Genomic DNA, 72,089 nt, shown 5'->3' on the forward strand with positions numbered 1-72,089 from the left:
ATTAAGAACATGCAACTCTTAAATCTATACATACATATTAACTCAAGGACTATTTTGGTATTGTATAAACTATGGAAAGGAGATAAACATAGTGCAAAATAAATGCATAATGTTTATAAAGAAAACTGCAAATACATGTTCATTCTGGTTGCCATCATTACTAGGGATGGACATGAACTGAATTACAAAACAAATTTTGTGGTGAATCAGGCCAATTTGTTGGATTACAAACCATAATTCAGGAAATTTTGTTTTCTGTGAACCACCAATGAACTGGCCTGGTTTTTGGTTCATTTGGTTTCGGTTCATGGACCACACATGCTGGCACCCAAGGCAGTAGTTGGCTATGCCAACTCCAGTGAGCTCAGAAGGCGTTTTAATGCTTTCCGACTTCACTTGCTAGAGCTGTGGCAGTGAGGGATTGGGGTTTGACACAGGGGAAGAAAGCTGTCAAGAAGGAAAAGGAGATAAGGTCAATTTGACTGTGGTTACGGGGGTCATGCCAGCTGGTTCACCCTTGGAGGTTGTAGAGGAATGCCAGGAGATGCAAGTAGTGAAAGAATAGCACCTCAGGACAGTGCTTTTTCAGGGGGGAGAAGGCAAAAGGGGGGTTGTTTGCAGCAAAAGAGGGGTCAGGAAGTGAGCACCTGGATATTAGAGAGGGTGCCCATCAGAAGAAGAATTGCAGATTTATACCCCGCCCTTCTCCCTGAATCTGAGATTCAGAGCGCCTTACAATCTCCTATATCTTCTCCCCCACAACAGACACTCTGCGAGGTGGGTGGGGCTGAGAGGGCTTTCACAGCAGCTGCCCTTTCAAGGACAACTCCTGCCAGAGCTATGGCTAACTCAAGGCCATTCCAGCAGGTGCAAGTGGAGGAGTGGGGAATCAAACCTGGTTCTCCCAGATAAGAGTCCGCACACTTAACCACTACACCAAACTGGCTCTCTTCACTTCAGCATCTTTTGCATACTCAGTCCACACCCTAGCACCTCGGGAAGGTGAGGTTTGACACAAGGGAAGAGAGTTGTCAAAAAGGAAAAGTGTGTACCGTAAATTTAACAGAAGTTGTGGGGTTCATGCAGTGGCTATTTTTTTGAGATGGTAGAGGAATTGCAAGATGTATGAGCAGTGTAAGAACCAGGTCTCCAGCATCCAAGGAAGGTGCTGATGCAGGGGACAGAAGATGATAAGGGAGATAGTTTGTTTACAATGGCAGCAAATGGAGTGGTTAGGAAGTGTTCCCCTGGATATTAGAGAGGGTGCCCAGGAGCATTTTTTGGATACTCAGTTATAAAACTAATGAACCATGAACTGATTCAGCAAACCAAAAAAATTCATGAAGGTTCATGAACTGTGGCTTGCGGTTTCTCATGAACCATGAACCACCATTTTCCTGGCTCTGATTGACACACCTCCACATACAGCCAGCTGGGTGACCTTGGGTCAGTCACAGTTCTCTCAGAGCTCTCTCAGCCCCACCTACCTCACAGGTTGTCTGTTGTGGTGAGAGGAAGGGAAGGATGGTGAGCTGCTTTGAGACTCCTTTGGGTAGTGAAGAGTAGGGGATAAAATCAGCTCTTCTTCTTCCCTAGCAAATTAAGGTAATGACTGAGAAAACAAGGAGCTTATGAAATTGTGACCCCTTGTCCTTGATAGGTGTGCCTCAGAGCTCGGAAAGCACTAATGCATTCTGAATTGTTTTCATTAAAAAATGGATTAAGCATTAAGTATAAATTTAACTCCCAAAGCTATAATTATTATGTATTATCATAGATGATTTAGGATGTAGATTAGAATATGCAGTTTCCCCATAAGTGCCCTGGACAGTGCCCTGGGAAGGTGCCGTATGACAAAGGCTAGTGAGGAATCAGTCTGAGTGTTCTCCAACACATCGTGTTCCTTCATAGTGCTTTCGTTATTCTCGATGCCACTTAATGCTATGGGAATGATCCAGCCTGAAATATATAAATAAAGTACTAGAAGAATATTTGTGGAGGAACACACCACTAAACCTTGTCTCACATCCTGAAATGGTGGAGGAACAGTCTGAGGTGGAAACTAATTTGTCCATTTCAGAGGTCATTTGTATATTCTTTTTACCTGGACATACTAGTGCCAAATGTCATTGGCTGCCTTTTTGCTACCAGTCCAAATTTCTGGATCTGGCTTGTGATCAGGGAATTAGGGATGTTCTGTGATTGGAGAACTTTGGTAATGTGTTCTCATTGGTGGAAATACCGGTATCCAAGCCATTGTTGGAAGATTGGAACTTTTCTTCCTGGGAGATGCTAATAGGGAATGTGTCTAGGAGAAATAATGGGTTAGGGAGATGTTCCTGACTTATATAACGGAGTTACCTGAGTGTTGTGGTTTATGCCTGTCAATACTGACCAGGAGATGGTAGATGATAGATTAAGTTTCTAGCTACATTCTACATTGTGAGGTAAATTCTTGAGGGGTTTTGGTGGCAGCTCTGGGCCGCTGAAAAGTTATGCCCCTGGAATTGGAGAAATATACTTTAAAACTCCTGTTTGGACATTTTAAATGAAAGAATAAAATAGCTAGCTGATTCTTCTTTGGTCCTTTATTAGAAATGTCTTTCAATGGCTTCTAAGGCATCACCCTTTTCTTGAGTTTGAATTTGGGCACAAGCAGCAGCCATAACCCTAAAAGAGCATCTGCAAAGTCAGAGTGCTGCTTTGCTTCTTCATCATTTGTCCACCAAATCCTGCATCTGTGGCCATTTCAGTGGCCATTGTGGGGGTTGGGCCACAACAACATCTTCTGAAACCTATTGCCCAAAGAGTTTTGCAGCAACTCCCATAGGTGTCTTAATGCCCTGTGGTCTTCTGTGTGGTTTTGCCATTGGCAAATTGTTAATTGCCTCCTAGGCCAACCTTAAATTGATTTTATTTTTGGACTTTTTGGATTTTATTTTGGATTAAAACACACTGAACAGTTACCTTGTTGGACAGTTTGAATTCCTGTTGGTAAGCCATATATCACCTGGAAGTGAACTGTAACTGTTTCACCAAGTACATCACCAGCTTTTGTGTTTTCTGACAATTGGTGAAGGGAATAGGTGTCAGAGAAAAGCCATTTTAAACCGAACAATTTCAATAATGCTTCAATTGTTACCTTGTTAGCAGTAATTCCCTTTTCTATGACTAAACAAGAAAGCACAGTTCCCAAGTGAAGCTACCCTGCAGGTTGCACCTGTTCATGCTTTTGTAGTTAAAATGACACAGTCAACTCCAAGGGCTGCTTTCTCTCAGAACTGCTGACCACTTTGGTTATGCTAGAGGGAGGGACACTCTAATGTTATTCCATCTAATTCATAGAGACAAAAATCAGTTGATGTTGAAACTCAAGGTCTGGAAAAAGGACACAGTAGGAGATAAAGGGCTAATTCTTCATACTTTGTCTTAAACAGGGGTTCTAAGGCACAGTTAATGATTTACCACATGACTGGATATCTGTGAAAAACTATAAAGTGGAGCTCAACTTCAGCTCCATGCGAAACCTCTTCACACAAACAGTTGCTCACACAGTGGTGCTGAGCCAACTTGGCTTCATTCATCAAGTAAATTCATTTTATTCCAGAGGAGTTATGGCTCAGTGGTGGAGCATCTCCTTGGCATGCAGAAGGTCCCAGGGTTCAATCCTCAGTATCTCCAGTTAAAGGCTCTTGCCCTACTTGATGTTAAAGACCCTAGAGAGCCACTGCCAGCCTTAGAAGAGAAGAGATTTAGAAGTGAAGACATAGAAGAGAAGAGAAGTGATTGGATTTAAATGCTCAGAATCTAAGAGTGGTTTACAATCTCCTTTCCCTTTCCCTCTCCACAACAGACACCCTGTAAGGTAGGTGGGACTGAGAGAGCTCTTTCAAGAATTGCTCTTGAGAGAGCAGCAAAGAGAGAACTCGTGATTGACCCAAGGTCGCACCAGCAGCCACATGTTGAGGAGTAGGGAAACAGACCTGGTTCTCCCAGATTAACCATTACACCAAATTGACTCTGCTGGTGGCAAGGGGTTTTGCTAGGCACTAATACATTGCACTAGTTCTGCAATGTCTCTCCTCCTTTTGGATTGTGATTCTGTGCTTGGCAAACAATCCCATTGAACTGGCATTGTCACAATGGCAGTGGGTTCTGCTGGGCACTAGTAAATTGCAGTGGTTCTGCTGGGCACTCTGTGATTGCACTGGCACTGTTGGACAGTGTGTGCATTGCACTGGTTCTTCTGGGCTTGCTGCCGGGTCTTGTTGGGTTTGCAATGCCTGAGTGGCACAGGTTCTGCTGGGCACATTGCACTGGCTCTGCTGGGCTTGCATAAATACTCCCTAGTACTGTCAGTTTCTACTGCAGGGATTCTCTGGGACTTTTATTCTGTTTTAATGGGCTTCTATTGCCCTTGCTGCTTTTTTTTTTTTTTTTTTTGCTTTCCCTCCTCCATTGGAAATAGTGGAAGATGGGGGCGCCTTTTTAAGGGGCCTTAGAATTGGACCCCCTTTTCTTTTCCTTTGCCTTTTTTAAACTTGGGGGTTCTCCTGAGGGGAAGAGACCAGCAGCTATGCTGCAAATTTAATGCCTCTGTCTAAAAAAGCAGGCCCCCAAGACCCTCAGACAACCCCAGATAGAGTCCCCATTTAGTATAATGATCCCCATAGGATATAATGGAGCCCTCCCCCCCAAAAAATCAGGATTCTTCAAAAAATCCTGACTCCTAATACCATGCTGGTATTGGGATTTGGGAATATTTGAAAATAAAGATAGTTTTTATTATCTATATTTCCAAATACCTAAACTTGAAAAACCCAATTTTTTTCAGACCCTTAACGGACATCGAATATTTAAATACATCATATTTGGGATTTAAAGCAGGCATCCAATAAGTGTGGTTAGGTACCTATACTCTGTCTATTGTATCACTTTGAGGCCTGCAGGCTTTGATAATAGGCATGTTTCCTACAGATCCTATGGACGGTTGAGTATGTTGTGTGTTGATTTCATTTTCTGCTTCTGTGTTTCATTTTTTTTCCCAATCTGTTGGATTTTATCCAAAGAACCATTCATGGAACAGATCTTTCCTGCCTTCTTCAGTATCCCTGACCACGCCCTGAGCCTGCCTTGGTGGGGAGGGCGGGATATAAATTAAAGTTTATTGTTATATTATTATTATTACTCAAAAGCTGCTCCTGAGGGTCAAGGTTCCCTGGAAACCATGTGGCATTCTGTGTGGGAGGCTACCTTCTTAATGGGCTTCTATTTGCACAGGTGGAAGCATCTTTTGTTCACACAAGGGCACCATTCTAGTCCAGCCTACCATCTCTTCAGTTTGGGGAAAAAAATGTTTCAGCTGTAACTTACTTAAAGCTTTAATTGCACTACAGAAGAGGGGGCTTAAACAAGAATCTCCCTGCTCCTTGCTTTTGTTTTTTTGGCATTCCAATTAGCCATTTCAGACAGATTTGATTATTTCTTACCAAATGGGTCAATTGTGTGCAGGAACTTGTATTTAATGAACCTTGACTATGTTAATTTCTCTTTCTTTTAAGCTAATTATAGGAACATAAACATGCAACTGCAGAGTGCCTGTACCATCTCTTTTCATCATATAAGCACTGTTTACTCTCCATTTCTCTGTCCCCCACCGTCTGCATTTAATAATATAATCTGTATTCACAGCCTTGTGAGTTTCTTCATAATCTGTATTCACAGGGGGAAATGTGAAAGCTGTAGTGATAGACTTACTAGTTGGTAAGCATTCCTTTATACTATTTATTAAAAACTGGTCATTTGTGAAGTGATTCTAAGGGCTAAACTACACATTACCAATGACACAAGTCAAGTTTCAGTTCCCTTGACTCAGCTGTTCTTTTAGCAAACAGACATGATGTCAGGGGGACTAATATTCTCAAAGGTGCAAGGGCTTGAATCAGCTCAAGAGCGTTTTATTATGCCAACCCCCCTGAACTGAAATGGCCATGGGGGCCTCCACTGTGGGGCTGCACCTGCTGGAGTCTACGTGGATGACTTCCCCATGCACCTCTATCCTATTCACTGCTGGCTCCACAGTGGGGTGGCTTTTCCCCCATCCCTTTATTGCATCAACCTTTGATTGAATCATAATCAACATTCAGACTTCCAGGGAATTAACTGGCCAGAAATTAGAAAGGGGGCTACACAGTGCAACTAGGTATTATTCTTAAGAGCTTCCATAGAGAAGTAATTCCATGGAGAAGTAATTATTTGTCCTTCATGATTGCAAAAACCAGACCTAGGTTTTGATTTCAAAATTACCCATTTTTTTTTAAAGGCTTTTTGTTAAACACTGTGGGCTATTTAAAAAACTGTAGTAGCAAAAATGCTATTCCAGGGATATACTTGGATGTTCAAAGTAAAGTTCCTATATCTTTCAAGTAAATTTAGATATTACCAAAGAATAGTGCTTTATGGCTTGCAAGAGCATTTTAATTTGGTTCAATAACAGTCAAGTGTTCTTTTCCCAGGAAATAACCCTATAATTATATTTCATCAAACACCCCAAAGACCTACAGAGAATGAGCTCTTTATCAAGTCATGGTGTTCAAACATTTTTTAAATTATAGGGAAAGATTTATATTGAAACATACTGATATATTTCTTTCCAAATCACATGTCCGTACTCTTCTTCAAAATTTGCCAGATTTTTAATTTAGGCACACATGGAGACTTTATGTATTGAAGTGTTTCCATATAACCTAAGGACATCTGAATTCTGAATTTGTTGCTAAAAATTACTGTCGTTATTTGACATGGCTGGAAGTAAGATGGACTGACTTAACAAAGACCTCCCAGAATATATACAAGAATTTGGGACAGCAAGCCAATGTGATAAAGCAGTTAAAGTGAATCTATTATGAACCCAGGTTCAAAGTCACAGTCTGTTATGAAGTTCATGAGATAACACTGGGCCAGTCACAAACTCTCAGCCTAAAACACTGTACAGGGGGGTTGGCATAATAAAACGGAGAAAGAGAAATCCAAGTAGGAATTTTTTTTTTTTAGCAGGAACACAGTTCCAGCTGGCTTGGCATCAGGGGGTTTGGCCTAATATGTAAATGAGTTCCAGTTGAGCTTTTTCTACAAAAAAGCCCTGTGTGAAACAATGGTGATGTCCAGGGGTGTGGCTTAACATGCAAATGAGTTCCTATTGAGCTTTTTCTACAAAAAGAAAAGCCCTGAATCCAAGTATATTGCCCTTTGCTCCTTGGAGAAAGAGTGGGATAAAAAAATTAAATATATACAACTACTGTTATTTTTTTCCATTTTAGGAGCTCAGTTAGAGAGTTTGATAGCCTCAGATCTTTTATTTTAGATTCTCGTAGTACTGCAGGAGGAGACAATTAGTAAGCTGACACTCATTACTATTTCTGATAGAGGGGCAGAGCCAAGTGGCCTTGAGGCATTGGCAGAATTGTTGGAGGCGTGGCTCTCTGTGCTCTGGACCACCATTGGCACTCAAGGACAGTGGCCCACTGGGAAATATCACTGCAAGCTAAATGGCCAGTCTGTCTCTGGGGTTAAAGAAATAAATTATTTCTTAAAGCATGCTAAGTTAAGCAATAACTCTGTCAATTGATGGTTTAAGAAATAACCCCACAATGAGATTCTATTTAGTTAGTTCTAAAACATTACAGATATAGGCACAGGCTGTCTCCTCTGGTAGTCTTCCTATTTAAGTTGTCAGAGAAAAAAGAATAATGCAAATAAGGCTTTAATAGTTTATATGAATTTAAGAAGGTAATTGACAACCTTCTGGTTTTAATCAGATAAACAGCCCATTCATGATGAAAGAAGGAAGTGTATAGAGGTGCTGCAGAGCAATGTGGGAGCACAAGAGAAAGAAGGAAGCAAAACATGAGCAACTAAGGAATCAGCTTCCTCATGGAGCCACAACAGCATGATGTCTCTCTTTTGTGTGTGGTCTCACAGACATGAAGTTATTGTAATGCTGCTGAATGCTGATAAGGCTACAATAATGCAACCTGTGTATGTTTGCAACTCTATGATGTATTACAAAATCGATTTCAGAGGATTGAGTTATACAGGAGTCAAAGAATTTTTTTAATGTACAATGAGAGGAAATAATGCATTCCTGGATTAAATAATATGTTTTGGTCTAAGGCTCTTGAACAAAGGTCATGGATCTCATATTCTGGATGGAATTTGCAGAACCACAGTCAAACATCACTAATGGAAGGAAAATCTTACAGCAAGATGTTTGAGCAGAGAACAGTTTGTGTAAGTAACTCTTGTGATTCTCACAAGACAAGAGGAAAGTACCTTTGTTGTGATATGAATGCTGACTGGGAAACTGAAAGTTAGGGAAATGATCACTAAAGAAGGTAAATGGCCAGTTCATCAGATTTGCTGAAGAAAGGCTTTCTTGATCCTGTTTTCTTAAAATCAGACTAACTGTATCATTTCTCCTCACTCCTGTTTGGTGTAGTGGTTAAATGTGCGGACTCTTATCTGGGAGAACCGGGTTTGATTCCCCACTCCTCCACTTGCACCTGCTGGAATGGCCCTGGGTTAGCCATAGCTATCGCAGGACTTGTCCTTGAAAGGACAGCTGCTGTGAGAGCCCTCTCAGCCCCACCCACCTCACTGTTGTGGGGGGAGAAGACATAGGAGATTGAAAGCCACTCTGAGTCTCTGGTTCAGGGAGAAGGGTGGGGCATAAATCTGCAATTCTTCTTCTTCTGTCTCTATCCTATTTAAAAGAAAAAGTGGAAAGAGAATGACATTGCTTAGTGAATCTGTAAGTATAGGTATCAGGATAGTTACTAGAGATGACAACTGTTCATAACTAGTTCAAACTCAAGGTTCACATTAACATAAGTTATGTCAAGCAAACCTCTGGAGTTATATTCAAGTGGGGTGTTAGATCTTGTTGGCATGTATGAATAGATGGAGATAGGTCACTTCCAGAATTCTCCCCAACCTATCTTATTATCTCTTTAGCCCTACATTTCTCATTAGGAACTCAGAATTTCAATGATCTTATTCTTCAAGATGTCTCCTGCTGTCTTGAGAACTAATTTACACTTTCATCAGTTGCTGACATTCGCAATCACATCTTTATTCTGGCTGGACAGATACTAAAGGAATTCTGCCTAAACTGCTTAATGTGGACATTAGCCCTCTCCTTGGTGTCAATTCTTGACGCCATGTTGATATTTTCTTACTAAATTTGTTTTGGCTTTACTTGCCTTTCTGTCCACTGTTGTTCCCTAAAGAAGCAGTCTTCTATTTACAGTAATTGGGGGAATTAGCTTAAGGAGACAGAGTAAGAGGGGATGACTGGGATTCTCCACCAATGCTTACAGGGATTTTTCTCTAAGAGAACTCTCAAAATAAACCAGGCTGAAGTTCAACTGATACAGATTTTATTGAAAATAAAGAGTACAAAGGTCAAACAATCACACAAAACACACTGAAAAAACATATACAAGGCCCACTGATATTTTCCACCCATAATTTGAACCCATTATCATAAGTCATATCCTTCACTACCAACCGAAAGAGCAACCTACCTTCCTCTAAATGGCAGCCCTTCATATACTTAACAAAGAGTGAGTAAGCAAGCATCTTGTTCTTGTGCTTCACAGGATCCAGTCCATGCTATACAATTCCTCAGCATTGTTTTATTTTGTTTCCAGAATCCCCCCCCCCCCAACCATACACACACTAACAAAATAAAAATGCCACTGGGAATGTAGCCTCATTATGAGAGTTTAGACATAGAGCATCCAAATGTTGTATTATTTATCTGCATAAAAATGTACTCATGTTTGGGGATGGGGGACGTATAACGGACACAGCAAGTTCTGCATCTATGCTTGTCCATTTCTAGAAAGCTAGTTCTTGTCTTAATACAACCTTACATCTTTTCCCCTCTTTTATAACTAAACCCACATTCTAATTATCACACAATGTTTTGTATTCCCTTTTGAAGCAATTACTTCTGTATAGTACACGTGAAGTATGTTTTTTTCTATATATAGATTACTTCCTAAATCATTGATGTTTTCTCAATTCTTTAACTAAACCCAGGTCTTTGTTTCTGCACATTTTAATTAGAACTTATTTACTCTCCTAGTAGAGCTCAACTGTCTCCTGATATGTCTGTTTTTCACTGACTCCACCAGTCTAATGGAGAAATGTTTTACATTTGAAATGTAATGCCAATAAATTACTTAGTTCTAACATTTGTGATGAACATCTGCTTTATCTGTCTTCATTGTTTCTATATTCTAACATGCAATTTATTTGACAGCTTAGCAAGTACAGTGCTGTAATGATTAGTGACCCTTACTTTATACTGCATGGTTTCAATGAAAATGTGCTTAAATTTTAATTTTCCCAGGTGGATCCAATCCATGTGTTATCTAACTGGCTTGGAAGTCATTCCATTGTGGTTCAGTACCACACTGTACTGACAACATCTGTCAGAAGAAATTGGGGGTGGGGGGACCACATTACCCCATTTGGTTCTCCCAATGGCTCTTCATCATAGGCATAGCTGGAGCCATATAGAATTGGGCTATGAGGGGGTGGCATGGACATCACCCTCTGTATATTTCAAAATGTAATTGGGTTGTCTCTTACAAATAACCATATCATTCCATCCCTAAAGAAATACCTCATTATGATCCTCCTCACTGCAGCAAAAAAATGTAATAGCCCTAAAATGGAAAGATGCAGCCCCCACTACAATGCAGTCATGGTATATCAAAGTATGGGACTACTTCATCTTTGATAAAATTACAGCTGATTTACAATTTTGAGATTCTCAAATAGAACGCTCGCAACTATTAAAGAAATGGCTTCCATTTCTTTGGATGAAATGGTATACGTCAAGCACTTCACCATACCTTACAAATGCCTGCTCTTTATTTCTTCTTGATCCATAGCACCTAGCACTGATTTATATACTCATCTATATTTATAGCTATCTATTTCTGGAATTATTTTCCAGTTTTTTCCTACACTTACTTGCCTTGATATGTGTTTTGGAAATATTGCAATACTTCATAATCTAACTTGTAATAATTGATCATATTCAATGTAATATGTGCATACCATACTCTATGCTAAGCCTTTTTGGCTTGATAACTTACTGCTCCACTTCCCTTCTCCCTAGTAATATTGTGTTGTATCCTGTTTAAAATCAATAAAGTTTGAAAACTGAAAAAAACCCTATTTTTTTTTTAAAAAAAATAACATTTAACTGTGAGGTACGGAAAGCAATGTAAAATTACTATTTTATTGTTGTCGAGTGAGTGTTTCCTTTAATGGGGGGAGTCTGCAGCAAAACTTCAGAATCATGTTAAAAATTAAACTGTGTAAGGAAATTCATTCAAAAATCTTTCAAGAATATTTGCTAGGGGCCAATGTGGGTGGTGTGAAAGTGAAAGGAAATGCATCCATTTTGTTTTGTTTGGTTTTTTTTTTTAAACATTTTATAGCAACTGCCTGCAGGGGTTCCTTTGAAGTCTATGAAGTCAAAAGCTGCGAAATTGACATCTGCTACATGAGTGGGTGATGGATAAAGTTCAGAAGCAAAAGCAACCTAATCCAAAATAATGCTTGCCTTATCCAATTGTGATGGGCCTCCATCACATTCAAGCACTTTCTTCTGAAAGAGGCCTGATTGTAATGATGATGCTGTATTTTCAGACTGCAGAAGAAAATGGCTTCTTAGTCCTTTTCACCTGCTCGTGAAAAGGTGCTTTCAAGACAAAGCTAATTCCAGCTCAGTAAAAGAAAGGAATTTCTTTTCATTACTTAGTTCCTGCTTGGAAGGATGGTCATCTGCCAACACAGCCACAATCTGCTTCAAGACACCTGCTGGCCTGAATTAAGGGGATAAATGTGCAGGGTACACACAGATGAACAGGCATAATATAAAGCTGCCTTAAGCCAAGTCAGACTATATGAAATCCATGTTCCTCATACCAAAGCAGTCTACTCTACAATGGGCATCATCTCAAAGCAGTCTACTCTACAATGGGCATCATCTCAGACAGAAAAAGATCTTTTCACCACTTGCTGTCCTCTTAACAGAAGATACCATGTGATGAAGCTGGGATCTTCTGTGTGCAAACTGTTTGCAGTTTACACAACCACAACTCTTGTCCACTCTTCTGGTAGCTACTTAAAAGTTTAAAAGCATTTGCAGCCCTATTGCTTCCAACAGTTCAGTTAAGTTCAGGATTACTAGCCTGTTAGCAGCATCTTTGGATTTAACTGTACATTAATTAAGGGCACCACTAACTGATATACCCAAAGTTACTGACAATTCAACATCAACTTGTAAATAGTTACAAAAGACTGGTAGTTGTCTGAACACTAACTCAATGTCATCAGCAGAAAAATAAGCTCATACTGTTTACAAGCCATAAGCATTAGACAATCAAAGACTCAATGACTTTCAGAGAAAGATATACTTTTAAGTAAAGTGCCACAGAGGGAATTGTAGTAAGACGGGGGGGGGCGGGATATTATTTTGGAGCAAGTGATTCTTCCACTTATCTGTTCCACTTATCTGTTGTAAGTCGCCTTGAGTCCACTTGCAGGATAGGGCGAGGTATAGATTAAAAAATTAAATTATCTGTCAGGTTGTTTCTGGTTGTCATGCCATTAGCTCAATGATGATTTGGCAGTAGATGTATTAATTCAGTGCATTAAACTTATCTGAAGAGGAATAAGAAGAAATGTCACTTCCTAGCTCTTTCATTAAAAGGTCATTGATGTATTGCTGTTTGGCTGATTTCAGGGTGAATGTGAATCTTGAATGCCTTCTTAGTCACTTTTTCTTCCGCATTTTGGAATTGTAGTAAGATGGAAAAAATATTATAGCTCATACTGTTTACAAGCCATAAGCATTATATAATCAATGGCTTTCAGAAAAGTATGTACAAAGCAAAGTGTCACACAGGTAATGGTTGTAAGACAGAAAACATATTGTTCATTGATCTGCCAGGGTCTTTCTAGTCCTCATGATCTTCAAGCACTGTGACAGACAAAAGGCTCTTCTGCCCCAAACAGCCGCTCAGCTGTTTCAACTCCAAGCATATGGAAGTGCTGTTTCCAGCATCGAATCATCTTTCAGAGGGAGGACGGAACATTGGAGGGAAGCAGAGGAGGAGTTGCTTTTGGTTTGCCTCAGAATTGGACGTGTGTGCTTTGCCTTTGAAGCATGTTTGTTCCATGCTGCATCCTTGTTAGCCTTTTTGGGGGGCTCTTAGGGTGAGTGAGCTGTTGATGAGACACCAGTCTTGGGCGGTGATGGCCCGGGCTTTTTGTGAGCTGGGGTTGTAAGGGGTGTAGTTTTGGGACCCACTCCTTTGGACTGGGGCGGCCTCTACAGCAGTGGACATGGGGTATCCTGCTACTTCTATTCGGAGGCTGGGTCGGTGGCATTCATCGACCTATAAGGCTATGTACGACCTTTTCGCAGGCCGTGAGTAACTTTGGTTGTTGGAATGCTATTGGTTCTGTTTGTGTTAACTGTTTTTTCTCTTTAGATGCTGCTGTTCCTGGCCAGAGGAGCCGGAGCCGAGTTCTCATCTGTGGCCATAGACACGTGTTTTGGGCTGCTCTTCAGGGACGGAGAACTGCGGTCGGCTCTCAGCTGGGACTCAGCCAGCATGCCGTTATCGAATGGCAGGGGCGCCGGGGCCTTCAGCGGCCGGGCTTGCTACCATTTTGGTTCAATCATAGAGCGGGTCCTCCTCCTCAGATCTTAATTGTTCACCTGGGAGGCAATGATCTGGGGTTGTTGAAGGGCAAGGCCTTGGTATGGCAAGCCCGTGATGATTTCCAGCACATTGGGAGCGATGGCCAGGGACCATCGTAGTGTGGTCAGCCATGCTGCCCCGCCTGGTATGGCATTGTGCTTTGGACCCCGCAGTTATAGAAAGGGCTAGCTACAAGTCCAACAAGGAACTTAAAAAACTGCTAGAAAGGGCGTTGGGCCACTATTTGCCCCATTCAGATATTTTGGTAAATGTCCTGGCCTCTACAGAGGGGATGGGGTCCATCTCTCAGAAAAGGGTAATATGCTTTTCCTGAGAGATTTGCAGCAAGGGTTGCGGGTGGCTTTGGGCCTCCCGGTGGGCGCTAAGCCCTAAGTAGAGACTTGGCCTCTGGTGCGTGCCTCCCTGCTGGGCCTGCCTGGAGGGAGCTGAGTTGCTCAGCTCTGGCTGGGGGGCTGGGTCTCTCGCTCGTTAATGGCAGGGGAGCGGTCGCGGTGACCCCTAGCCCTGACCAGGCTGCTGGTGGGGTACCCTTGCTGTTTATGCTGTTAGTTAATAAAGTGGCCCAATTTTATTCCAATGCATTGTGTCTGACTCTTTATTCCAACCTTGGGGGGCAAAAAGAGTGGACAGTTTTAAGGGCAGAGTGGTAGAGTGGTTTAGCTGTAAGAGAGATGAGTTAGGCTGCCTGTCTCTGGTGATGAGCAGATCTTGTGTCATTTAGTCTGACACTTTTGAAGGGGCAGGCTGTTGTGGGTGGGATCCTGTGTGAGTAAACAGAGACAACCCAATGGCTAGTCAATTAGAGCCTTTATACCTGCAAATGGGCATCCGACTCCCCACCCTGGATGGCGCATCTCTTGTGCCAGTTCAGAAGGTGAGGAGTTTGGGTGTGATACTGGTTGCCACCCTTTCTATGGAGGCCCAGGTCACAGCAGTTGCACAATCTGCCTTTTATCATCTTTGGCAGGTCAAACACGTAGTGCTCTATCAGGGTCCTCAGGACTTGGCTACAGCAATTCATGCAACGGTCACTTCCAGACTGGACTATTGTAATGCACTCTACACAGGCTTGCCCCTGAAGCTGATCTGGAAACTCCAGTGGGTGCAAAATGCCACAGCGCGATTGCTGACTGAACTGCCTTTACGGGCAGGCAGTGAGCTGATGCTGCACAGCTTGCACTGGCTACCAGTCGAGTACCGGATCTGCTTCAAGGTTGTAGTACTGACATTTAAAACCAACATACCTGAAGGACTGTCTCTCCCCATATGAGCCCTGGAGAGTACTATGATCAGCAAATCAACATCTTCTGACCATCCCTGCCCAAAGGATGTCCAACTTGCCTTGACTAGGGCCAGGGCCTTTTCAGCCTTGGCTCCGACCTGGTGTAATCAGCTTTCCATGGAGATTTGGACCTTACCCCATTTACTACCATTCCATAGGGACTGTAAAATGGCGCTGTTCTGCCGGACTTTTAGCTGAGGCAAGCGGACGTCCTTACTTTACTGATTATACCATCTAATTGGTCTGCCTACACTGGTTTACTATTCTGATTGTCAGAGATCGGGCTGATATTTTTGACATTTCTGATATTTAGGACACCTATGGCATCTGTGTCCTAATCTGTATAATGTACTTACACCATCCACACTGTTTTATCTAATTGTTTTACTTTTGGATTTTAATTGTTTCACTATGTTGTAATCTGCCCTGAGCCTATTATGGGAAAGGGTGGACAATAAATTTACAAAACAAACAAACATTAAAGAGAATACAAACCACACTCTGAAACCATAACTAGTTTAAATTAATGTTCCTCAACCAAGTTTCCCCTTTGCCTGGAGACTTGATCTGTTCTTTAAAAGCAATCTGTAAATAAATAAGTCTTTATACAATTCCTGCCTCAGCAATCTTTGTGTTCTTGCTAACCACAAAACTTGCATCATGGCAGCGAACCCAAACCTTTACACTTGCCATCCTGAGAACATCTTGTAACTGAGGGGAAGGTTTACAGTTCCAAACAAACCTGGCTCCCCAGAATCATAAGAGACTCTGTGGGTTTCCTCAGTTGGTAGAAAGAGCCTGTCACACAAGCACCTATTTGGATGAATCGGTAAAACTTAAGAGTGCACATTTTGCCTTGGAATTGAGACTCACTTTTTGTAGAAATTTGTTATATAAAGAGCCTAAAGGAAACAGATATGGAAAATTTTGAATGCATGCCTTTCTCCAGATGAATAATACTAACATATATTTTGTTGGTGCTAGTATGTCAAGAACTCTTCTCTTTATTAGTCTTCTGTCAAGTTTAGAGTTTCTTTAGAAGACAAAACATGTAACTTATCTCTTCAGAAATGAAGTGCAAGCAATATCCTTTTTTAAAAGCAGATGTTGTTACCGTAGAAACACAAGTTTTCACTGAGACAATGTAGTTTTGGAAGATGCTGTTCAGAATTTCATACTCAGTGTGCAGAAGAGATCTTTCTACATTGCTGCACATATTGTGGCAAAAATTTGATTTGTTTCAAAAACCTCATCTGAAGATAAGCTTTTTATAGGCAAGATGAGCTTAAAGTGGTTCTGTGTTGATATGCAATAATGGGAAGCTAAGGAATAAACCTGGCAAAAATGATTACTAATAGAGTAGTCACAGAAGCAGCTCCAAGTTAGACAGTTAGAGCATGTGTTAAGCTGTGGGAGAGGTACATGAGCAAGATCCAAAGAATGCCCTGCAGCACCTTCCCTTTGGGCAATTCTGATGGAGAACACTGAGTAAAGCTGCAGCTCATTATGTAGCGTACATACCATTTGTATTTCCTGAACTTTATGAAAAAGTTTCAGGATATAACAAGCTCTGAAATTTTAATTTAACATTTACTGTACTGCAGCTGGGTGACCTAATTTGAAGATGAATTATCAAAACAGTTGCGAACCTTGCCAAACTTGGGACAATAAATCTTTTTCATGAACTCCCTCAAAAGGGACCTGAATGTTGTAATTAGATAGTATTGGGGGATTTGTTTTTACTATGTTGAACTTATTTTTTCTGGATTTGTTTGATCCCTAAATCTTATCATAAATAACATAAGATTTGTTCTTCGTAATGCCCTTTCTTTTTTGAAAATCAGAGAATTATAACAACACCTGAAAGAGCAAAGAAAATAGCCAAGAACAATATTCCTGATTCCCTCCCCTGTTAGAATCATACAGTTGGAAGGTACTCCCCAGGGTCATTTCCTGCACAATGCAGGAAATTCACAAATTTGTTGTTGTTTAGTCGCACAGTCAAGTCCGACTCTTTGCAGTCCCATGGACCAAGTCACGCCAGGCCCTCCTGTCTTCCATCATCCTCCAAAGTCTGCTCAAATCTGTGTTAGTTACATCAGTAATGCTGTCCATTCATAAACTCACAAATACTTCCCCCTAAATTCCATTGTACAGGAGGCAGCAATCAGCACCATCCCAAAGAAAAAGAAATGCAAGAAAGCAAAGTTGCTGTCTGATGAAGCTTTACAAATAGCTGAGGAAAGTGAAAGGCAAAGGTGAAAAGGAAAGATTCACCCAACTGAATGCAGATTTCCAGAGAACAGCAAGGACAGAAGGAGGCCTTCCTGAAGGAACGATGCAAAGCAATAGAGAAAAACAATAGAATGGGAAGGACAAGAGATCTCTTCAAGAAAATTGGAGAAATCAAGGGAACATTTCATGCAAAGATGGCCATGATAAAGATTAAAAATGGTAGGGACCTAACAGAAGCAGAAGAGATTAGGAAGAGATGGCGAAAATACACAGAAGAATTATACAAGAAGGATCACAATGTCTTTGACAACCACAACAGTGAAATCGCTGACCTCGAGCCAGACATCCTGGAGTGCAAAGTCAAATGGGCCTTAGAAAGCATTACTAACAACAAAGCGTGCGGAGATGACGGTATCCCAGTTGAGCTATTCATAAGAACATAAGAACATAAGAGAAGCCATGTTAGATCAGGCCAATGGCCCATCCAGTCCAACATTCTGTGTCACACAGCGGCCAAATATATATATATATATATATATATATATATATATATATATATATATATATATATATATATATATACACACACACACACACATACACACTGTGGCTAATAGCCACTGATGGACCTCTGCTCCATATTTTTATCTAACCCCCTCTTGAAGGTGGCCATGCTTGTGGCCGCCACCACCTCCTGTGGCAGTGAATTCCACATGTTAATCACCCTTTGGGTGAAGAAGTACTTCCTTTTATCGGTTTTAACCTGTCTGCTCAGCAATTTCATCGAATGCCCACGAGTTCTCGTATTGTGAGAAAGGGAGAAAAGTACTTCTTTCTCTACTTTCTCCATCCCATGCATTATCTTGTAAACCTCTATCATGTCACCCCTCAGTCGACGTTTCTCCAAGCTAAAGAGCCCTAAGCGTTTCAACCTTTCTTCATAAGGAAGGTGTTCCAGCCCTTTAATCATTCTAGTTGCCCTTTTCTGAACTTTCTCCAATGCTATAATATCCTTTTTGAGGTGCGGCGACCAGAACTGCACACAGTACTCCAAATGAGACCGCACCATCGATTTATACAGGGGCATTATGATACTGGCTGATTTGTTTTCAATTCCCTTCCTAATAATTCCCAGCATGGCGTTGGCCTTTTTTATTGCAACCGCACACTGCCTTGACATTTTCAGTGAATTATCTACCACGACCCCAAGATCTCTCTCTTGGTCAGTCTCTGCCAGTTCACACCCCATCAACTTGTATTTGTAGCTGGGATTCTTGGCCCCAATGTGCATTACTTTGCACTTGGCCACATTGAACCGCATCTGCCACGTTGACGCCCACTCACCCAGCCTCAACAGATCCCTTTGGAGTTCCTCACAATCCTCTCTGGTTCTCACCACCCTGAACAATTTAGTGTCATCCGCAAATTTGGCCACTTCACTGCTCACTCCCAACTCTAAATCATTTATGAACAAGTTAAAGAGCATGGGACCCAGTACCGAGCCCTGCGGCACCCCACTGCTTACCGTCCTCCACTGCGAAGACTGCCCATTTATACTCACTCTCTGCTTCCTATTACTCAGCCAGTTTTTGATCCACAAGAGGACCTGTCCTTTTACTCCATGACTCTCAAGCTTTCTAAGGAGCCTTTGATGAGGAACTTTATCAAAAGCTTTCTGGAAGTCAAGGTAAACAACATCTATCGGGTCTCCTTTGTCCACAAGTTTGTTTACCCCCTCAAAGAAATGTAACAGGTTAGTGAGGCAAGATCTTCCCTTACAGAACCCATGCTGAGTCTTCCTCAATAACCTGTGTTCATCAATGTGCCCACTCATTCTGTCCTTGATAATGCTTTCTACCAACTTTCCCGGTATTGAAGTCAGACTGACTGGCCTGTAATTTCCTGGATCTCCTCTGGAACCCTTTTTAAAGATGGGGGTGACATTTGCTACCTTCCAGTCCTCAGGAACAGAGGCAGATTTCAATGAAAGATTACAGATTTTTGTTAGAAGATCCACAAGTTCAACTTTGAGTTCTTTCAGGAATTCGGGGGCTAGCCTTACAGTGGCTCTCCTCCTTTCTTGACGGTCGGGGACAAAGGGTGGCAATCGGGAGGGAGCTGTCTCAGAGGCACCCACTTCATTGTGGAGTGCCTCAGGGAGCAGTTCTCTCCCCGATGTTGTTTAACATCTTTATGCGCCCCCTTGCCCAGATTGCACGGAGGTATGGGCTGGGCTGTCATCAATACGCAGATGACACCCAGCTCTATCTACTGATGGACGGCCGGACTGGTGATGCCCCAACAAACTTGGACCGGGCATTACAAGCCGTGGCTGACTGGCTCAGGCTGAGCGGGCTGAAGCTGAATCCGGCGAAGACTGAGGTCCTTTGCGTGGGCCGCAGCGGGCCGGGAGGGGAGATCACCTTACCGGCCTTTGACGGTGCGCCACTGGTACCAGTGCGCAAAGTCAAGAGCCTGGGAGTGCTACTGGAATCCTCTCTATCAATGGAGGCCCAAGTAGCTGCCACTGCTAGATCCGCCTTCTTTCATCTTAGGAGAGCGAGGCAGTTGGCCCCCTTCCTGGAACGCACCGACCTAGCAACTGTGATCCACGCAACGGTCACTTCGAGATTAGACTACTGCAATGCCCTCTACATGGGGCTGCCCTTGTACCGAACACGGAGGCTTCAGGTAGTCCAGAACGCGGCGGCCAGGCTGTTGGAGGGACTACCACGGTGGGAAACTGCACGGCCTGGGCTGCGGGATCTACATTGGCTACCGGTTGTCTACCATGTTCGCTATAAGGTGCTGGTTATCACCTTTAAAGCCCTATATGGCCGAGGACGTGCCTACCTAAAGGACCGCCTCTCCCCATATGTGCCCCAGAGAGCACTGAGATCCAGCTCACAGAACTTACTGACAATCCCTGGGCCAAGAGAAGCCAGGCTGAGGGCCACTAGGGAGCAGGCCTTCTCGGTGATAGCCCCTCGTTGGTGGAACGACCTTCCGGAGATGGTGCGAGCCCTGCGGGACTTGAACCAATTCCGCAGGGCTTGCAAAACATGTCTCTTTCAGCTGGCCTTTGAGATGGAACCCGACTAATTTGATGAATGGACAACTAGTCATCTTGTGGATATCACGACTACAGCATTTAGCACCTACTTTATTATATATTTAACTTTTAAATAATTTTACTGTAATTGATATTTAAAATTGTTTATGTTGTTTATGATTCATGGGATTCCCATGCCTGTCAGCCGCCCTGAGCCCGCCTCGGCGGGGAGGGCGGGATATAAAAATAAAATATTATTATTAAAAATATTATTATTATTATTTCAGAACTCTCGGATGTATGCCATCTGGACCCGGTGACTTATTAGTTTTTAATTTGTCTATCAGTTGTAGGACCTCCTCTTTTGTCACCTCAATCTGACTCAGGTCTTTCAACACCCCTTCCAATATTAGTGGTTCTGGGGCGGGCAAACACTTTTCATCTTCCACGGTGAAGACGGAGGCAAAAAATGCATTCAGCTTCTCAGCCATTTCCCCATCCTCCTTCAGTAATCCTTTTACCCCATGGTCATCCAAGGGCCCCACTGCTTCCCTGGCTGGTTTCCTACTTCTAATATATTTGAAGAAATTTTTATTGTTGGTCTTTATGTTTTTTGCAATATGCTCCTCATAGTCCCTTTTTGCCTGCCTGATCACAGTCTTGCATTTGATTTGCCACTGCCTGTGTTCCCTTTTATTAATCTCACTTGGACTGGTTTTCCACCGCTTAAAGGAGTCCTTCTTACCTTTTACAGCTTCCATTACTTTGTTTGTTAACCATGCTGGCCTCTTCTTATACCTGTTTGTGCCTTTCCTAACTTGTGGTATGTATTTTATCTGAGCTTCTAGGATTATAGTTTTAAATAGTCTCCAAGCTTCCCCAAGGGTTTTGACCGTATTTACCTTTCCTTTCAGTTTCCTCCTCACATGCCTCCTCATCTCAGAGAATTTACCCCTTTTAAAGTTAAATGTGGTTGTGGCGGTCTTTTTGGGCAACTCCCTATTTATACAAACGGTGAAATCAATAACATTATGGTCACTGTTCCCAAGCGGCGCAATCACTTTTACGTCTCTCACTAAGTCTTGGGCATTACTTAGGACCAGATCCAGGATCGCCCCACCTCTGGTAGGTTCTGAGACCATCTGCTCCATAGCACAGTCATTGAGAGCATCAAGAAACTCAATCTCTTTCTCTCGACCAGAACACATATTGACCCAATCAATCTGCGGGTAGTTAAAATCACCTATTACGACACAGTTTTTACGTTTAGCCGCTATCTTTAATCCTTCCATCATATTATAATCGTCCTCTCTCTTTTGATTTGGTGGGCGATAACAAACTCCCATAATTAGATTTCCTTTTGGGCCCTCTATTTCAACCCAAAGCATTTCTAAAAGGGAATCTAATTCTCTGACCTCAGTCTTACTGGACCGTATATCCTCTCTGACATACAGAGCCACCCCACCTCCAACCCTTCCCTCCCTATCCTTCCGATATAACTTATATCCAGGAATCACCGTGTCCCACTGATTCTCCTCATTCCACCAAGTTTCTGAAATTCCCACAATGTCTATGTTTTCTCCCAACACTAAACATTCCAATTCACCAATTTTACTTCGGACACTTCTAGCATTTGCATACAAACATTTATAATTTCCCAGGCAAGCTAGGCCCGCCACCTCTGTCCTGCTGCCTCGAGACTCTGGCAGACAGTCCATACTGTTTGTCACCATCACAGTGGACAACTCTGATCCTGATTCAAAATCCTAAAAGACCATGCTGTTAAAGTGATGCACTCATTAACATAGGTCACAGGATTGGAAAAGGTCAGTTTATATTCCAATCCCAAAGAAGGGTGATGCCAAGGAATGTTCAAACTATCGCACCATTACACTCATTTCACATGTTAAAGATCCTACAAGCTAGGCTCCAGCAGTATGTGAATTGGGAACTACCAGAAGTACAAGCTGGGTTTCAGAGAGGTAGAGGAACTAGAGATCAAATTGCCAACATTCACTGGATTATGGAGAAAGCACAGGAGTACCAGAAAAATGTCTATTCCTGCTTCATTGATTACACTAAAGCATTTGATTGTGTGGATCACAACAAACTGTGGCAAATCCTTAAAGATATAGGAGTACCAGACCACCTCACATGTCTCCTGAGAAACCTGTATAAGGGTCAAGAAGCAACTATCAGAACAGGATATGGAACAATTGATTGGTTTAGAATAGGAAAAGGAGCTCAACAAGGATGCCTACTGTCATCCTGCTTACATAATTTATATGCAGAGTACATCATGTGGAATGCCGGCCTGGATGAAGCAGAAGCCGGAATTAAGACTGCCAGGAAAAACATCAACAACCTCAGATATGCAGATGACACCACTCTAATGGCAAAAAATGAGGAGAACCTAAAGAACCTCTTGTTGTGGGTAAAAGAGGAGAGCATAAAAGTAGGCTTGAAACTCAACATCAAAAAAACTAAGATCATGGCATCCAGCCCCATCATTCCTTGGCAAATAGAAGGGGAAGACATGGAAGTAGTGACAGACTTCGCATTCCTGGGATCCAAGATCACTGCAGATGGTGACTTTAACCATGAAATTAAAAGACGTTTGCTCCTTGGGAGGACATCTATGGCAAACCTAGGCAGTATAATAAAAAGTAGAGAAATCACTCTGCCAACAAAAGTCCATATAGTCAAAGTGATGGTATTCCCAGTAGTAACGTATGGCTGTGAGAGTTGGACCATAAGGAAGGCCGAGTGCAGAAGAATATATGCTTTCAAGTTTTGGTGCTAGTGAAGATTCTTGAGAGTCCCTTGGACTGCAAGAAGATCAAGTCAGTTCTAAGGGAAATCAACCCTGATTGTTCCGTGGAAGATCAGATGCTGAAGCTCAAATACTTCAGCCACCAAATGAGAAGGGAGCACTCACTGGAGAAGACCCTGATGCTGGAAAAGACAGAAAGCAAAAGAAAAAGGGGACAGCAAAAGATGTGATGGCTGGACAGCATTACTGATATAAACAACATGAATTTGAGCGGACTTCGGAGGATGATGGAAGACGGAAGGGCCTGGCATGACTTTGTCCATGGGGTTGCAAAGAATCGGACTCGACTGTGCGACTGAACAACAACAATAAATTCATAGGATCACATTGCTAGATGGCCATCTAGCCTCTGTTTAAAAACCTCCAAAGGAGGAGAGCCCACTACCTCCCGAGGAAGAAGGAAAGAAAGAAGGTATTTATAGTAATCAGGGCTTTTTTTTTTAGCAGGAATGCAGAGGAATGCAGTACCGGCTGGCTTGGCATAGGAGGTATGGCCTAATATGCAAATGAGTTCCTGCTGGGCTTTTTCTACCAAAAAAGTCCTGATAGTAATCATTGGAGGGAAGAATATAGTGCCAAGAATTGCTTACTGACATTGTAGAGCTTTGGCAAGAAGCTTCACTTTCTCATAATAGTTTGCAACTTATTTGCATTTACCTGTGCAATTTGGGAAAAGTCTTAATTAGGAGAACAGTTAAAAATCAATATCCTGTTAACCAAATGACACCTAAAGTGGAGGGGAGAGTGTTTACAATCCTGGATCAGGATAAACCTTTTTACTGAGCCACTTCGATTTTGTGACAGACCAACCACAACTTCCAAGCAGTCATACAGGAAGTGACCCATTCTAGCTACTTCACAAAGGGACCAGCTCAATGGAGCACTGACCTCTTTCTCCAAGATAACTACTACAGTTAACTGTTTGACAAAGTACAATTTAAGCTAACTGTTACTAGAAAATGTAGTTTCGGCTGCTCATGTGAACAAAAACAGTAAAGGCACATTTCTGCACATTGTGGTAAATAGAACAAAAAAAAAATAAGATTTTTTTAGCTGGGAAAATAAGACCTTCCTCCAGGAAGTTATCAACTCAGTACAACACAGAATTAAGCGCACAAAATTATTTTGAAACCAGCAGGCTTAAATATACTTGATTTGGCATCTTGTTTCACAGTTTGGGTAACAGACATATCTATGGTATGTGTAGGGAAAGAGGGAGCTTTAGTCTTTCAAACTCTTGTCTCTATCCAAATCCATCCATGCAAGAAGAAAGGATATACAAAGTGGTGCAGTTATGGATTTATAGCAAAATTATTAAATTTTTATTAAACACTTAGATGTGAGTTGTTCATAAAAATCCTAGGAATCCCTGTGTGTTTTGTTCTTAAGCTCTTCTTCTGTAGAATTGTAGAATAATAATGAAAGCTACCATTCACTGGAAGGAAAGTTTATTAGATTTTTATGAGTTTAATTTTTTCCCAGTAAATCTTATGTGCAGAACTTTTATATTTTGCCTTCTGAATTTTTGATTGATCGGTGCTGCCCTTTTGTGGTGGAGTCTATGGAAGCCAGATTTGGGGAAGGGAGGGAGAGGCCCCAGCCAAATATAATGTCACAGAGTCCACCTTCCAAAGCACTTGTTTTCTCCAGGGGAAAAGAGAGCTATTGTCTGGATTTCAGTTGTGATACCAGGAGATCTTCAGCCTGCACCTGGAGGTTTTCTACTCTAGGCCTGGCAGCACCCTCTGGGTGACTTGATGCTACCTGACTGGCATGACTTTACTAGGTTTGGCTGATTGCTTCTGTTCAGCAGCAGCTCCCCTGTGACAGCCACTGTGAGGTGGCAGTCAGTGCTTCAGAGCAGGGTCTGCCAACTTAATCTACCTCACAGACCAAAAGGGGGAGAGGAAAATGATGCAAGCTGCTTTGGTCTCCGCTGTGGAGAAAGACTGTCCTTTTCCTAGGTAGAGGCTGAAGGGAGGGGAGAGGAGATGGAAAGCAATCTACCTCCATCTCTTTTGCCGCCATCCCTTCTTATTCAGTCTACTCCCCTTCTCTGATAATCTACTACATATTTCCTCACTGTTTCTGTTTCCCTTCCCAGAAGCTGCCTTCTTTACATACCTTGCCTCCCTCTATCTTTCCCTTCTCTTCCCAGCCCGCCTCCCCAGGCCAAAACACACCCCAGCAAATTTCTAGCACCAGAAGCACAGCCTCAGGAAGGCTGAGTGGGTTCAGCGAGACAGTGCATGCACTTGGAGGCTGGCTCTGGACCCACCTGCTGCCCCACCACCTCTGATGCCCCTTTGCTACTGCCACCTGCCCACCCACTTGTAGGAAGTGAGGGCAGCAGAGAGAAGGGCAACAGAGAGGCGGGAAACAAGGGTGAGCACAGTGGCAATGGGGGAGGGGCACCAGGGTGGTGAGGCATGCATGTGAAGGAGGAGGGGTACCCGCTGACCATCCCTGAGGCCAGGTAGTGCCCCTGGTGGCTGCCTACCTGGCCTACTGGAACATGCCAGCCCTGCCTGTATCTTCCCTATTAGCAAGTACCTTTTAACTGTGACTGAAGAGAAGTGAGGATCCAGGCAGTTAACAACAATATAAGTGCTCTAAAACAACAAATGGGTAGTAGAACATTTAGTGCACAGTGAAATATGAAACAGTAGAGCAGGGGTGTCAAACTCATTTGTTATGAGGGTAGGATCTGACATAAATTAGACCTTGTCAGGCCAGGGCATGTTGGGTCGGGCCATGTGTGTGCCTATTTAAAATTAGGTAGCAGAAATATAAATGTTATAAAGGACACAAACATTATCAAATAATTTTTTAAAAAAACTTAAAACATTGGTCTTAAAGGTGCTTTCTTTGGGGAGGGACGGTGGCTCAGTGGTAGAGCATCTGCTTGGGAAGCAGAAGGTCCCAGGTTCAATCCCTGGTATCTCCAAAAAAGGGTCCAGGCAAGTAGGCGTGAAAAACCTCAGCTTGAGACCCTGGAGAGCCGCTGCCAGTCTGAGAAGACAATACTGACTTTGATGGACCGAGGGTCTGATTCAGTATAAGGCAGCTTCATATCTTCATATCTTCATTGTATTTCTCCCATGGGATTCAGGGAACTGGGCAAAGGAAGCTCTGGCTCTTTCCTTCGTTCCCCAGAGGACCAGGAGGGGGAGGAGCCTCAGCCAATAGAAGGAAGAGAAGCTTGGCTTAGTAGCTCTGCTGTGATATTGAGAGTCTGTCAAAACAAGCTCTGCCTCTCACCACCACCCCCCCGACTCCCCAAGGGAAGAGCATCAATCAATAGAAAAAATAGAGGTTTTACTCTGTAGCTCCTGTACGACTGAGCAAGCCTTGTAAAGCAAGTTGTTATGCAGAAGGAAGCAAAAGAGAGGAAGAAGGAAGCAGATGACAGCCAGTTGCTTGAGGGTCTGATAGGAGCCCTCCAGGGACCTGATTCAGTCCCCAGGCCACATGTTTGACATCCCTACAGTAGAGGTTGGTGTAAGTAAAAGCTCTGACATGTCTAACTAGATGTTCCCTTCCTAATACCAAACAGACTCACCTCCTTGGGTGAGGGAACCCTCCAACTGCTTCTCTCCAGAGAGAATCTTTCTCCCTACAACCTTTTCCAGAGAGAACATAACCTGTCTGTGGCTTGGCCTTTTATGCTTTCCTCCCAGGTCCCACTCCTCCTTGGCCAGTTTTCCCTCCAAAATCTCTGCCACCCAATCAGAGGTACAGGAGGGATCCCGGGAGATATAGGCCCACTAGCCACTCATACACAGGTTTCTTTGGAGCCTGTAGGCCACAGTAGGCCTAGGATCATGACAACGCCTTGCAATATTAGTTAACAAATATTTTCAAATAAACTGGAATAAAATAACAAACATCAAATCTTGTCCTTACTTGTAGTTTTATGTAGTGCAGTACAGAATCCCACTAAATCACTTTAAAAATACCCTGTTGTAGGGTACAAAGTAAATCACAAATGAAAGAAAAATTCTGGTCAAGACAGCATCAAAGATAATGAGTTGCACAGCAAGAGTGAAAGTAAAATGAGTGAACAGAGGTGAAGTAAAGTGACTTTGTGGTGCTCAAAGGGCTTATAATCAGGATGACTTAATGTCAATTAATTACTCATAAATGAATTTTCACTCCCAACTACCCCCCATGCCATTGACCTTAGAGTCAAAGATTAATAGGAGATGGATTTCCCCCTTCCGTTTCACTGTATACTTATTCTAAAATGCAGAAGTGGTTGTGAGTGCACCAAGAGCTGATGGGAGGTTAATTAAGCCGAAGAAAAAGTGAGACCTTGTTATATGTGGTAGGTCTAGGATGAGATCTTGTTCATTGCATGGCACCACTAAAAGCTATTTTAAATTGGTGTTCAAATGCTGGACACAATTCAACAAACAGTATTTGTGATTAAATCTCACTGAAAACAGCAAAATATATAGCTGATTAATAATATTGTGGACAGCTGTTTAAGCCTCAGGACACTTCTGTATCTTGCTAGTACACTAATGTTTAAAATATACATAAAAACAGAACCCTCATTCCTTACATTTGAGAATAGAGTGAGGGGACTTCACACAGGAAGGGATATAATGGGCTCTCTAGCAACATTGGACACACACACACGATACTTAGAACATACATATGTGTTTATCTGGCTTTTTTTTTAAAAAAAATTCAAATTCAATTCTAGAAACACTCTAGTTTTCATAACAGCATGATACAGCCTGATAAGCAGCTTGTTATCTGATGTAATATTTAGCCATGTTGTTTGCTTTGTTTAGTACATTGCATTGGACAAGGCTAGTTGCTATGGCAGCATTTTGTGACCATGTGGACTTCCAGTTAGTTTGCCAAAAGGGATTGTAAAATTAGCTGGACAATATCAGCTCGTCTTGCTAGTTTACTTCATTTATGTATTCTGCTGGCAATCCTGCATAAAGCTTAGAATGATAACTGAAAGGTAGTCTCCCTTCCTCCTCATCTGCCATAATGTGCCTACTGAAATCAGTGTTGCTCTTGACTTCAAAGTAATAAGCACAATCCTTTATTCCAATAAGGGGTCGTTTTGTAGAAAAATAGGTGGTGGAGCTCATCCAGGATTAGGGTTGCCAAGTCCCATTTTTAAAATATCTGGGGACTTTGGGGGTGGAGCCAGGAGACTTTGGGGGTGGAGCCAGGAGACACTGGGGTGGAGCTAGGGGGAGGGGGGAAACGGCGCCGGGGAGCGTCGCTGCGCTGCCGTGGCTGCTCCTCCGAGATGGGCTCAGGCTGGGCCCATCTCGGAGGAGCAGCTGCGGGGGGGGCATCGCGGTGGCATCGCGCGCTCCGCCTCTGCATTGGAATGGGGGGGTGGAGGCGGGCCAGGAGCGTGGCGAGCCGTGAGTCCGGGTCCTAGAGGGGCCCGGATTCGCGGCTCGCCATGCTCCTGGCCCGCCTCCACCCTCCCCTTCTCTGCTTTGGCTGCTCCTCCGAGATGGGCTCAGCCTGGGCCCATCTCGGAGGAGCAGCTGCGGGGATGGAGGGGGCGGCAGCAGTGCGGCAGCGTCGCCCACTCTGGGATGGGGTGCCCGCCGTTTCCCCCCTCCCCCCGCTTCTGTTTTTTGGGGGAGCGGGGGAAGAGGGTGGAAAACCTGGCATCCCCCGCCAGAGCGGGAGTGTTGGGAAGGCTATCCAGGATTGTTATGCAGCTACACCTACTATTCAATGGACACGATGGGAAGGAGGAGGTGGAACTCTCAGAAAGCTTCAGGAGCTGCGTTCCTGTGAGCTCCCACTGAATCTGAGGCCTGATTCCAATGAAATAAAAAGGACAAAGTGTTTGTATTCCACTGATTTCAAAATGTTTGGTGTGTCTAAGTATTATTGGGTTGGAGTTCATGGAAAAGCAAATTTCTTCCCTGCCGTGATAGGTCTCCAACTTCTCCCTATGCTGCTACTTGTGGTCCCCAACCAGCAGATACAGAATTGGGGGTGGGGAGGCATTTCAAGCTACACTGGGAAAGGGGAACGAACAGGGAATTTATGCATGGAATTTAGATGAGATCCCACTGAAATCCTATTGGAATTAATAGGAATTATATACCTAATTCCCATTTTTTCTATAGAATTCTGTCATACATAGCTTTGACCAGACTGAGAACATGGAGAAAACAAAAGGGTCTCACCAGTCACTCACACACCACTCACCAGAGGTTTAAAAAAAGAAGGCCAAGGCCAAAAGTGCAAAATAAAACTTAAAAAAAAACCACCCAAAACCAACCATCTATGTTTCAGTCTAGTTTAATTGAAACCTCTTCATCTTGGGATGATCTAGTCTTTATAAAAAGAGGATTAAAATTTATTTACCTGTCATGACAGACATGTTAGGTTCTGCCCCTCCCCAAGAGTGCCAAGTGGGAACTTATGATATGTTAAGGAGAGACAGCTGGAAAACAGCAGTTGGTACTTGTCAGCTAAAGAATTAGAGAGGATAAAGAGTATGCCTGCCTGAGTAAAGCTGAGGCAAAGACCAGTTTCAAGCTAAGTGAAAGAAAAGTCAATTTGTACCAAAGTTCCCCAAAGGTTGGAAAAGGAAAACTGTTCAAAAGTTCAAGGGAAATGAAACATTGTAACCTCTAGCTTAGTTTCTTCAGTGTTATGTTCAAACTATATAAACTGAAGCTAATTCTTTGTTTGTCTAACTCTGTGGGCTATGTATCTCAGGGAAAGAAACAAACACAAACCAGCAAATGTCTTGGTTTATATATGTTTTAGGATATGAATAAAAGCTGGCAGTGCATGAATGGAACAATGTATGAGCTCCCCTACCCCAATAAGTCAGTGAAATGTTTGAATGAGGGCCTGTTATTAAAGGGGCCTGGGCTATCCTGTCTGCTGATGTCTCTGTGAGTGAGGCAGAGGACATGTTAGATGAAAGGGCTGTAACTCTCTAGAGATTTTAAAAGAAATGAGAAGGGTCATGCCTGACCTACTGGTAAGCCTGAGAAAGAGAAGGGGTGTGTGTAGGCACTCTGTGTTAGTGAAAAGGAGTCACAACTGCATCTATCTGTTGGAATGTTGTTGAACAAAGTGCATTTCAAGAGGTCTAAGAATCAATAAGGAGCCTGGACTTTTTCAAAATGACAAGGAATTAATTTTAAAATGGTGCTCAGCTTTGAACTGTTCATTGGATCTCGTGATCCTCGTCACTGAAACACTTAGCCAGAATGTCATCAAGTTACAATCAAACCACCAATAATAAAATATCTAAGTTATGAGGAGAACAGTCAACTGGAATAACTGGATAAGGAATAGCACATCCTGGATAACCCCTCAAAATTCAATATTTTCTGGAAAAACAGGAGAGCTGCAATTCAGCAGCATTTGTAGCGGTTTGGCGTAGTGATTAAGTTTGGTGAAGCGGTTAAGTGTGCAGGCTCTTATCTGGGATAACTGGGTTTGATTCCCTACTCCTCCACTTGCAGCTGCTGGAATGACCTTGGGTCAGCCATAGCTATCACAGGAGTTGTCCTTGAAAGGGCAGCTGCTGTGGGAGCTCTCTCAGACCCACTCATCTCACTGGGTGTCTATTGTGGGGGGAGAAGATATAGGAGATTGTAAGCCGCTCTGAGTCCCTGATTCAGAGAGAAGAACAGGGTATAAATCTGCAGTCTTCTTCTTCTTCTTAAAGACAGTGCACTTCCTTTAAATGCCATTCCAGGTGAAGCCTTTAAATGCCTTTAGCTCCATTATAGCCCACGAGGGCCATTATAGTCAATGATCCTTGTAAACTATAATGGGGAATCTATCCAGGGGGTTGCAGGGACCTGAAGGGGATTTTTCCCCTCCTGCAAATCTAAAGGCCAGATAGATTATCCATTGACAATAATGACCATTTACATTTTAAAGGACCATTATTTTCAAGAGATTGCATGGGTCTCCCTCCTCCCTTCCCACCCTTGCTACCTGTGGCTCTTGGTGATTTAGTCAGTGGCTCATGGTGACATGATGGCAAGTAAGGAAGTGAGGGACCATTTCGGGGCAAGGTCCAGAGGCTAGGCTGAGCCTGAGCAGGGAGAGGACCAGACTGGAGGTACCTTGGTCATGAGGGTAGCCTGAAGATGGTGTGCTGGTAGTACAGGGGAGAGACGTCAGGTGTTTCCCCAAACTTTATATCTTCTTGAAAGGGCTCTGTGAAAAGGGGACTGAGTCTGGACAAGGAGAGGAGCTAGAGGGACCTATAAAAGGAATAGTCCCACATGTGGCTAGGAAGGATGAGTTCCAATGAGAAGGTAAGAAAGGGGCCAGAGAACAGCCCAAGGGAAGAAACCAGTTGACTTAAACCCCTTCCCTTCCCAATTCTGAGACCCTTGGAAGTTGACAGCCAGGAGAGGGAAGTGGCTGAAGGTGTAAATCTCATTGCAGGTCATGGGAAACCTTACTTTTAAGGCTGTTGTCCTAGTCACACTTAATTTATGGTAAGTTTCATGGAACTTAATGAAACCTTTCTGAAATCCATAGAACATAAATGTGCACAGAACAGCAAACCAAATCTTACTTCAATTGACTCTGCTGATGCATGGATATGTTAAGATTGAAGAACAGAATGTGCTACTTCTTTCTTTGTGGCTAAACTTTATTGTTCTAAATGGAGAATGCACCAATGAAAAGTATTTTAGATAAAGAACATCCTAAACTGTATCTTATACTAAAGAATAATTCCTGTGTTACTAAGATCATAATACCAATATTGTTGCTATTATGTCAAAGATATTTGCTTTCATTTACCAAAATAAAAATAACCAGCAATCCAGCTGTATTACTTGACACTAATTTCCCTTTCATTAGTCACCAGGAAGGAAGATTTTGCATTATCCAAGGCAATTCAATGAATAAAGTTGTTGTTTTTAACAATACTGACAAGTTACCAGAACTCGCCCCCACCCAGCCGATCGGCCGCCTTAGGCTGGGGGCTGTCCATTGCCTCCCCTGCTGGAGGAGAGACAATGGTTTGCCCTGAGCTGCTAGGGGGTGGGCAGCCTTATATAGGCTGGCCCAGCCCCCTGTGTCGCAGTTCTTTTAGGGCTTGTCAGTGGTGCAACTCGGCCGCGATCAGCTGTTGCTGTGCCGCGAGCTGTTTGAGTTGCGGCAGGCCAGGGACGCTTCGGCTGGGCGGTTGGAGAGCGTGGGACGCTTCGGCGGTTTGGCTGCAGAGCGGCAGTGGTGAACAGGGACGAGTAGCTCATCCTATCTTCAGGCTGTGGCTGCTGGTGTTCCAGCCTGGGAGTTTTGGGGCTGCGGCCGTTCCCCACTCCACCCTTTTTTCCGGTGGAATGGTTGGGCCCTGTCCAGCGGGGAGAGCTGCTGCTGGGTGCTTCTGCTGGGGGCTTGGTTTGTGCAGCCACGGCTGTCCCCCCCCCTTCTTTCCCTCCTTTTCCTTTTGGAGCGGGTAGCTGGGCTCTGTGTACGGCTGGGAGTGTGGCTGCTGGTGCTTCCGCGGGGGCTGTGTCTTGGGTGGCTTCGGTCGTTCCTAACCCCCCACTCCCACCCCTCCCTCCTTTTTATAGCATAGCATCATCACAGGCAAGGGGAGTGAGGGGTGGCAACATTTCTTACCGCCTGGAACAACTGGGATTTTGAGTCATTGTGGGTGCCCCTTGGCAGGGGGTGGCAGTTTTTGAAGGCCAGCTTTGTTACCCTAGCAGTTGGGAGGGACAGTGGCTCAGTGGTAGAGCACCTGCTTGGTAAGCAGTAGGTCCCAACTAACAGGGTCTAAGCAAGTAGGCATTTCAGAGTTGGGGGCAGTTGAGCAATGGCTATGGGGCCTAAGAAGGGACAAGGCCCTTCAAAGGGAAAACAGCCCACTAAGAAGCCAGTTAAGAGGCCCATTCCTGCGGAGCCGCCAGCGGACGATTGGGATGATGCCAGCACGCATCAAGCTATACTGGACGGCTTAGCGGCTTTGGAGGGGGAAAGAGAGGTGGCATGTCCTTCTCGGAGAGTCACGGGGCTCACAGGTACCGGTAGGGCTGCCACGATCACCTTTCAGAAGGAGGTTCTTGCACGTCTCTCTGTCTTACAGGGCGGGGAAGACTCCAATGTGCCAGACTTGGGGACATCAGAGGAAAAGCACAGGCAGGAGCCTGAGGAGGTTGCAGTGGTTCCACAGTACCATGAAGGTAGGTCGCCGGCACAACCATGGGGCATGGTGTGGCCGTGGGGCCCTTGGGGCCTGATTATCGGTCCCAGTTTGGGCACAACCGGGCTGCCCCATTCGAAGGGTTCCCCATACATGGGCGGTGGCCCGTCTATGAGTCAGCAGGTACTGACCGGATGGCCATCTATTTTGCTTTCCATGTCAGGGCAGGTGGGGACTTGGTCACCATGGTCTTCCTCTCCATCAGTGGTCGGACAGTCCGGTACTGCAGGAGGGGTGGCGAATCCTGTGGCCGGGGGTGTGCTCCCATGGGGAGCTCAGCAAGCGTCTGCTTTACCTACATCCTGGTCCCCGCAGTAGTGGGGAGGTTGGGGGGTTCTATCACATCCCCCGGTTCCGTATAGTTCGGTGGCTTTTCATGCTATTCCTTTTGGAGATCCGGCTATGCCACTGGGTGACCAGCTTACAACAGCAACCAGGGAGAAGATTTTAAAAGGTGAATACGTGGATGTATTCAGTTTGTTATATAGGGAGTTGGAAAAAAAGCCCAAAGAGGAGATGGACAAGAAAGATAAAGAAAAGCTGAGGAAGAGAAAGGTGGACAGGTCGTGGTCAAACTGGTTGCCGGGGTTCTTAATATATGCGGGCGTAATTGCTAGGGCGCAGCCTTGGAGGGCCGCCCCTCTTTTTCAATATTGCGATATTATTTATCGCACTTACAATGATTTTGTCGGTGGTGCGTGGCTTCAATACAATGAAGCTTTCCGAATGTGGGCAGCCGTTAACCCAGGGTTACCATGGGACCAAATCAACCAGCAGCTTTGGCTGCAGCTTATGGTGTCTGCAAAAGCCAATCTGGGTGATAGATCGGATAGCGGTCATCTTGTTCAAAAAACGGCTCAATCTGCTGGCGCCCGTGTTACTGCGGGGCAGTCGGTTTAACCTCAGCTGCTTTGCTGGGAGTTTACCTCCCAAGGGGCGTGCACCAGAAAAGCCTGTAGATACAAACATGAATGTCCGCTGTGCGGGGGCCCCCATGCCTTCACAGCCTGTAACAGGTCTAAGCCAAAAGGGGGCTTTAAGCGGCCGGGAGGTCCCAACCAACAACCTGGAAAAGGGCCCCAGCCCCATCAAAATGACGGTTCTTAGAGAATTGTTACAAGACTATCCGCGTTTTGGGGATAGACATTTTTTGTTAGAGGGGTTTGCTCTGGGGTTTAGAGTCCCTTACCAGGGTCTGCGGATTCCGTTTTTGTGTTCTAGTTTGAAGTCTGTAAAGGGGTTGGAGCATGTGGTGAGGAACAAAATAAGAAAAGAATGTGCGGAAGGCTGAGTTTTGGGTCCCTTCCCGGAGCCTCCGGTGTCTAATTTGCAGGTCTCCCCTTTAGGGGTGGTGTCTAAAACAGCAGCGGGGGAGTACCGGTTGATTCACCACTTATCATATCCAAGGGGCCGGTCTGTCAATGATGCCATTCCGGTTGAGTTGTGTTCCATTAAGTATACCTCTTTTGATCGGACAGTACGAATTGTACGTCACTGAGGGGTGGGCGCAGAGCTAGTGAAATGCGACATCAAGTCGGCCTTTCGTCTCCTGCCCGTGCACCCGGATGATTTTGAGTTGTTGGGTTTTTGTTTTGAGGGGGGCGTTTTATATGGACCGCACCCTCCCCATGGGGTGTTCCGTGTTGTGCGCCGCATTCGAGTGGTTTAGTACATTTTTAGAGTGGGCGTTACGGTTCAGGACAGGAGTGCGTGACCCGGTGCATTACCTAGATGATTTTCTTTTTGTTGGCCCAGCGGGCTCGGGACAATGTGCCCATTTGCTCAGGTCTTTTGAGCAGTTGGCGGCTGAGCTGGGTGTCCCATTGGCAGTCAAAAAGACAGAGGGCCCCTCGACTGTTTTGACGTTTTTGGGAATAGAGCTCGATACCGTGCAGCAGCTTTCCCGGCTACCACTGGATAAGTTGAAGACCTTGCGGGAAAAAGTGGCGGAGGTGAAAGGAAAGCAGAAGTTATGCTGCTCGAGCTTCAACAGTTAGCCGGCCACCTGAATTTTTCATGTAAGGTGGTGGCACCAGGCAGGGCGTTTTTGCGGCAGTTTTGTGAGGGCATGACAGCTTTGCGCTTGCCCCATCATTTTACCTGCGTCACTCGAGATATGCGTAGTGACCTGGAGGTTTGGGAGGCCATTTTGAGGGACTTCAGTGGTAAGTCTTTTTGGCAGGGGTAATGCTGTTGGAGGCTGAATTGCAGATCGTATCGGACGCTGGCGGTACCACCAGTTTTGGTGTGTATTTTCGGGGACAGTGGTGCGCTGAACCTTGGCCAGTTGAGTAGTTGGACTATCGCTTGCCGGTTGAGTAATTGGCCGGTTGAGTAGTTCCCTATCGTAGTTGCTGTTTTGATTTGGGGGCATTCCCTTGCCAACCACACAGTGCACTTCTGGTGAGACAACATGGCAGTGGTTCATGTTGTCAACAATCTAACCTCCAGGTCTCCCCCAGTGATGAGGTTGGTTAGGGTTTTTACGTTACGTTGCCTTGAGTTGAATGTTCTGTTTTTAGCCCGGCACGTACCGGGCATCAGTAATGGCGTGGCGGATGCCCTGTCTCACCAACAGATGGTGCATTTCCATCAGCTAGCCCCAGAGGCTGACCCTTGTCCAGTGCGCATGCCGGCAGAGCTGTGGCGAATTGGAAAGACGAAGTTAGCCGGGCGATTCAACTTGCCATAGCACCTAGCACAAGAAGGTCGTATGACCGTGCAGCGAGTCAGTTTTCTGTTTCTCAGGTGGGCGCTGGGCTCGAGGAGGCTTGGCCTGTTCCGGTCGAGCATCTGCTGCAGTTTTGTGTGTGGCAGAGGAAACGTGGCCTATCTGTAAAATCTATTAAGGGGCAGCTCGCCAGGTTCTCTTTTATTAGCAAGGCGTGGGGGGTATGCAGAATTGACAAAGGATTTCTGGATTTCAAAGATGCTGGAGGGGTGGTCGCAGGAAGTGGGATGACAGGTTGACAGTAGGCACCCTATTTCTCCTTCTATCCATGGGCTTTACTCCACCTGGGCCCTAGTTTGTGCCTCAAGTTTTGAGCAGGCGTTATTTCATGCTGCTGCATTAACGGCTTTTTTCGGAGCGTTACGGGTATCTGAGTTGGTGGCACTTTCCTGTAACGATGTTTCGGGTAGGGCCCTTCAGGTTGGGGATGTTAAGCTTGTCCATGGGCAGGCTGTCATTCGTGTCCGTCGGTCCAAGACTGATCAAGGGCAGAGGGGTTGCACGATTACTTTGGGCCCCTGTTCTGATAAGGAGCCATGTCCTGTGCGTGCCCTAGCGCAATATTTAGATATGCACGGACTGTCTCGGGGTCTTTTATTTTGCCATAAAGACTCATCCCCTCTGTCTAAGTTTCAATTTTGGACAGTCACCAGTTGGGCCTTGGAAAAATTGGGACTTGGGGGTGCAAAGTTTGGCACTCTTCTTTTCGTATAGGAGCTGCATCCACAGCGGCAGCTATGGGCTATGAGGGCGATGTTATTCGCCGGGTGGGTTGTTGGAAGTCCAGGGCTTTTCGGACTTATATACGGCCTCTGCCGACTTAAGGGGGTAGCAGTTTAGGCTTCCCTTCACGATGTTGTATTGTTATTTATGCAGTTGTAAGTTCTAATGGTTTTTCTTTTGTAGGTGCTGTGGCTGGCCTGAAAAGGAGGCGGATCCTCATTTGCGGCCACAGTATTGTTTTCTGGGCGGCACATCAGGCCCGTCAGATGCTGGTTGGATTTCAGTTGGGCCTGAGTGAGTGGGCCGTAATTGAATGGCAAGGCCAACATGGCATGAAGTGGGCGGGACTCCTTTCACTTTTGTTCAAGGAAAGGAGGGGCCCGCCGCTGCATATTTTAGTGATTCACCTGGGGGAGAATGATTTGGGCTTAATGAAGGGTAAGGCCCTATCACTTCACCCTGATCAAGAGGAGATGGCTGGGTGTCCTTGTCCTGTGGTCAGCTATGTTGCCGCGCCACGAGTGGCGTGCGGCTTGGGAGCCAGCAGGCTTGGAGCGGGCCAGGAGGAAGGCTAATAGAGCCTTATGTATTGCCATGGAGTCAGGGTTGGGAGTTTATGTGCCCCACCCGTCCATCAGAGCCAGTTGTGCAGATTTGTATTGGCCTGATGGGGTACATCTCTCGATGAAGGGCAACGAGGCCTTTTTGGCCGAGTTACGACATGGGCTGGAACATGTTCTTGTTTAGGTGGGGACAGTGGCCTTAGCTGAGGCTTGGCTCTGTCTGTGGCAGTTTTACCGCTGAGAACATGGTCTTTTGGGGTATTGGTGAGCTCCCATGGCAACGCACCATTGGGGTGTAGGGCATCCCTGGGGTGACCTAAGCTGTACGGCTCAAGGTTGGCTCCAGGGAGCCTCATGATCCTATCACTAGTGAGTTGTCCACAATCCAGACTGCAAGGCTCGGGTGAGGGTGGAGCTCTGTGAACGGGATCTTGTCCCTGGTCGGCTGGGTTTGAGCCGTTGGGTCGGCTCGCACCTGGGGCTCGCCCAGTTTTCGGGTTAAGGAGGTGGTCGGGTTATGACCCCTGGCTTAACCTGGCCCCATTTTTTCCCATTGCCATTAAGTTTAAATAAAGTGGCCCTTTATTCCACATTGTTGTCTGTCTCGTTATTCTGAATGGGGGGGAGGCAATAATTACTTATGTATAATATTTTGTATAATTTTATGTATTTATGTATATTATTTACAATCAATATTTAAGAAGATTAGCCTTGGATCTCAGCAGAGTTTCTGCTGCCTTTGCACAGTAGAATTTCAAAGGAATTTGTTTCCTCAATAAACTGTGCAGTCATTGTTATTAACATAATATTAAAATTGTATAAGTACATTCTTATTTAAATTGTTTGTCTCATTTTAAATTTTAAATTGTCAAATACTGAACAATGAGTGCAACATCAAATCAAGCACTTGCTATCTAGGAAAGCAAAAGTGTTTCATACCTCAGGATTGTTTTTCAATTAGCTTTATCATTGTGATTACTAATTTCAAATAAGAAAAGCATGTTTTGTCATTAGTAGACCTCAGATTCAGCAGGAACTCACAAGAGCACAGCTCCTGAACCTTTCTGATGCTTCCTCCTCTTCCTCCCCACCTACCTTGTCCATTGAATAATAGGGGCAGCTGCATAACAATCCCTGGATTAGGAGAGTAGGCAGCCAGCCAGCCACCAGGGGCAGCCCTCATTAACCCCTGGAGAAGCCCACACCACCCTTTCTCCACTACTTATGTGATTTTGGGTGGCGGGTGGCTTGCTGGCCTTTTGACTGGGGGGTGGCAACCCAGGAGAGCCCTAGGAGAACGAGGAATGCTTGGGCTGGCTGGATCTCTAGCCAGCCCAAGCAGGCCTTGCTCACACAGGGCTCTCCTTTCTTGCATTGGGTTCCTTTTAGCTGGGGGGGGGGGTGGCCTATGCTAATGAGTCATGCTAATGAGCTCTGCCACCTATTTTTCTACAAAACAAGCCCTGGTCACTGGGGTGACAAGAAAGCTTGAGAAACACAAGTCCCCTTGGATATGGATCATGGTTGCTTCTTTTTCACATCCTTTGTATATGGCATAAGTTTATTTGGTAGGCAGGGCCGGCTCGCCCACTAGGCAAACTAGGTGGTTGCCTACGGCGCTGACAGGATGGGGGCCTTCCCCCTCTCCCCTAGGCAAATACCTAGTTTGCCCTACCACGACTCCTCCTCCCTCCTTTCCCAACCCCAGGTCTATTTTAATGCCAGAAAGGGCGATCACACACCGCTCCCAGGCTGTCTAAAGGCCGCCCCCCACCACGATCAGCTGATTGGCAGGTAAAACCACGCTGCATCCTCACTCAACATCCTGGCAGGCCAGCAGCTGCACTAATGACCCACATCCCAAAAGGACACTGCTGCTTCTCCCTCTTCCCACTTCCTGGAATGGAAGGAAGTGAGGAGGAGGGAGCAGTAGCGATGCCCTTTCAGTAGGTATATCCCATTCTGTGAAACATGGGCAAGATCTCCTGAGCTTATTTCATAACTGAGTTCCAGTTTGGATTTTGCAAAGTCAAGCTCCCCCTTCCCCAATAAATAGCCTCCCCCACCTGTGTCATTCTGAAATTTGGAAACCTAACTCCATTCCTGATGGTGTCATTGAATGTGTGACAAGTTTCTGTTAGCTTTGCTAATGATTGATGCAGACTTCCTGAAATTATATATAAAATTGATTGGGCCATATCTTTCTCCATTTTAATATATTCAAGTTATAATTATTTTCCAAATTTATTTTACTGGGATAATCAAATTATTGGCATCAGAATGATATGAAAGTTCACAATAAACTTTCATTAGTAAATATCAAAACATCATGGATCACCTGTTTAATTCATTATTATTTAAATACTATCCCACATATTTTGTGATGTCCCTTTTGCTTTTGAGTCAGGAATAGGATATATGGGTTCCTACTCTTAGGTTCACATTGCAGAGATGAGCATATTCAAAATAACATCCTAACACCCATTAATTAGCAAGGATATACAGAGATAGGAGCAACTGATTTCAGGACAAGTGGATTTATGCTGCTTACAATTCTTTCATCAAACTAAGGAGCAGCCCATGAGACTAAACTAATATATGCAAAAAGCAGAGGGAGGAAACAAGATGTTCTAGTGTAGTGCACATCCCTGTCTTGACTTTGGGGTGCTCACTCAGCACAATTCTAACATTACAAAAATATGAAACCAGATGTCTCTAGCACTTGACATCACTGGGGTTTGCCTTCACTGCTAACTTTTGAGTATAGCAAGCAACTTGGTCAATCCCTCCCACTCCTTTTCTTTAAACCTTCAGCTGTAGTGTAAATGGCTTTTGGAAGGATACTTGGAATGCAACCACCTTTGTGCTCTTGGTGGTCTGGAATTTCATCAGACATATGTCCTGGGATTACCTTATCAAGTGTTGCAAACAGTTTTGCCAGAATTAAGGAATACCCTTTCTCATCTTTCTGCAAAATACATTTCTGTTTGGTGTTTCCACTGAATAAAAGATGGTTCAGCCGTTGTCCATGTATTTGATGCTGATATCCATCCTACATGTGTCTGCAATCACACACTCTCCCACTCTTGTACAGGTGGAAGAGGCACAGCCTGCTTTATCATAGTTACTCTTCTGTCAAGACTTTAACTTCCCACAAACATCAACTGATAATCCAGTTGGAATTGAAACTGGATTGAAAAAGCTGGAATTGAAAAAGTTGGAATTAAATAATCAGATCAATGATCCAGCAAGGTCAGTATTTCTACTCAGACTGTAAGCAGCTCTCCATAGTCTTATATTACCTACTACCTCTTTTTTTTCTTTTTAACTGCAGGAGTTGGGGGTTGAATCTGGGACTTTCTGCATGCCAAGCAAATGCTGTGCCACTAAGACACATCCCCTTCCAAATCTGGGTAACAATTGATCAATCAACAGACAGACAGACATAGTGGATTGAAATATTCCAAAATATTAGAAGCAGTTCATGTAGTTTTTAGAAACAAATGCCCTTTCAGTGGCTGTTGCTAGGTAACCACAACAGTACCGCCAGTGTTGAAGCCTTGGCTTCTGTCAGTAAAAGACAGAGAAAGGGGCAAGCCCCTTCTTAGGGCTGTTTTGGCCTTTGGGGGAGGACTCATCAGAGACAGGCCCTCAAGGAAATTGCCTTTCTTCCTTCTGTTCTTTCTCTGTCACTCACACAAAGAAGGAACATGCTGCTCTCTTCCTTACCACAATGGAGTATTTGGACTCATCCAAGGTAGTTAGATTAGTTAGATCTGAGCTTTACTATCCAGAATGTAGTTCCTAAATAAAAGGACAATTATTAGTCTTGAAACTGACAAGTGGCTCTGTGTAACTTTGTAACTCTACCAGTACACTAAGAACAAAGAGCTTCTGCTGCATGCAGCTAAGGTGCATTCTGCTAAACTGAGATGGGATACTGAATTATACCAGTTACTCCCAAACATCTGCTAGAGAAAGGGAAAAAGGAAACGCAAAAGACAGGTGCAAATAAAGGTAGGTTGGTTGATAGGAGGAAAGGAAGCAGGAAAAGGTAAGAGGTCACAGGAGCTTTAGGGGAAGGGAAGGAGAAAATTGTGGAGAAAATGAGATGCCCCCTGCACTTTTCCCACATATATGATCCTTATAGCTTAATGCATAAATAATGTTGAAAAATATATACATTTTATATGGGAAATTGGGACAACAATAAAGACAATTCTCAGAGGAGAACCAAAAGTGATTAATAGATTGTCAAATCAAGCCTATGACATTTGATAGCATGCATTCCTGTGCTTGATTACCTTAGAAGTTAGAACTGCATATATCTGCTCACGATTTGTTGTGCTTAGAGCTATATGTAAGCATGGTATAAGGAAGGAATTTCAAGAAGCAAGCTAGAAACCTTCCTTGGTGCCTGCTATATTGTGTCTGTCACAAAAAAAAAAAAACACGAGAAAACCTAAATACTGGGAGGCATGAATCCTTTCATGCTCACACTTTGTAAGAGAGAACAGAAAGGGAGTGCCTGCAGTGATATCACATAACAGTCATCCATAGACGCAAAACCAAAGGATAGGAATCCTGATAAGAATAAGGGCAGAAGAGATAAGAAAACAGGATAAGGTTTCTACAGCTTTTAATTTCCGTTCAGCTTTTTTTTGGTCTCCCTGTCAACTTTGTTGCTAAACTTAATAATCATTTGGAGAGGGGAGGGGAAAAGGCACATGATAAGAATTTTGTAAGTGTTATTGTTTGAGTTATTGATTTAAGACTTTCTTCTGAAGAATAAAGAATGCCCATATATTATTAAATTATCTCTCCCCATCCTAAGTATTTTATACTATTAGTTTAGACTGGGTACCTTTGGCATCTAGCCATTCTTTTCAGAATCAAAGTGTATAATCATCAGAACCACCGTCCAGATTCTAAGAACTATTGTGTTTATCCAGAGGCCTTGGACAAAGTTTAATAAAGACTGATTTCCCAGACCGCATGATAAAATCAGATTTAAAAAATCAGGGTTGCAGCAAGTCCCACCTTTCTCTTGCCTCACAGTGGTGCTGCTGAAGCCCTGAGAGATTATGGGGACCAAGTCCTCAGGTAATCTTACTCATCCTGTTTCTCTAATCACATATTTTAGATATGAAAAACTGTTGTTTTAATTCCCACAGCTTTAGAACATCACAATTCTTTACAATAACCTTATCATTCTGATCATCGTTTTCTAGCAAGATGATAGTTGGCAGTACCTAAGAACATGATTTATTACCCAAACTGGACCCAGAGAAGGGGAAATTAAAATTAGAAGGCTTTAAAAAGGATTCTAGAAAGGAATAATGCGGGATCTTGGCCTATGTATACCAGGATGGATCTTGATAGTGGTACCCCAAAATAAAATTACAAAGAAAGAGAATAAGGAAGCAGGAAAAGGGAAGAGGCCATAGGGGCTTTAGGGGAGGGGTAGGAGGAAATAGTGGATTAAAAAACTGTGCACAAAATAAAGGAAATAAAAATTTAAAGAAGCTATGCTGGGCACATGAGAACTAATTCCCTAAGGAACCACACACATACACATCAGCAAGAGGACACATGTATAAAAGGTAGGAGGGAGGAAACTTGGAAGCTTTTAGGGAAGGGACATACAACCTGAGATCCTGGGCTTGAGGTCTGGAGATGTCCAAGGAACAGACCAATAAGTCAGCTAATCAAGAAGGAAAAGCCTGCAACGCAGTTGTCGGTGTGTTCAGGTAATGGGAAACCTGGTACCCTTTTCACTGGTCTGTGATGGTCCATTTACGTGGAAGAGCCCTATAGGTGGACATGAGAACCCACTTTTCCAGGAATATGATTGATTCAAGATAAAAAGTTTGACGGTTACTGGCTTGTTTAAAATTAAGTGCTGCAGGAAAAAGTGGAGGAAATACCTTGATGAGGTTATTGTGAGCCAAATCTGCATGGGCACAAAGAGCCTGGGTGAGACAACATGATCAACATATTTCAGTTAGGATGAAGTGAGTCAGATCTGCATTGATAGAAAAGTCTGGGTGAGTCAAGATAGCTCCTGAAATAGGATGGAGTGTAAATTAATGACTTGAGCGCCCTTCTTGATTGAGTAAAAAAAAGAAAAAGAGGAACCAGGTGTTGGTTAAGGAAATAGCAACTTCCTTGGGCTGGGCAGAAACCTCTGGGGTATGCTAGGATGTGCAAGTGTTGCAAATTTTTTTCTTATTGAGAATTAAGTGAAATCTTATTGTTACTGAGGACGCAGAGCTGGGGAAGATTGCAGGTAATCAGTTTGTACTATCAGCACACCCTTATCTCTTTCCTGGGTTTTCATGGCTGTACCTAGGTGCCTTTATGACGCTTTCCATGTTTCAGACCCCTGGCACTTAGGCATTAAATGGGGGTGTGTATCAAAACAACTAAGTCCAAAATAAGATGAGGACTCCACTAACCAAGTGGGTCTTGGCTGGAGGAGGGGGTGGAGTCCTTGCAATTTGTTTGTAAGTATAGAATAACGTGTGCCCCAAAGGCCACTTACATCTACATTACATTTACATCTGGGAGAACAGCATTCAAATTATTTAAAAGATGTCCTTTGTTGGTGTCACATGGTACAGCAGTCTTATTCACAAATGTTTAAAGCAAATGCAGTAAAAGAAGGTGTTAGCATCATCATTTGCAAAATGGCCGCAAGGGAACTAAATTGCCTGCTGTTCTGGGAAATAGGTATTGTCAGAAGAGATGGATGTGATCATTCAGAATATTGGCTGTTCAAATACTTGACAGATTCAATGAAATTCATGAATGTATCAGCAATTGTCACAAGTGCACTTCTCTGTGATTAAACCAACAGACAAATGGAGTATCAGTGATAGTTTCCCCCTCTTCCATTTGTTGAATTATGGGCTGAATAATTGACTAGGCATAAGTCAAAGATAAACTGGGCAGTTCCCAGTCCATTCCATTAGGTGTGCAGCTATATTGACAGTTTGAATAATAGCAGCATGGTATGCTCCCTCTGAAACAATTTCAAACTTGGTACTCTTTCATGCTTCACTGTATGAAAAAGGGTTGTTCTTTATACATATTTAATATTACTATTATTAAGCTCTTTCTTTGAAAATAAATCTTTCTAATAAAAACAATAAAAGGCTAAACTTTTATTTCAGTGAGTTAAGCATGGGGGTTACTCTCACATGAAACTCAGAGGAACATAAAAATTCCCTCTTTGGCTGGGCTCTCCATAAAGCGAACCTTCATGTAAAATGTTTTGGACAACATTTTTATTTTAGTAGGAGAGTTTTGCCTGTTCTTCAGATAGAAATCACATGGGAATTTATCTTACACTTGATTATTCCCAATACTCAATTTCTGTGCTTGAAATTTTGAGAGGAGAAAACCCCTTGAAAATTCAAGATGGCTACCTGGAGTACGGCATTCTCCCATGTTTGTTTATTCTCTCCAAACAATTCTCTAATAAAAAAGCCATCAAGGCCCAGCATAGGCTCACTGACAAAGATTCTCTTTGGACAAAAAAAAGCTCTACCTCTCTCATAGCACCCAAATACTTCCTCTGAGTATAATTGGAATATATTTCTGTCTTCCGTATTGAGTAAACTCATCTTGCAAATGCTAAGACATCTGGCAGACATCTTATCAGAACCCAGCACAGGATATTCATAGCCATTTTACAGCAAATTCTATATTAGCAGATTTGGTGGTCTGAACTGTGCCCAGAAAGAGACAGCCAAGTGTAGATCTTTCAGTGCAGGGGTGATAATGATCCCTATATCCCACCCCTGACAGCAGCCTAGTCAACTCCATGCCCTTCTAGGTTGCTCTGCCTACTGCAAACTGTGTTATTCAGTTACAGTAAAGTGATTTTTTTAATGTTTCCAAGGGCCCATGTTGCTGGAAACCTCCCATGTAGAAACTATGAATGCCATGCAGAATGTAGAAGAAATACAACCTTAATGATGCCATTGTGTGTAGTAAATGTCATACAGCAAATGAACAAAGAAATGATGATCTATTAGAAGTGAAGTGTAGCTACAGTATTTTAAAATCACTCACTGGAATTATGATTCCCCAGCCTTCATCTTAGCTATTTCTTTTTTACAATCCTAGTTACAATATTTTCACAAATGACTTGTGGGGTGTTAGTTTATGTAAAATATACACTCTACTGAGTTTGGTAATGTTAACATTCTGAACATTAACATTTTACAGCTTCTCAGGCATTTCCTAATCTTGTTATGACTAAACTATGTTTTAGAGGGTTGATGAAGCTACTAATAAGTACATTTTGTGTTCTTTGCTGAGATGAAACAACTTTAATTGTTTTCTGGACAGCAAGAAATGAAAATGCTTTCCTTTTTCTAAAATGCCTAAGCATAGTTCTTTTAGCTTTGATTGGGGCCCTTTTTACATTGTTATTCTAAACCAGATGTTATTCGTTGTTGAACCAATTTTGAGTAAAGCGATACAGGGACAAGGATTTCATACAACAAATTTCTTTCAGTTAATGAGCTATCTCTGAAGCACTATAGCCATTTCAAACAGTACCACTTTCTTCCTGCCCTTTTTTGATGTGAGCTCAATTTTCCTTCCTTGGCTTTTAAAAAATGTTCTAAGATGGCACTATAGTGCTATAACAGCTTAGCGCTATACCAGTATCATTGAGATGCCTGGACTCCATTGAGATACATTGACATTCCATGAGATGGCCACTGTTGTCACCTGGAAACCAGAGAAGCTTATTGGGCAGCAAGCACTCATGGCATCAGTGTTTGGTGTGACAGATGTTGCTAACCTAAGAAGGTATCTGTAGCAAACATCCTGATGTCCTCCCATTCATGTTCACATGCAATTGACTGATAAGTGACTTGTTACCAAGTGGATTGCAGATGTATATCTGAGGGAGGCAAACATCTTCTCTTTGTGGGTTGAACTTAGTGAGTGGTTTGTTTGGATATCTGTGTGGTTATTGATCTTTCAGTCATGGTCTCCATCTCTACTGTAGTTCAATTTCTGCTGGAGGTGCTCTGCTGATCAACAGCACAGTTACCTTTTATGGAGTGCTTTTGCACATACTTTATCAGTCTGTTTGCTACAAACACCTTCTTAGGTTAGCAACATCTGTCACACCAATCACTGATGCCCTGAGCACCCCTGACCCAATGGGCTTCTTCCTTTCTCTTGTTTCCAGGTAACAACAGCGGCAATCTCACTAGATGTCAATGTATCTCAATGGAGTCCAGGTGATACTGCTATAGCATTAAACTGCTATAGTGCTATGGCATTCATCTTAGAATGTTTTTTAAAAAGCCAAGGAAGGAAAATTGTGCATGCTCAGTGAAAAAGGACAGGAAAAAAGTGGCATTGCAAGAAGTGCTAGGGGTGTTTTAAAGAGCACATCACAGTGATTCAGAAGCAAAGTGAAGGGGTTGAAAATGGAAGAAAGCAGTTTATGTCAACAACAGCTCAGCCATGCTTTGCCATCAGGAGGCAAGTTGGTTTGTCTGAAGAGGTAAATAAATCACACTAGCAGCTGTTTACTAGAACAGGTCTAATATGACAGGAAAAATCCATCAGCAACCAGTTACTAAAATTGAATAGATAGGCAAAGTGGAAATATTCTGTACTTCACAGTCCACTGGTTTTACTTGCATTTAAGAGCGTTGATCCATGATCCAGATCCCTGCACATTTGTACCTTTATTAGATTTAATAATCAGGGCTTCTTGCATAGAAAGGCTTTCCATGGCATGTTGAACACATTTTTGGAGGCGTCTGGAGAAGCCATCATATCAAATTTGAGACAAATTTGAGACCTTGATCACCTAGGTAGGTGCAAAGAATACAAATGATAATAAAATAAATAAGGGAATAAATAATTTGATATGGGTAAAAAGTTATTTGGAATGTAGGCATATACACAGAAAAGCAAGCTATGTTAAACTGAAAAACTTGTTGCATATGAATTAATTATTAAAATGAGCTTAGAATGCTGATGCTATATGATAATTCTTTATTAATCCAGTCTTTGATCATGTTCATCCAACTTAAATAGAGACAGACACACAGATAGATCGTTACAGGAGGGCAACGAACAAGAAAGATGTAGCAAGCTGAGATGTAAGGAATGGTTGGAGGGTACTGTTGCTGGCAGCAGGAATTGATCAAGGAATAAAATGAATAGGATTTTCCAATCCGTAAACAGAAGATGATCTGTAAATTATACCAAATCTCCGGGGCTGATTTTTGTCCCTTTGAGAACTTCTTTCATTGATTTTGTCTCATTTGTCTTGAGTCGTTTCCTAGCAAATGAGAACAGTACAATATGACAAGGCATAATTTATATGTTATTCCCAGTTATTTGCTCACCACTCTTGGCTACTCATTTCACAGATTCATTAAATTCCCATGGCGACTTCATGTCACAGATGACTTTGTATCCTAATTCCAGCAAATAAAACTTGTTAAATGTAGTAGGTATTAAGCTTACTTCAAATTTTATTTTTTGCTGGTTGTGTCGATAGGCAGGAGTAATTAGGCTTCATCTTGTTTTGTCCATGACCCTCCATTCTATTAATATACTCTGGGGTATAGAGGTGGAAGGAGTGTGGAGTGAGTCTCATCCACAAAGAGACAGGCAGAATACCTCATTCTTTACTGAACATCAAATCATGAAAGGGTCTGATGAACTAGGTTGCCAACTCCCTCTGTTTAGTATGGCACCTGTGCCTTCAGGGGCCATGCAGAGACAGGCTGGGTTGTCCTTAGCACAGCATGCATTTGAAGGAAGTGGACTTGCTGGCTGCAAATATGGGTGAGGCAGGACGCCCCAGGAGCCAGGCTGGAACTGATGACTGAGCAGAGTGGTGGGAACTGCACCAGTCCATGCTCCCCAAGACTCGCTGTTGAATCACCACCTGCACAGGTGCAAAACATGTAGTGAGGGCCACAAGAACAGATGCCAAGTCAATGCTGAAGACTCCAGCAAGGTCAGTGGTTCCAGCATCATGGGGGCTCCAATTACTAGGGAATCCCCCCGAGGCACATGCTGTAGCCATCTAAATGACACTTACAGATCTTGTGAGGAAGTGCTCTGAAACTGCAACTGTGCTGTGCACTGCTTCTGCTGCATAAGGCACCATCCTGCAAGGCAATGGGTCCAGAGCTTTTTTTCTGGAGGAACACGGCGGAACAGAGTTCTGGAACCTCTTCCTGAAAACAGAATTCTCAAAAAATGTTTAAAAGTTCATGAGGGGCACCCATGAGTTTCTCCTTCATTTCCTCTTGAGAGTTCCAGCCCTTTTTTTCCAGAAAAAAAAAAGACCCTGAATGGGTCCTTTCGTTGTTTGGCCAGCTGATCCACAGGGCAGAATGGGACAGCTGCCATACACCCTAAACTACTGGAAATATGCTGTCCCCCACCTGAGGGGGCAACCTGACAAGGGAGTGTGCTAACAGCCTTGTGTGGGGTTGCAAATATCTTAGGGAGTTCTCCTGAGTATGTTTCCCTGGGAGCATGCCCCATTGCATGATGTGGGCCATGGTGTCGAGAGGGCTGGGCTTGGCTCACCCCCACATCAACACACTGCTGGCATTGGTTGTTGGAGGAAGCATTATCAAGGTGGCAACTGGGCTCATCTGAAGGATATGGAGGAGACAGGTGTGGTCTCCCATATCAGGACAGCTGGATTCCCACCCCTTCTCACCTGCCAATGTGTAGTCACCCCTTCAGGTTAAGACTCTGCATTCTGAAATGGCAAGGGTTAGCCACACAGCATAGCCTTTGCTCTCCTCCTTGGTGCTAAGTGATCCTTCACTGGTGATATGTACCTTCACTGTGCCTTTCCTGCCATTGAACTGCAACACCAAAAAAAGCCCTGGTTATAAGACATCCTGGCAGGGGCTTATGTATGTGATTGATTTCTGAGGAGGGAGACTGACCACCACTTGAGTTGCAGTGTAGTTAGCATCTATGCTAGGCCAGGGTTTGGGGGCAGGGCTAGGCCTGTGGGGGTGCACTTAGTCTGTCCTGTTGTATGGGCATCTATGGGCCATGCTACAGTTTTTGATTATATAACTTTTGGCCAGTTGGTGGGGTGGGGAGGCTTATGGAGCCAACAAACTTCTGACACACTTTGGATTTACCCCTTCCGCTACTGGCACAGGGGGTTGCACCACCACTGATCTGCAGTATTTCCATGTTGGTACACAACTGGGCTTCAGCACCATCTGGGTGCTCTGCTGGTACATCTCAGAGATATGCTTGTGTAGTACTTAGTTGGTTCCCTGTGCATTTTTGCTCCCCCATCCCCAGGACTGTGCTGTCATTCTTAAACACATTACCTGGAAATTGGGTCTACTGATTTCATACCACTTATTATCATTGCAGGCTGAGCACCCTTTAGGAAGGTGAACTTTGTAAATACAATATGCATACTGTAAGGATGGTATTATATAACTAAGCTAACAAATATTTCATGACATTTACAAGTCGGCAGTTATTTCTGCATATTGGCTTGACATTATGCAATGGATGGTTATAAAAACTGAACACTTTTGGAGAAGAGGGAGGAAGCTCTAACAAATATTAAAGTTTTAAAGGACAGTGTCCTTGATCTTATCAAGGAGGCAGGAGTTGAATTATTGGAAGAAGTTTGTTTATTTATACGTTTGTAGGTAATTAAAATCCAGACTTTCAGCTACAGGCAGCTATCTTTAAAAAACTCTTTGAGAAGTTCGATGAAAATTTCTTCTTCTCAAGTGCTTGGCCTCAGTATGCACACCTTGTAATATACAGTTTGGTTGTGAACACCACATTATGGCGAATTCAGTCTAGTTTCACTTGGTCTTTAGTTGTCAGTTTCTTTCTCAAGCCAATTCATAGTGCTGGTATTTATTTTCAGAGCTCTAAAGCTAAATACCAGCTACTCCCTGTATTGAAGACTGCCTGTCTCCCTCCACCTGGATATTAGTTTCTGCTGCCCTGCTCTATGTGCCTTCTCCAGCTGTAGTAAGGTTGCTTGGACATAGCTTTTTTTCAGTCATGCCCCCTAAGCTGTGAAATTCTCTGCTTCGTTAGGCCACTTGACTTTCTGGAATCCTGCAAAGGCATTCCTTTTCTGAAGAACATTACTGTTTCTTTCCCTTGACTTGATGATTTGATATTTTAATTAATAATGTTTTTACTTTGCTCCTGATTTCTAATTTATGGTTGATTTTATTGATGCATTTTTGCAGGAAGAAAGAGTTTCTCAACTAGTTTCGATTGGATTGACTGCTCTGAAGGTGTATCTATTTGTGAGACAGCTAACCTGTTGCTGGCAAAGGGATAATAGAATCATAAAAACCTCTAAGGAAGGAGAGCCCACCACCTCCCAAGGAAGCCTGTTCCACTGAGGAATCACTCTAATGATCAGGAATTTCTTCCTAATGTTAAGCCAGAAACTCTTTTGATTTAATTTCAACCCATTGGTTCTGGTCCTACCTTCTGGGGCCACAGAAAACAATTCCACACCATCCTCTATATGACAACCCTTCAAGTACTTGAAGATGGTGATCATAATACCTCTCAGCCGCCTCCTCTCCAGGCTAAATATCCCCAGCTCCTTCAACCTTTCCTCATAAGACTTGGTCTCCAGACCTCTCACCATCTTTGTCGCCCTCCTCTGGACCCATTCCAGCTTGTCTATATCCTTCTTAATACGTGGTGCCCAAAACTGAATACAATACTTCAGGTGAGGTCTTACCAGAGCAGAGTAAAGCGATACCATCAAATCACGTGATCTGGACACTATATTTCTGTTGATACAGCCCAAAATTGCATTTGCCTTTTTTAGCCACCGCATCACACTGTTGACTCATGTTCAGTGTATGATCCACTAAGACCCCTAGATCTTTTTCGCACATACTACTGCTAAGACAAGTCTCCCCCATCCTATAACCATGCATTGGATTTTTCCTTCCTAAATGCAGAACTTTACATTTATTCCTGTTAAAATTCATTTTATTGGTTGTAGCCCGGTTTTCCAGCCTGTCAAGGTCATCCTGTATCCTGTTTCTGTCTTCTTCTGTGTTTGCAACCGCTCCCAATTTAGTATCATCTGCAAATTTAATAAGCATTCTCTCTATTCCTTCATCCAAATCATTGATAAAGATGTTGAACAAAACAGGTCCCAGGACAGATCCTTGAGGTACTCCACTTGTCACTCCTCTCCAAGAGGATGAGGAACCATTCACAAGCGCTCTTTGGGTGTGATCTGTCAACCAGTTACAGATCCACCTAATGGTAACAGGATCCAAACCACATTTTACCAACTTGTCAACAAGGATAGTATTTGGAACTTTATCAAAAGCCTTACTGAAATCAAGATAAACTATGTGTACAGCATTCCCCTGATCCAGGAAGGTAGTCACTTTCTCAAAAAAAGAGAGATCAGGTTAGTCTGACATGACTTGTTCTTGAGAAAACCATGCTGGCTCTTAGTAATCACATCCATTCTTTCTAAACGTTCCAGGACCAACTGTTTGATGATTTGTTCTAAAATTTTCCCAGGTATAGATGTCAAGCTGATGGGTTAGTAGTTACCCAGATGGTCTTTTTTCGCCTTCTTGAAGATGGAGACAACATTCGCCTGCCTCCAATTTTCCGGCACCTCTCCTGTTCTTCAAAAATTCTCAAAATAATAGCCAGAGGCTCAGAAATTACATCCACAAGCTCTTTTAGAACCCTTGGATGCAATTCATCTGGCCCTGAGGACTTAGTTTCATTTAAAGAAACTAGGTGTTTATGCACTACCCCTTTGCTGATCCTAGGTTGGAACTTCATACCTTCCTTATATGTTTTGTTCTCAACAACTCAAGAAAGTGGCTCAGGCAACTTGAGACATCGTATACTTTCCCCACAAAACAAATATATGATTGAGGAGCTAAACGCCTTGTTTTATTTTTGAACAGCATGAAGCTTTTAACTTTTTTTCCTTGGAGCAAAATTCTTTGTGTTAGAACAATTCAATTATTGAATAGATACTGCATAGCAGAGACCACACACGGAACGCAGCAGTCCCGTTCTAAATGGCACAATCTCCCTTGGGCTTAGCTGCCACGTTAGAAGAATCATACATACTTTTAGTTTTATATTTGTCTTGCAGTTGTCAGTAAAATAGTGACTGTTGTTTTTATATCCCATCATGACAAATTGTTTTCTCCCTGTCATAAAGCAAAGAAACCATCAACTTTGATTTGTGCCCCTCTGTTCAGCACTTAGCTGCTGAATGCTTTTCAACTGTCTAAAAATAGAAATTGGAACCAATTTTCATCATTACTAGAAAAATAAATGTCTATCATTATGAAGGAAAGGGGAAAGAAGAGTAAAGAGGAGCCCTGTCCATTGCAGGGACACCTGGACCAGAAAATTATGTCTCCCCAATTTATCACACACAGAGACCATCTCTCCATTAAGGCCATGATAGATCATTTCAAAACAAGAAGTTAGTTTATGTCCTCTTTGTTATGTATCTTCAAATAGTTTAATTTTCCATAGACCAAAGAGGCTCAAACTTGCTCCTCAATGTAAGCCTACTTTCCTTAGCTCCTAAGCCAACTGTGTCTTCTGGTGAACTGTACCATGGGATCATTGCTCATGGAAGTATCAATGATGCCAAACAGTGGGAGCACAAGAATCTGTGAATTTCAGCTATCGTACACCACTAGTCCTACAATAAGTTTAGGGACCACCTCAGACTTGCTTCTCAAGCAAGCCAGCCAGCCAGGTAAGGAGGGGCAGAAAGTTCTGTGGCCACATGGTTTCCTTTTCTGATGATTTCTGAATCTGTAGTTTCCATGGTTAGAAAGCAACTTTTATAGAATCATAGAGCTGGAAGGGGCCATAGAAGCCATCTAGTCCAACCTCCTGCTCAATGCAGGGTGAACCTAAAGCATCCCTGACAAGTGTTTGTCCAGCTGCTGCTTGAAGACTGCCAGTGAGGGGGAGCTCACCATCTCCCTTGGTAGTTGATTTCACTGTTGAACTATTCCTAATATTCCTAATATCCAGTTATCTTTCCACCAATAATTTACACCCATCATTGCAAGTCCTAATTTTTGCTGTCAACAGGAAGAATGACAGCCCTTCAAGAGTGACAGTTCTCTAAGTCAGGGGTAGCCAACGATAGCTCTTCAGATGTTTTTTGCCTACAACTTCCATAGCCTCAGCCAGCATGGCCAATGACTGGGGCTGATGGGAGTTGTAGGCAAAAAAAAATCTGGAGAGCTACCGTTGGCCACCCCTGCTCTAAGTGACAATCCTTCAAATACTTAAAGAGAGCCATTATGTCCCCCCCCCCCTCAATTGCCTCTCCTCTGGGTTGAACATTCCCAAGTCCCTCAACCTTTCCTCTTAGGGCTTGATTTCCAGGCCCCTGATAATCTTCATTGCTCTCCTCTGCACCTATTCCATATTGTCCACAGCCTTTTTGTACAGTGTACTGCACTCTGCTGCTGGGGGAAAAGACCCTCTGACTCTGTCTGCATCAGGGTTCATTCATTTTTCCCCCTCTCCCTCTCTCTTTTCCTCATCTCTATCCACTCATTTTGCACTGTCGTCTTCAGTCTCCTGTTTAAGAACCTGTACCATATAGTATTACTGGAAATGATTGGGTCTCCTCTTTTAGATGGGCGAATTAGCAATAAGGAGACTTAGGTAGAGCGATTTAGGAGCTAGGATCTTCACCAATTATACAAAGGTCTAGTCTCAGAGAAGAAAACACTCCAGATCAAATATATTTTATAATGTTTACTAGAAAATATGTATATAAGGTACAAACACACGCACAGTCAATACAATACAGACAAACAAGAACTAAGAAAAATAGGGGTGAGAGATAGGGGCTTTTAGGGTTTCTTTAGAGGTGATACTACCTGGTCCAGAAGTGCTGAAATTAAAAATGGAGACATGCACTACCATCATGCCATGTCTGAGGCCCATTACTCAGAGTAATGGGGGAACAATCTGTCTACATGTGCTCAGACTGAACAAAGAGGTGTAGCTTGCTGTCATGTTTATAATCTTTGGAAGAGATGAGGCCCTCGCAGAAAAGGGGCTGGCTTGTGGTGGGCAGTGATGTGTCTTTCCTGGGTGCCTGATTGGGTGCCCACCTCAAGCCAATGAGCAGAGCTGACTCTGGTCACCTGAATGGATCTTTAGGTAAAACAATAGTGGGGCTGATTTAGTAATGTTTGCCCGAATGGATTATAATGGGTCAGGATGGGTGTTAATTGTTTAATTAATTTAGGAGTAAATTTAGAAGATAAAGGATTTATATAGTATCAGACATTACCACAGTAGTAGAGAAAGAGGATAGTTGAATTAGGCTGATGAGTCAGGAAGGTGGTGGCTCAATCAGATAGCTAGAGGTCAAGACAGAAACAATACCCACCAGTTGAACTCATAGTGTTATCACTCAGTTGGGAGGGGGAGAGCAGCCAGCAAGGGAAATATGCATATGTTGCAATCAGAGCCAAGCCTGAGCATGTTCTCTGCCGTGTTACAGAGAGTGTTTCAGTTGGTTTGTTTTCTGATCAGTCTCCATTTTGTTTCCTGGCCTTGTGGTCCCTTAGCTCAAGTGGGGTACCCTTTGGGGATAGGCAGTGTTTCTGGCAGCAACAGTGAATTACAGCCACAAGCATTTGTACGCTGGAATACCATGTGAAAAAAACATAACGCACTGCACTGCTGATCCTAGTTTCTTGGGAAATATTATTTTGGACAGCAGCTGTGGTATGTCACTTTTTAAATTTTAATTTTAGGTTGCACAATCCTCCATTGCCCTGGATTTTTGAAAGGCCAAGCAAAAAAGAAAGTACCTGTACACAACAAATGATTTTAAAACCTTTTCTTATACCGTTTCTTTGAAGCTCTCTGCCAAGATGGAGCTGGTGAGGAATGATTCAAATCATCACACATAGCAATGAAATCGATGAAACCTCGAATCATGCCAATAACTACATATGAAATAAAAAGGAAACAAATGGTCTTTCTTTCTTTCTTTCTTTCTTTCTTTCTTTCTTTCTTTCTTTCTTTCTTTCTTTCTTTCTTTCTTTCTTTCTTTCTTATCTATCTATCTATCTATCTATCTATCTATCTATCTATCTATCTATCTATCTATCTATCTATCTATCTATCTATCTATCTATTTATTTTCATTTGCTGTCTTTCTTCATATTGATTCATCCCAAAGTAATACAGCCATGTTAGATACCATTTTAGATAACTACAATCTTTATGGTTGTGCATTGTATAGGCAAGAAGGCAGATAATCAGCCAGCTCAGTCAGTGACATCCCTGCTTACCATCCTGACAAATAGCTTTGGCCTCTACAGAACATCAAAGGAGGAATTTTATCACCTGATTCTAGAGCATGATGACTGGCTACATTTCACACAAACACGCGACCAGATAGATCCTAAGGTTGACAAAGAACAATAGCCACAGAATCCAGAAATCCATAAACTAGTTCCATTTGAACGGGAGAACTTCAGTCTTGTCTTTCAAACAGAGCTTTCATTTGCTGTTGAGGTGCCATGAACCTTGGGCTATTAGGTTCAGCAAGAAAACATTATGCATTTATTTAAAATGCTCTCCTACTGCTTTTCCATGCAACTTAGAACCCCCAAGCTGACTAACAATAAAGAATATTAAAACAAAAATAATATTAAAATAAACTTTTAAGATACATATATAATGGTATTTAAACAAAACACAAAAATGGGAAGAAGGGTCAGTGATGGAACTCCACAGAAAACAGAAAAGTCTTCATGTGCTGATGGAAGGCAACAACAGAAGGAAACAAATTAATCTACCTGGGGAAAGAATTTCATAATTTTGGTCCCACAAATGATAAGCCCCTTTCTCAGGGTGCCTCAGATGGTGAGGGCACCCAAAGCAGGGGCTTGAAAATGACCGTAGTAGTTGGGTAGATTCATAAAGGAGTAGGAACTTGATAAGTTATGCTGGCCTCACGCCATGTGTTGTGTTCAACAGCAATAATCACACATGAGCTGAGCCTCAGAGCTTTTCACCTCACATCTTCCTGCCTCAAGCAGCTGTGATCAGCTTTGCAGCTATGAATTAGCCATACTGTATCAGTTTCATTTCCTTCTGCCTTACAGTTTGTGCTTATTTAAATAAATGACATGCAGAGGGTACTATGACTCCCATAAGACTCTGCACAAAGTAACCTTGGCAAAAACACGGGACTTTTGTAAATATAAAACAATATGTTTTAAACAGTGTTTGTAATAATTGGCTGACCACTTAATATGCTCACAGGTTTGCTTGTTTTTTTTAAATATGATCAGGGCTTTTTTGAGCAGGAATGCACAGGAACACAGTTCTGACTGGTTTGGAGTCAGGGGTGTGGCTTAATATGCAAATAAGATCCTGCTGGGGTTTCTCTACAAAAGAAGCCCTGTGTGATCAATGGTGATGTCAGGGAGTGTGGCCTAATATGCAAATGAGTTCCTGCTGCCCTTTTTCACCAAAGAAGAATTGCAGGTCTATACCCCACCCTTCTTTCTGAATCAGAGGCTCAGAGCAACTTACAATCTCCTATGTCTTCTCCCCCCGCAACAGACATCCTGTGAGGTGGGTGGGGCTGAGAGGGCTCTCACAGCAGCTGCCCTTTCAAGGACAACCTTTGTCAGTGCTATGGCTAACACAAGGCCATTCCAGCAGCTGCAAGTGGAGGAGTGAGGAATCAAACCCGGTTCTCCCAGGTAAGAGTCTGCACACTTAACCACTACCAGGGGTCGTTTTGTAGAAAAATAGGTGGTGGTGCTCATCCAGGGATTGTTATGTAGCTGCACATACTATTCAATGGACGAGGAGGTGGAACTCTCAGAAGGAGGAGGTGGAACTCTCAGAAAGGTTCAGGAGCTGTGCTCCTGTGAGCTCCCACTGAATCTGAGGCCTGACCACTACACCAAACTGGCTCTCTGTATATGATTGACTTCTGAGTGGCAACCAACCACAATAAGTCTGTAGGGGAAGTAGAAAACTAGAACTCCTATTGGACTGTATGATAATATGCATTTGGGAAATACTGCCAAATTTAGTTTGCATTAAATATGCAAAAGTAATTCAACAAACAAAGTGAGTTGCATGCAGACATCCCAACAGCCCATCAGAATCAGTTCCCTGCTTGTGACTGGAAAACAGAATGTGTGCTGAACCAGTGGGTATTAGAAACATCCCTATTATTATAAGCCTGACAACATTTAGAAGGAAGGAGACTTTCAAAAGTAAATAACCCCAGCAGTGTCTGTTCAAGGAAGAGCTATTACACATCTCACACTAGTCAATATTCAGAATGGGGAGGGGACCCAGTTACCATACATATCCACTTCCTCTTCAAAGCACTACTGCGTTATTTCTTGTTACAGCAAATGATTTGTGCCTTTCAGTTTTAAAAAAACCTTATTTAAAAATGAATATTAGGACAGAAAATTAGGCATTCACTTTATCTGAAGCACTAGAGGGGTGACAAATACACTGCAATTTCTTTCTTCTTGTGTTTATTTTGAATTTTGTTGAAAACTGCTTTGGGAATGTTACCAAATCCTTTTAATGATGAAAATTAACTGATTTCAAGCTCCCGAAATGAAGTTTATCTTCTTTGTAAAATAAGTTAAGTATACATAGAAGAGATAAAAAAAAATACAAACACAGCTGAGTACACAGATGCAGCCATGGAGCTCTTCTAATTGGTACATGATTCAATTACACTTTGTTATTCCTGTAAGCAAGACACTTTTCATGTCTATACACTTCTCCAGTCATGTTGTGAGTTGTGACCCATGAATTGTTCTAGCCCTCTAATGAGTCAGGTCTCAGAGGCAAATCACATGATCAGCAGCAATGCTGGACTAGAAGAGAAGAAGAGGAGATTGAATTTATACCCCACCCTTCACTACCTGAAGGAGTCTCAGAGCAGCTTGCAATTTTTTTTCCCTTCGCCTTCCCTGTGAGGTAGGTGGGGCTAAGACAGCACTTTAAAGAACTGATCTTGAGAAAGCAGCTCTTTCAAGGACTGTGAATGACCCAAGGTCACTCAACAGGTCCATGTAGAGGAATGGGGAATCAAACCCAGTTATCCCAGATAAGAGTCCGCACACTTAACTGCACCAAACTGACTTGCCAGACTAGGTTAGTTCAAATGGCAAGTGGAGGATAAGAGCTTTGAATGATTGTGCCCAATTCCATAGTTTTGGATTTCAGCCTTTGCCTCTCTCTAGCAGCCTATCAAGCTGATTGTTGAGAGCCAATGAGATAAATTAATTACAAAGAAGCACAAATGGGAGATACTTTCTCCAAATGAAAAGTACTCTGAAATGAGAACTGAAGCTCTGGCAGAAATGTTCAGTCATCCGCTTCAGCTCAGGATCTGTATGCCAGCTTTGATCAGCAGAGCTCAGTGTTTGAAAAACTTTTAACCTGTATCTGAACAGTTTGTATATATTCAATTGTGCCAAAAAGACAATAGCGCATTTTGGGAGAAGACCTATTGCTCATTATGGAAACTGTATAACTCTTGTCCTGAATACTGATGAAAATGTGCTCTGATTGGCTGCTTTCATGTACACATGACCAATGGAAGGGGCTAGGGCTATGGCACAAAGCTGCTCCAATATGCTATTCAATTGGAACTTTGAACAAGAACAGCAGGGAAATCCAATGAGGGACTCAGCTCACACAGCCAGCATGGTGTAACGGTTAAAGTGTCAGATTAAAACCTGGGAAACCATGGCTCAAATCCCAACTCTATCATGGAAGCTTGCCGGGTGACCTTGGTCCAGTCTTAGCCTAACCTACCTCACAGGGTTGTTGTGAGGATAAAATCAGGGAAGAGGAGAATGATCTAAGCCATTTTGCAGAGATAGGCAGGATATAAATAAAATAAATGCATGTAAATGAACAGGTCAGTCACAAAAAACTTGACTGATCCATTTCAAAGTTGTCAGGAGCTCTGATTGCTGGACAGCTTATATTGAAAATCTTTTTGTGTCATAGTAAACAGTAGAATTAGTAGAACTGGAAACGTTCAACAAGACTCTGCATCCACTGATATACAGTATGTCACAAAAGAGAGTACCTCCCCTCACATTTTGTAAATATTTAAGTATATCTTTTCATGTGACAACACTGAAGAAATGACACTTGGCTACAATGTAAAGTCGTGAGTCTACAGCTTGCATAACAGTGTAAATGTGCTGTCCCCTCAGAATTATGCTACACACAACCATTGTGTGTTGGGGTGTGTGTGAAAGTGCTGTGGAAGCCAAATAACCACTACGCCAGCGGAAATGGCACTTGCACTGCTCTAACTCCCTCCCCACGGGCGCAAACAGGACTTGCACCATTCTGTGCATGCCTCAGCGCACTCCTGTCCCTGCTTGCCGGTGGAACAGTGCTCCGTCCAGCCAGTGGCGCAACTGGAGTGTAGGGAACTACACCAGCATGTGAAGGGGTGGTCCTAGCGGCATGGCCTGCATTAGGCGGCTCCCTAAGATGCCTCAGCCCAGGCACGTCCCCTGTGAGAGGCATATAGTTACGGTGAGGCAAATGCTGGCGTATCCCATAAAGTCCCATGTATCCCAAAAGCCAAGCTTGCTGCCGCTACTGACACAGCCCCAGAACCTCTTAGGGAGCTGACTAAATGGCACACCAATCCCTGAACACCCTGGATGAGACAAACCTTCTGTCCAGCACCCAATCAAAGCCCCCCTCCTACAAAGGCTCCAGGTCCTGCCTCACATGTTCTTTAGGTAAGGTAGGGTGTGTGGCATGGGGCTCTGCCAGGTAAGCTCTCTGCCGCACAGACTTAGAGCAAGGGCGGGGCACTTTGGTGAAGGACACTGCACAGCAAAGGTGCTTAGACAGTACAGGGCAAGCTCTTTGTCTTGCGAGGAGGGGAGTGAGGTCCCTCCTCTGTGACTAACCACTTGTTTCCAAGTCTGAACAGGTGCCCGGCCTCCTGAAGTCCAGCATGCAGAGGCGGTTGCACATGGATGGGTAAGTGCAACTGTGCACCCCAAATTTCCCCCCCTCCCCTTGTTCACAGATTGACAGCATCTCCGGCACTTGACCCAGACTGCAAGCCCAGGTATGTTGCTTGAGCCCCACCCTTGGTCTGTCCTCTGCCTCGCTCCCACACCTGATGGGGCACCAGCGGGAGGGGGGTTGGTCAGAGACTGTCCCTTTAAGAGAGCCTCTCAGCAAAACACAGTCACAGCCGCATGCTGCAGCTGCCACTCCTTCAGGCGCTCTTGATCTCTTTCTCTGTATTGCAGATGGGAATTCAACAGAGAAGCTTGCTGTGTGGCAACTCCCCCCCTACTCAGTCAGCTGTTTCCACCCTCCTCTCTGCATGGAGCCTTGCACCCCAAAAGACTGTCCAAGTTGTTCCTGGGAAACTGCTACACTTGGTTTCTGAACAATAAAGCCTGAGATGTGCCATTCTTTGTCTCTCATTCTTGGTGTCTGCTGCATGTTCCCTGTGCCCCACCCCCTTCCAAGTGTTCCTTCTGTCAGTGGGCTCCCCAAGGGAATGTATCAGAGGGTGGGCTCACATGCTTCCAGGGGTGGGGGGGCGAATCTATGAGCCACCTTCATGAGAAAGTAGACAGGGGAGCCCGGGCGTCTTTTCCCCCCTCATCCCATGGCACACAGCAGAGGGGAGTGTGTATGGGGGGGTGGTCTCTGCACTGGGCACCTGGCTGGCTTCTTGCACTCTGTGTCCTGCTGCCACCCACAAGTGGGGGGACATCAGGGTGAAACTCTCTGTCCATGCTGGGTGGGGGGGGGGCTTCCCTGTGGGACTTGGGCATGCCACGGCTCAGTCTGCTCTTTTCAGGACACACATTTTGCCTGGTTACCCTGATTGCAGACTTCTGCACTATGTTTTCCCTGTTTATGGCTCATGGGGGGGGGGGGGAGACATGAATCCACTCACCTGCTTGCTATTGGCATGGGTCTCTGCCAGTGGGTGGCCACTGCCGTGGGACAGGCCAATCCTGCAGCTCCACACTTCCCTTTTCCTCCCCCTGCCCCACCTCCCATTGGTAGGACTTCTCTCCTTTGCCTTTAACCGTCTGCCTATGATTGTCTCAGTTCTCTGTCAGGGGGTGGGATGGAACAGGCAATCAACCTCTCTGGGGCTCCTCTTCCCACCCCCAACTGTCATCTGCTATGGCACTTGGACCAGAACTGGCCAATTTGGGGGGGCTGGGCTGACCCACCCCTCCTGCTGTGTCCACCTCACCCGCGTGCCAGGAGTCTGCATTCCAGCAGAGATGCCATGGCGACCGCACAATGCAGCAACTTATGCCTCTTCCCTCCCCCCGCCCCTCCACCGGAGCATGCCAAAGCCCATAAAGAGTTGATGAGCAGCACCTGACTTAAGCACCATGTCAGGATTGGGTTGTAAATATTTTAGTAGGAATGTGGTGGCAAAAGATATGCAGAAAATACTGCCCAGTTCATTATTGTTTCTGTGTCAAAATTTCATGATTTGACATTTTATGACCTTTAGATATTATAAATCTATCTATGGTACACTCTGCCTAGAAGTTATTAAGTTGTAATACAGTAGGAGTAATCTTGCACAATGGGTAAAAATCAGATTTGAGTTTATGTTTCTGAATATGGCAAAAAGCCTGCAGTTTTTAAAGAAAAAGACTGAGTGCTAAGTCATAAATTTAAACTAATTTCTTCAGTGTTTAATTGCTGTTTGGTTTGAAAATTGATTTTAGATGGAGGATTTTGTAGTCCCAAAGCAGATATATGCATATACAGCAACAGTCTTTGTGAATGCTTCTGTACTGTATGTACCGAAGAATGCTTCTGCAACAATTGTTCTCAATATGACCAAATCTGAGGATACTTAAATCCAGAGACTGGAGCCATGAACAAACAAGTCAAGCTTTCTACAAACCTGAGAGAAGGCATCGTTTGCAAGAAAAAAAATCCCTGGAATAATAATACAAAAATTGTGGAGGTTAAAACCCCCAAAATAATAGAATAACTGCATGTAGTTTTAAGAAAGAAATGCCCTCTCTGGTCATTGCTAGGCAACCACAATAGTATTGCCAGTTTAAACCCTGGCTTCTGTCAGTAAAAGAAAGGGACAGGGCCCTTTCCAAGGAGGGAGGGCTCAGGGGGTCCAGGCCCACCAGCATCGGAGTTGATATCTTATAAATTCTCTAGGGTTGAGGACAGAGGGTTGCACCCTATATGGTCAAGGACCTTAGGGACTATTTACCTTAGGGACCGTCTCTCCCCACACATTCCCCATAGGGTACTTAGATCTGGAATGCAAAATCTATTCACGATCCCCAGCCAAAGGAGGCAAGATTGAAATCCACCAGAGAGTGGGCCTTCTTGATTGCTGTCTCCTATTGGTGGAACCAGTTGCCAGAGGAAGTTAGGGCCTTGCAGGACCTCGCCCAGTTCCACAAGGCCTGCAAGAGACCACTGTTCTGGCTAGCCTTTAATTGATTCTGGAGTACCGATATAGTAGTAAGGAATGATACCCAATAAATACTGAACGCCATTGGAAATAAAATGACATCAAACAATATTAGCACCTGACTGTTTTTAATGTTTAATTTAAACATGATGTAATTAAAGTGTTGAATTAATGTGAAAAAGTTATTGTGATTTTATTGGTTGTGAGCCGCCCTGAGCCTACTTTGACGGGGAGGGCATGATATAAGTCTAATAAACCATAAATCACTCAGTGAGTGAGTTTCCCAGCAGCACCCACTGAAATGTAGAGCGCCACAGGGGTCAATCCTCTCACAATATCTATATGTACCCCCTCACCCAGCTGGTAAAGAGGTATGGGCTGGGAAGTGACCAGTATGTGGATGACACCCAGCTCTATCTGTTGATGGACAGCTGCCCAGACTTCCCCCCAGAACTCTGTGGCACAGGACTCTGTGGCTGGATGGCTCAAACAGAGTCGGCTGAAACTTAATCCATGTAAGACGGAGGTCCTATGTGTAAGCTGGAGAGGAGTCAGTTCTGGAATCAAGCTCCTGACCTTTGATGGGGCACCACTAGTGCTAGCACCAAGGGTTAGAAGCCCTGAGGTGATCCTGGTTGTCCTTCTTTCTGTGGAGGCCCAGGTCACTGCAGTTGCCAGCTCTGCCTTTTACCACCTTCCGAAAGTCAGGCAACTGATTCCTCACCTCCCCACTCACCACAGTGACCCACCAATCAACTCCAAGCTAGACTACTGTAATTCATTCTATGTGGGTTTGCCCCTGAACCTGACCTGGAAGCTCCAGCTGGTGCAAAATGCAGCAGCACACCTGCTGAATTCGACTCTTATATGGGCATGTATCCAGCCAGTGCTCTGCCAATTGCACTGAATGCCAGTTGAGTACCAGATCCATTTCAAGGTAATGGTGTTAACCTTGAAAGCCCTTAATGGCCTGGGATCAGCATATCTGAAGGACTACCTCTTCCCATATACCCCCAGAGAGCCTTATGCTCTGCTGAATAGCACCTCCTGGTTATCCCTGGCCCAACAGATGTCCACTTATCCTCAACTAGAGTCAGGGCCCCTACCTGATGGAACAAGCTCCCACTGGAGATTCAGGCCCTGTGGAGCCTGTTGCAGTTCCACAGGGCCTGCAAAACACAGCTGTTCCATCATGCCTTCAGTTGAGGCAGTGGACATCACTGAATATCAATGTGGCCTCCCTGCCATATGCTGGTCCACCCATGAGCCCTATTTGAAGCTTCAATTGATTTTGTTGTCACCATCAGTTTAGCCAGGGACTGGGTTTTGAAATGGTCACCATCTGAACTTTTAAATTGGTATTATCTGGTTGTATGTCTTAGTTGTTTTAGAACCTATGTAATTATTTTTTATTATTGATGTGACCCACCCTGAGTCTATTTGGAAAGGGCAGGATAGAAATGTGAAATAATAAATAAATTTCATGGCTCACCCAGGACCAGTTCCTTGCTACTCTTCAGTGAAAGCCACACTACAAAAGCCAGTGTTGAGTAGTGGTCAGTTTGGGGCTGGGATCTGAAAGACCCAGGTTTGAATCCTCATTCTGCTGTGGAAGATCACTGGGGTATCTTGGGCCATTACACATTCTCAGCTTAACCTGAGTTACCAGGTAGTTGTGAGGATAAAATGGAGGAGAGAAGAATGATGTGAACTGTTGAAGAAAAAGGCATACAATAAACAAAGTACATAAATAATAAATATGAAGATTGGGGCAGATAAAAGTTAGGTAGGTAGGTGGGTGGGAAGGAGAGAAAGATGCAGCAAAAGGTGAAGATATGGGGGCTGCAGGAGGAAGGAAAGAGAAAATAATATGGGGAAAGTGATGCAGAGAAAAATGAGGTCCTCCTTGTAAGTTATTGTTTGTTGTCCACTATGCAATTGAATTTGGCCCAGCTACTGGCACTGTGAAATAATAAATTTAAATGGGGGGCCTGATTAAAGATAGGTTGCTTGGTGGGTGGGAAGGAGAGAAAGAAGCAGGGGGAGGTGAAGATACAGGAGTTGCCAGGAGGAAAGAGGAAATAGTGTGGGAAAGGAATACTGGGCAAATTGAGGTGCTTTCATAAGTCCTTGTGGGTTCCCCATTGCACAACCAGGTCTGATCCAGAAGCCAGCAATGTAAAGCTCCCCCCCCCCCATGGAGAGGCTCCTAGAAGTAAGGAAGAACAGAAAACTGAAGATGGCAAAGAAGATAAGTGGAGGTTGAGTGGTTAATGGGAAGGAGAGAAAGAGGCCATGGGGGCTTTTAGAGATGGGAGAAAAGAAATAATAGGGGAGGTGAAAATTAGATACTCTAATCAAGCCCTTGTGGGTTCCCTGCTTGTACCTTCTAAGTTCATGATTAGCCTGTTTGGTGTAGTGATTAAGAGCAATAGACAGTGGTTAAGAGCAGTTCTCTCAGAGCTCTCTCAGCCCCACCTACCTTACAGGATGTCTGTTGTGGGGAGATGAAAGGAAGGAGATTGTAACCTGCTCTGAAACTCTGAGTGATGGGTGGGGTATAAATCCAACTTGCCACTGCCGCATCGTCCTCCTCCCCTTCCTCCTCTTCTTCTGTTAGTGATAATGCCTTGATTCCAGTGACCATTCTATACTAAGATTATTAGACCATACTTACTCTGTAAATATTCTAGGTTTTTATTTCATTCTTTAAAAGAAGTATGGTTAGTATTAAAGTTGATGCCATATTTTTGACTTACTGGTGAAAATCATCAGTCTTTATCTTCCTGACCTTGGAAGGAAACCTTCAGCTATCTCATTTTTCATTGCAAGCTAGAACTCCAGTCATGAGTCCAAATGCTTGCGGCTGGCAAAAAGTTTTACACATAAGCTTAGAGAAACATGACTTTCTACATTTTTTTTCTTTTTTCAATTACATTCAAATTCAGTGAATTTTCTATCCTAGGAGGGAGACGTAAGAGATTGTTTAAGGTATATGGAAATGAACTGATCTTCCTAAGGGAAAGAGTAGATTAAAGAAGCAGAATTTTAATGTTCATGTCAAACTCTCTCTACTGAAACCAAATGAAAAATCCAGCACATGTAATTTTTTTTTAAAAAAAAAACATAGTTATATTTACAAGCTGAACAAATATTAACATATTTCTTAACTTTTAGGGAATGATGGAGGAACGAGGGGAGTTAGCTACATTTTAACACAGAGCTTTAGGTTTGTTCTGATTTTTATATGGAGTTCTTGCAAATGCAACACATTCACTATACATACACTCTTAAGTCTATATTACATTGTTGGTACCATTACCCGGCTGTTGAAGATTTCTGGACAATTTACGTCTGCTACTTTTCTATGCAAACAAAATTACTTAGATTAGAAGTAGTGTCTGATTTTTTCTGGATTCATTCAATGTGTATTTCTCTCCTTGCATACTGTAAATACAGGGCAATTCTAGGACTCATCTTCATAGGACTGAGCAGGGCTTCTTTTGTAGCAGAAACTCCTTTACATATTAGGCCACATACCCCTGATGTAGCTAATCCTCCAAGAGCTTAGAGGGCTCTTAGTACAGGGTCTACAGTTAGCTCTTGGAGGACTGGCTACATCAGGAGTGTGTGGCCTAATATGAAAAGGAGCTCCTGCTACAAAAAACCCCAAAAACCTTGGGGCTGAGGGTGGTCACTGAGTCCAATGCTAGTGTATCTGTGGATATGCTGACAGCAAGCCCCACTAGTGCCATGGTGATGTCATTCCAGTGCTGGCATCAAACTGAGTAGCTATGCCCCAGTTCTGGCACAGCATTACAGCACCAAAATCCCTGACGTATTTCTCAAATAGCAAGATCAAGACAAAAAGAAGAGAGAAGAAACTTCAGCCCAGGAGCACCAGGGAACCCAGAAGTTTGAGATGGGACCTAATGACAAAACAAATAATAATGCGCTTACACATTAGGAAAAAACCAGCACTACTTTAATTCATATTACATAGTATAAATTCTCATTAAAACCAGACGTGTTTTGGTCTAATGGCCTTCCTCAATAGTACAGATAAATAATATACACAACACAAAGAACAGTCAATTGCAATTTAACATGCATCAGTTCTGACTTGAGCCTAAAAACCTAAAAAGTGAAGAAATAGAGGGGAAGGGGGGAGATGATTTAGGTTAATTGTGTGAGTCACTGGTAAAAATTTTAATTTAAAAATAATTAATTATAATACACTTCACAAGAAGTAAGGACAATTTGTTAAGTAACCCCTCCTTTATTTTTTGGATGCATCAAGACCATCAAAAGTATTCCTAGCCCTAAGACATCATGATGAATTTTTATTATATTCAAAACAAACAGATAATCAAAGTGAGAAAGAAAAAACTTATTAGAAAACTATAGACTTTTGACTGTATACTGTAAACCAGTAGTCCCCAATTTTTTTGGCACCAGGGACAATCTTTCCACGGACCGGAGGGGGAGGCGGCACTAGGAGCCAGTTTGGTGTAGTGGTTAAGTTTGTGGACTCTTATCTGGGAAAACCGGGTTTGATTCTCCACTCCTCCACTTGCAGCTGTTGGAATGGCCTTGGGTTAGCCATAGCTATTGCAGGAGTTGTCCTTGAAAGGACAGCTGCTGTGAGAGCCCACTCAGCCCCACTCACCTCACAGGGTGTCTGCTGTGGGGGGGAGAAGATAAAGCAGATTGTAAGCCACTCTGAGTCTCTGATTCAGAGAGAAGGGCAGGGTATAAATCTGCAATTCTTATTCTTCTTCTTTTGCCACCCCAGGCTGCCCCCTCACTCATGCCATATTCCTGCCCCCCATAGGGGTCTTTAAATGGGGGGGAGACTGGGGCTGTTTCTGCCTCTCCCTCCCATTTAAAGACCCCTGCCAATCAGCTGATAGGTGGAGGTCTATAAACGAGGGGTAGGCTAAGGTCACAACAGTGCTGCCTCCTTCTACTGGTCCGGGACCCAGGTGGATGAAAGAGCCAGTGTGACCTCACTCTGAGGCTGCCTCCCCTGCAACCTCTTTAATCTGGGGCTAATCTTCCTCGCCCCATGGCCTAGTTGCTAGCAGGCCACGGCCCAGTACCGGGCTATGGCCCGGTGGTCGGGGACTCCTGCTGTAAACCACTGAAAAAGGTCATTTTTTTTAAGCCCAGCACAACCAGTTCATCGTACAGAAAACCCCACAGGTCCCAGCACCAATGTGGCAATGTAAGCAAAAGATACCTAATGTCAAACTAAATCCCTGCAATACAAACTGAAGGGGGAGGGGATATTTTTCAAGCTTAGTACTAACAGTTCAGTATAAAGAATGTCCGACAGAAACCAGTGCGACCATGGCACTGCAAGCTTAAAAGAACTGAATTCAAAGCAGAGTCACAAGAAATCCAAGTAAAAGGGGGATTTTGCAAGCCTAGCACAACCAGTTACAATGTGCAGAATGCCCAGCAGAATCCAGTGCCACTGTGGCAGTGCAAACTCAACAGGACTAAGGTCAAGCCAGAGAATCTCTGCAGTAGAAACTGAAAGGGGGGCATTTTTGCAAGCCCAGCAAAACCAGTGCAATGAACAGAATGCCCAATAGTACCAGTGCAATCAAGGAGTGCCCAGCAGAATCCAGTACCATTATGGCAATGGCAGCTCAACGAGACTGATATCTAGCACAGAATCACACTCCAAGCAAGGGGGGTTTACAAGCCCATCACAACCAGTTCAGTCCAGCAGATTCCAGTGGCAATGCCAGCAAAAGAAGACTAATGCCAAACCAGAAAATCTCTGCAGTATAAACTGAAGGGGAGATTTTTTTTCCCCTCAAGCCCAGTACAAACAGTCCAGTACACAGAATGCCCAGCAGAACCTGGTGCCAGTGTGGTATTGCAAGCATGAAATAACTGATCTCAAAGCAGTCACAACAAATCCAAACCTGAGGGCAGAGAGTACAAGCCTACCACAACCAGTTACAATGTACATCATGCCAAGCAGAATTCAGTGCTGCTAGCACTGCATGTTTAAGAGGACTGATCGTAAAGCAGAATCACAACAAATCCAAGCAAAGGGGGCATTTTGCAAGTCCAGCACAACCAGTTCTAATATGCAGAATCCCCAGCAGAACTCAGTGGCACTGACATTATGAGCTTAAAAGGACTGTTCTCAAAACACAGAGTCACAACAAATTCAAGCAAAGGGGGGCTTTTGCTAGTTCTTTGCAATACAATGGGAAGAGAACACAAAGAACACAAGCAAAGTGGGGGACATCTTGAAGCTGACAAGACTAGTTTGAAACTGACCTCTCTGATGCTTTGGAGTTTGGTCAACTTTTTGATTGAGTGGAGAGAAGGGCAGATTAGAACCAATGGACTGAAATTAAATCAGAAGAGTTTTTGACTAAACATTAGGAAAAATTTCCTGACAGAGCTGTTCTCCAGTAGGCTTCTTTGGGAGGTGATTGCACTCTCCTTCTTTGAAGGTTTTTAAACAAGAGGCTAGATGGCTATCTGATAGCAATACTGATTCTGTGAACATAGGCAGAATATGAGGAGGGCAGGAAGGGTTGCATCAGTGCTTAATTCTTGTGGCCGTTCCTTACATGCCCAGGGAAATTCTGTTAGCCACTTTGGGGGCAGGCAGCAATTTTTCTCCAGGCCAGTTTGACCAGGGATCCTGGAAGTTGGTTTTGTTTTGTTTTGTTTTTTACTATCTTCTGGACATGGAGAAGGTGTCACTGGGGATGTGGGTGGGAGGTATCTGTGAATTTCCTTCATTGTGAGGGGATTGGACTAGATGACCCTGGAGGTCACTTCCAGCTCTTTGATTCTGTGATTTTTTCAGACTTATGTGGTATCAGCAGTCTACATGACTTTTAAAAAAGTTTTTAAAATTAAATTATTCACAATAGTTTTTGAGATAGCTAAGCTTTTCCATCCCTCCCGCAGGATACATGGAAGTGGTTATTTTTGTTCATTCTTTTTGCAATGTAATTAAGTTTAATGCAATGAGACCATCATGCTTCATAGGATAGCAGAAAATATTATATCAGAATTTGCTTATTAAATATGCAAGTAACAGTACCATGATTTTATTTCCAAAACAAATCAGACATCTTCATTTTGCTTAAAACAAGCTAATTTAGGCTCCATTTGGACTGGAAGTAATTTGTTTGAAACTTGGGCTGTTCCATGCTCCTTAGATCTTGTTGTGTTCCCAACTGTATCATTGTAACACAACAAAGCCTAGAGGTATCCTTTCTCCACATTCTAAACTCTATCATGAATCCCTGTTCACTCTCTGTGGAACACAACAAAGCCCTTGAGACCAAGTAAACAACGATAGCTCAGTCCTCAGCACTGTTTGAATGCAAGGTAGTCGGAGAATATTCCCTGAAAACCAGAACAAAATAGGCTGGTGATTGGGTAATTTGGATTGGACTGAATATAATTCCTATTATACATTGTTATCTACTGAAATCTCTGGAATGTTCAGTGAATGTCCTAATGGAACTAAGTCTATCTGCCCAATAGTGGTGTACATATAAATATTGCCCCCCAAGTCGGAATAAAGAGACGGACACAATTAGATTGGTGAAACTATGGGCCACTTTATTAAATAACATAAACCCTGTAAAACCTGCCACAACTAAGGCCAAGTCTCTACTTAGGGCTTAGCACCCACCGAAAGGCCCAAAGCCAACACAAGCCCTTGCCGAAGATCCCTCAGAAAAAGCATATTACCCTTTTCCGAGAGGTGCACCCCATCCCCTTTGTAGAGGTCGGAACATTCCCTAGAAATATCCGGATGGGGCAAATAGTGGCCCAAACCACCCTCCAAAACCTTGCGAATCTCCTTATTCGCTCTGTAACGAGCCCTCTCTATCCCAGCAGGATTCCAAGCACTGCGCCACACCAAGCGCGGAATCATGGCCGACCAAACTATAATGGTACCAGGCCATCTGTTCCTTATGTACTCGAAATCATCTCAGGCTTTCAAGATCAACGCCTTGCCTTTAATCAGCCCGAGATCATTCCCTCCCAGGTGAACAATTAATACCTGTGGAGGAGGGCCCACACACCCGTGAATTAAAAGGGGGAGCAATCCAGGCCACTGAAGACCCTGGCGCCCCCGCCATTCCACTGTAACAAATTTGCTGAGCCCCAGCTGAGAGCCAACAGCAGTTCTCCGAGCTTGATGTGCCGCCCAAAACACATAACTGCGCCCACAGATGAGAACTCTGCTCCTCTGGCCAGGAACAACAGCATCTAAAAAGAAAAACAGACAAGTTATAAAACCCAAACCTTAAACTACCCCAGCTCCTAATCCCACACTACTAGCAGAGCAAAGGGCGAATATAAGCTTTGTAAGCCTGAGACCGCCAATGGCCAAGGCGCTGGATAGACGAAGTAGGATAACCCAAGGCACCGGCTGTAGAGGCCGCGCCGATTCTAAAGGAATGGGTACCGAACCTCACTCCAGACAACCCCCGCAAGGCCAAAGTCTTGGACGTCACAGCCCAAAATTGATGTTTTGTCAGAGGGCTGCCTCCAAAATGACAAAACAACAACCCTTCACAGCCTCCCTGCATAGCCAAATAGTTGGCCAATGCGGAAATTGGGCAAAGCTCCACTTCCAAACACGGACCCAACTCCAACACAGTCCCCGTGCCCTCTTGATCCGTTTTGGATCGCCGGATAGTAGGAACTGCTTTACCCCCTGACAACTTAATATCCCTCAGTAACAACGCCCTACCTGAAACATCACTCTTGGAGCTTGCCACCAATTCACTAACCCTCAGCGCCCCAAAGAAGGCCACCAAAGAGGCTGCATGAAACAAAACTGCCTCGAAATGAGATGCACAAACTGCGCTCCAAACCCCCTTCAAACCCCAAAGAATCTCAGGAGATATAGGGGTCCTAGTATCAGGCTTAGGCCCAACCTCTCTGGACCACCCTTCCAGCATCTTTCAAATACAAAAATCTGCTGTTTCCTCCCTATACCCTAAGGCTTTGCTAGCGAAGGCCAGCGCAGACATGCGTCCCCTAATAGATCGCACGGCCAGTCCCTTACCTCTTAAGGAAACACAATAATGGAGCAACTGCTCCACTTGGA

The sequence above is a fragment of the Heteronotia binoei genome, chromosome 1, assembly GCF_032191835.1.
Source record: "Heteronotia binoei isolate CCM8104 ecotype False Entrance Well chromosome 1, APGP_CSIRO_Hbin_v1, whole genome shotgun sequence".
Lineage (NCBI taxonomy): Eukaryota > Metazoa > Chordata > Lepidosauria > Squamata > Gekkonidae > Heteronotia > Heteronotia binoei.